This window comes from Myotis daubentonii, chromosome 7 (genome assembly GCF_963259705.1).
Source record: "Myotis daubentonii chromosome 7, mMyoDau2.1, whole genome shotgun sequence".
Classification (NCBI taxonomy): domain Eukaryota; kingdom Metazoa; phylum Chordata; class Mammalia; order Chiroptera; family Vespertilionidae; genus Myotis; species Myotis daubentonii.
The window spans coordinates 58,307,191-58,379,279 of NC_081846.1; the positions used below are offsets into that span (position 1 = coordinate 58,307,191).

At 40.0% G+C, this 72,089-nt stretch overlaps 1 protein-coding gene across 1 annotated transcript; it reads right to left on the reverse strand.

Moving 5' to 3' along the window:
• Positions 1-913: 913 nt before the first annotated feature.
• GALNT5 (polypeptide N-acetylgalactosaminyltransferase 5) lies at positions 914-45,924 on the reverse strand. Its single transcript, XM_059704400.1, has 10 exons — positions 43,954-45,924; positions 26,352-26,518; positions 23,850-23,969; positions 17,048-17,183; positions 16,369-16,488; positions 14,473-14,590; positions 13,187-13,510; positions 8,991-9,071; positions 5,264-5,425; positions 914-1,990 (listed from the first exon to the last, which is right to left on the reverse strand). Exons 1-10 carry the CDS (start codon positions 45,405-45,407, stop codon positions 1,850-1,852), a joined length of 2,823 nt encoding a protein of 940 aa, XP_059560383.1. The 5' UTR covers positions 45,408-45,924; the 3' UTR covers positions 914-1,849.
• Between the last annotated feature and the right edge of the window lie 26,165 nt (positions 45,925-72,089).

A 72,089-nucleotide genomic window follows, 5' to 3' on the forward strand; every position in this document is an offset into this window, starting at 1 on the left:
CAGTTGGTTGGACCATTGTCCCATGCACCAAAAGGAGGTTCGATTCCTGGTCAGGTGCGTGCGGGAGGCAACCGATCAATGACTCTCTCTCTCTCTCTTTTCTTTCTCTCTTAAAAAAAAATTCCCAGGTTTATTATCTCCTCACCTGAACAAAGTGTTTTGTTTGTTTGTTTGTTTTGTTTTTTTTAAGTATTAACAAGCATATGTTATTTTCCAGAGATCCACCCCCAACAAAATGGTTTCTCATCTCTTTTATAGAAATGCTGTGGAACAGGTTGTGTAGGCTGGTGGCCTGAGGCAATAGAATGAGCCCTGTCTCTGGAGATGCAAGTTCTAATCCTGATTCTCTGGTCTGAGATTTTCAGATGGGTGTCAGTTTTCTTACCAAATGAATTTAGATTTCTAAGATCTTCTCTGATATGCCTAAGTATTGACATACCTAAAATTAGGGCTCAATATAAATCAAAGAAATATTACTTTTCCCCAGTGTTATCCTTAGGTCCACATCTAAGGCTTTTTTATTTCCCCCTCATATAGGTGCCAGATCCCCTTTCTTTTTTGGCCAAATCTAGGGTAATTTTTTCTTACCTCTCTTCCTAAAGATTGCTTACCTCATTCTCTTCCCCTTTCATTGTTTCCTTCATTTTATTTCTACTTTAAAAATCTTTAGAGTCCATTTTAGCATACTTTATCCCCATGAATGCTGCTAAATCTAAGGCAGTATTTTACATAAGAGCCTTAAGATTTTTCAAGGCTCTATTTCTGCTTTATTAGTTTCAACTCCTCATATGTGTTAGTGATTAAATGAATTTTGGGTTACTCTAGTGTATTGTGATCAAGCCTCTTTTACTTTGCCTTTTTGGTTTTTTACTATTCACAAGTCTAGGAAGTTACTAGCATAACCCTTTTTTAAGTGTAGTTTTAAAAGCACAAAATGAATTAAAACAATGTCCACATCTAGAATTGAATAAGCATTTGACATCCTCAATTAAAAATGTGCCACTGACTCAGACTGGTAAGAAAGCATCATATAGTAATCTAGATCAAAATCCTGCCACCAAGGAGTATCCTATATAATAAAAGCCTGATATGCAAATCGACCTAATGGAGCAAGACAGGTGGAACAACTGGTCGCTATAACACACACTGACCACCACGGGGCAGACACTCAACACAGGAGCTGCCCCCAGCCTGCAGGCCCCAGGCCAGCAAAGGCCGGTGCCAGTGGGGGCCTTGATCACCCCACCAGTCGCCCCACAGATGAGCCCTGATCACCGGCCAAGCCTAGGGACCCTACCTATGAAATTCAGGCCTCTAGTTTTATCAATACTATTCCAAACTGTAGGTAAACATGAATGTAGTCTGAAGGGATTTTGCCAAGGTGATAGCTGTGTGTTTATGAGTACTTCTAGTCATCAAAACTCAAGTAAATTTTTTGATGAAAAAAATAGTAAATAAAGGACCAGGTACTCTCTACTTGTAGGCCAAAGAGCTGGTTATTATCCAACACAGTCATAATGAATATCATCGTACTTCCCCAAGAACTTCTGTCTTTATTTCTGAGCACCCGATAGGTTGTATGGGGAAATTTACAGGCTGAGTTTTAGCACAAGGCAGGAAGCAGGCAATTCAAAAAGACTTGTAGTGCTGAGGAAGGACTCCAATCCTATGTTGGACTGTTTCCCTGAGTTAACTTTTGGTATCTCAAATATTCTGATTTTAGAAAATCTTCTATTCAAGTGTTATTCATTTAAAAAATTTAAACGACCATGGAGAAATATAATCACCAAGTTCACTGTCATTTTCACAGTGTATAATGGGCTCACTAGATAAAAACATCAGTTCCTCTTCAGTCTTCAAAATAGTTTTCAAATTTCCACTTTTGATATGGCTTCTTTGGGTCACAAGCAGCAACTTTCAGAGTTTTCTGAGAAAAATTTCCTTCCAAGCATAACAACTGATGATAGTTTCCAAAAACAATGTGATTCACCTGGAGAGAAAGGGGATCTGAGAATGAACCATGGTAAAGAAATGGAAACCAATTAAAAAAAAAAAGATAGGTACTTACATTTTTTATTCTTTAGGGATTATCATGAATAAATTAATAACATAAACACAGGCTTTGGACAGTATTAAGTTTGTTTCTCTCTCTCTCAAGCTAAGTTCTCATACTTCAAAGATGAATTTTCTGATCATATGGCTGATTCCTATATTATTTAAAGAAAATAGTACCAGATGGCATTTCTATATTTGATGGATGGTGGCTCTCTCACTAATGGTAGAAAAGAAAACACACACACACACAAAACCCCACATACCATCACAGATAGTGAGTCAGTTAATTTCTTAATTAACTCTATTCCTCAGAATGCAAATTCAGAATACAAAGTGCTAGATAAATAATGTATTCTATTTATGAGCTCCCTAACATAATCTCTGAGTACATAATGCCTGAGGTCCAGAAAATTTGGATGTAATTAGGAAAAAAGTCAAAGGCACTTCAGGGTTCTATTATTGCTTAATATGTATTAATATCCTAGAAATGGTTGATGGCCTACTTAGAACTTGCTCATGGCTTTGTAATTTTTTTTTATCTATTATACATCTCAACTATCCAGGACTATGACAGAGATGATTATATATATATATATATATATATATATATATATATATATATATATATAGAGAGAGAGAGAGAGAGAGAGAGAGAGAGAGAGAGAGAGAGAGAGAGTGTTTTATAATACTTTTTAAAAATTATTAAACAGGGCTGACAATAATTTATTTTACAGAAGTTCCTGCAAAACTATGTTAGAAAAAATAGACCTCTGGTAAAATCATTCTAAATGCTTTTATCTACTGAATCATTTGTAGTGTAATGGAGATTTAACTTAGATGATCAAGCATTTCATTGGGTTAGACCTCTCCACCGAAACTATCGTCAGCATCACCCAGGAGACAGCTGGACATGCTGACTCAGCCTCGCCATAGACCTGTGGAATCAGAAGCTGCGCTGTAACAAACTCCATTGTGGAACTTTGGCAGTATGATGCTTGAGTATGCTCAAGGTTTTGTAAAGGAGTTAAACTTGAGCAACATTATCATTGACTACCTACAATGTTCTGCTGCTGGATTGTAAAGAGGCAACTAAAAAACTTGTTCCCAGCCCTGGCCAGTGTCCTCAGTGGTTAGAGCATCAGCCTGTACATTGAAGGGTCTCAGGTTCGATTACAATCAAGGGCACCTACCTGGGTTTCCGGTTTGTTTTCTGAACCTAGTCGGGGCTTGTGTGGGAGGCAACCAGTCAATGTTTCTCTCTCTCTCTCCTCCCCGTGCCCCGCCCCCCCTTGTCACCTCCCCCTCCTCCGCTCTCCCTTCCACTCTCTCTGAAAAAGCAGTGGAAAAAATATCCCCAGGTGAGGATTAACAACAACAACAACAAAAACCCACACACACATCAAAAACGTGTCCCCAACCTAAAGACACATGATGTAGAGGGGTATTCCATTCCCCAAGTCCTAGAAGCCACCTATGAAACTATTTACTTTTAGGTGACCTCATTCCGGAGCATTTGGGGAGGGCCGACCTAGAGAACATCTTTTAGATGCTGCCTTATCAATGTGTAACTTTAATAATTCATTGGTATTCAGGGTCAAGCTTACCATTACTCCTCCTCCTTCCATGAAGCTCCCAACTCCTAATGCTTTCTGAAAAGGGAGACATGCTCCTGCCATTCATAGTCTTATTTTGCATTTCTCCCTTTTCTTTTTAAGACTTTCATGTCTTGGGGGACTTAAAAGGGGTAGTATGAAAACTACCAAAATACTGAAAGAAGAAAAAAGACCATTTTCAAGATATTCATTTCTACGACATCTAGCAGCATGAAAAGGGGAACTCAAGGCAGAAAGCAGCTATATATTGTGTTAAAGTCACAAACAAGGTGGGGGTAAGGGTTTTGTTCTCCTCATATTCTGTATTTTCTTTTTCTCTTCTCTCTCTCCCTATCTCTGCTTTTCTCTCCCTCTTTCTTCCTCCTTTGGCACAGGGTTAGAGAAGCAGAAGGTAAGATGTAATTTATTTGATACATATTTATGGATTTTCCTAACACCATAAAACATAAAATTAGCAGTTTATGCACTAGTAATTCCTAATTTTTCAGAAAGACTCAATAATAATCATTATTACTAAAGAGAAAAAACATGCCCCGAAGGAACTGAAATGTAACAGAGAAAATCTAAAGCGGGGAAGGCTGGAGAATGTGTGGCTCAGGCCCTGATTTTGACCCTGGGCTGGAAGAAAATTATCCTGAAAAGAATACTCACTGGCTGTGACACCAAAAGGAATGGAGGCACTCCCAGTAAAAAAGTGGGCTTCCTTTGGGGCTATTCCTGAGCAAAAGGATGGTCTCCATATACTCAGTGCTTTAGGGGATTTGGCGGCTACCTCCTAGAGAGACAGTGGGAAATCTGAGAAGGCAGTCCTGACATTATTTCTGCCACTCCAACGTCCTACGTCAATGCTTATGACTTTGTACCCTGTTGAAACAGAATTGGGAAAATCTCAGAGGACTTTGAGGGACTAGGGTGTCGCAGGGATGTTCTGGTAAGCATGAACCACCGGACCGCTGGAAAAACACCCCCTGATTTGTAGCATGGATGTAAATACTCCCACCGTGGCTGGTTTGAATTTACCAAAGCAGGTTCCCTGAAGGTGCAGTTGGTAAGAGTTGATCACAACCAGCTCCTGCAAGCTGGTGGGAGCTGGCTCCAGCTCCCCGGGAGAGCCCAGGTCTCTGGAAACCAGAGGGTGTGAGCAAATGCCCCTTGTTGGAGAAAGCAGACTGGGGAACCTGATGCATAGTAAAGTGTAGGCCTTGGGGAGAGCACACCCTTCTTACTTTCCCCATACCCTTGCCCTGTAAGCTTTTCTGGTAACCGATGCAAACCAATTCTAGCCTATCCGCCCAACTTTTGGCATTGTTAACTGACTAAACAACAACTTTAGAAACAGATGATGATAGCAATACAACCAACAAAACCTGGTGACTTCTATTTAAAATAATTGATTGCCAATAAATTCTTAAAAAAAAAAAGATTTGATCAGTTACAAAAATATGCCGATCTCTCTGTAAGAACTTTTTCACTGCCTCTGTTGTCACAAACACATTGAAATCTTCAGATTGAGTTAGCTGCCAGTGAGGGTTTCCTGTCACATTTAGTGGGAAGTTGGATTTGTGGAAAAGAAGAGATACAAATATTTCGCTTACCAGTTCCGAGTGAAAGGCTGATGTGGATTTATGTAGCCATTTCAGCCCTTTGTTTCTGTTATCACAAGGGTGCAGCCTCAAGGCTCCTTGATCAGGGACGGGAGCCAAGCACCATTCTTCATGTTTAATAAGTCTTAACCAGGTGTAATTAAACTGTTGAAGCTGTGGAAGGAATGAGTAAGAGAAAGGTCACCTCAGGTGGAAAACACAAGTCAGGGCTTTGTCCAACATCTTTGCCAGCAAAGGTTAAGAATATAGGAACTCTGGTCAGATATTTCGTATTTCAATCCGGGTACTGCCACTTTCAACACTGATCGTAGTAGGAGCATAATATTAATCCCATCTAATTTAATTTTTCTCCATTTTCAGTTGGGTAGCAACTTCAACGTGTCTGTCTCAGAGGCTTGGGTAATGACTGCCAAGTGTTTCGCACACTTGCAGAAGCCCTCAAAAAGCGTTAGTTGCAACGATGCACCGTAGTCCAGTTAGTACATATCCGCAAATAAATGTCATTCCAGGAGCTCGGAATCCCAGACAACCTGGTGCTTGAAGTATTGAAACATCCAAACCACAGCAGAATTACAGCCTTGAGCCAGTGGGGCTCTAGGAGATCCAAGTCAGGGTCCTAACTTACCTTGTGGAAATGATTATGCTAGGCAATTGGACCCCTAGAGGAAATGTTAAAAATCTTTCTTTGCTGATAATGTGGAGAACTGCTCTGGGAGAAGTCCAGTTTTGGGGAGTCACCAAAGTCTAAAATAAATACCAATTCAGGCAATGGAACCATGTTTTAAATTTTTATTTATTTTCTTCAGTTATTTACAACCTAGTACGATCTACCTGGTTAATAAACTGTAAGGCTCTGGGTCTGTGGAAAATTTTTAAACATATTAGGAAAAAAAGGCTGCTGGTAAAATCTATCTAAATCAGTGGTTCTCAACCTTCCTAATGCCGCGACCTTTTAATACAGTTCCTCATGTTGTGGTGACCCCCAATTCATTGTTACAAATTGAACATAATTAAAGCATAGTGATTAATCACAAAAACAATATGTAATTATATATGTGTTTTCCGATGGTCTTAGGCGACCCCTGTGAAAGGGTCATTCGACCCCCAAAGGGGTCTCGACCCACAAGTTGAGAACTGCTGATTGAAATGCTTTTATCTAATGAATCATTGGTAATGTGATTGAGATTTCATTTAGATTATCAAGTATGCCGTTGGGGTAGACCTCTCTGCTGAAAGGTCTTACTCCCTGGCATATGCCACTCTGGACCATCATTAGGTCACCTAGCATCTAGTTGGAAATGCTGAGAATCAGTTCTGCCACGAACCTATTGAATCAGAATTCACATTTAACAAACTCCCCAGGTGATTTGTGTGTATGTTAAAATTTGAGAATGGGGAATAAAAGGTGGTTCCATGGCAAGTAACCTCACTGAGTGATCGGATCACAAATTCCCAACAGGGCAGTCACGGTGGGTGGTCATGCCCCAGGCATGTACATTCTTAGGTAAAAGGCTTACTTTGCCTTAAGCAAGCCCTGTCCATTGTTTCTGTGCATGTAGGTTAAGACATCTTTGAAATGTTCCCTTTTAAAGACCCCTCCAAGGATGACCACCCTTTCAGACCTGTTTCAAAAATGTGTGAGAGCTCATAATCTGGACTACTAACCTGTAATCCAGTCCCGGCCTTGCTTTCCCCCTCCTTCCTGTACTTCCTTACATACCTTCCTTAATCTCACATGCACAAAGAAACTGCAAAACTGTTATTCTCTAGAGCCGTGGTAGGCAAACTTAGGCTCGTGAGCCACATGCGGCTCTTTGGCCCCTTGAGTGTGGCTCTTCCTAAGCCTTAGGAGTACCCTAATTAAGTTAATAACAATGTACCTACGTATATAGTTTAAGTTTAAAAAATTTGGCTCTCAAAAGAAATTTCAATTGTTGTACTGTTGATATTTGGCTCTGTTGACTAATGGGTTTGCCGACCACTGCAGAGCATTTGGGATCTTACGCCCTGGTATATGCCATCAGTTTGGCTCAAATAGACTAATTACATTTTTTATAGGTTTGGGTGTTTCTTATGTTCACAAGAAGCATAGACATAATATAAAGAAGCTATACAGCTATGAGGAGAAGCTAGATAGTACCTTGCAAAGGGACATCTCCACTGATTTAGAAGTTAACTAAAGAGACTTTTTAGGTAAGGTGAAAGATAGGGCTTGGTGGGTCAATCCTACAATCCTAGGCTTTTATTCCTTTTAAGCTTTTTTTTTTTTTTTTTAAATTATAAATGCTGTAGTCACTGGCTTATATTGTCTCATTATTTCTGGCAAAAATAAGTTAATTTCCACCAAGTTTCTTTACTTTTTATTACTCAAACAAGCCACAGGAAGCAGACGCTGAAAAGGAGTAACAAGACAAAAAGGGAGATGGCATTTGTGGAAGGCAGGGGTTGCAGGATCATACCTTTCCCTCCTCGTCTCCCCTCAAGAGACTCAATGGTTACGAGACCAGAACTTGGGTTTTCAGATAAAATACTGATGAGACTTGAAGGATTGCAGTATTTAATATTTTATTTTCATATAATTTGGACTAATATTGTTTTGTTTTACTATTTGTGAGTTGTTTCCTCTGAGAATTGTTAATACATACAAGTTATTTCTTTCCATTGATTTTTGACACTTTTATCTTTCAACCGTCTCTTTTTCCTAATTAACAGTCTCCTTAGTCTCACGTTATAATCCACAGCTGAATTATAGCTGCAGAGATGACAAAATGCCTTTTCTTTTAGTAGCAGCTTTGAATGAAGAGGTAGAGATGGAATGTACTTCAAAATAAAAGCAATATCTCTTAGTTGAATCAAAGTAGTATGTTTTGGTACTGTCTCTAAAGGGATAACAAACCTATGTTATCACAAAAAAATAATTTCTCTACCTAAGAGTGGCGTACAATTTTAGGGGACTGAATTGTACTCATGAATTGATGTCCCTGTGAGTCCTATTTGGCACCCAAACCAGAAACTCTCCCCACAAAATAAGAATGGATGGGGAGCATGTGTTGGAGAGGAAGGTACCTCCAGCTCCCCCCCAGCACTGCGGAGTCCCTGCTCGGTTCTCCCCAGGCCACTCTCTCCCCTAACCACTGTGCTCTGAGTCCGTGGGAGTGTTGCTGCAGGGTCTTCCATTATGGATCATGGATTATGGGAGTTACATTATTTCCTTCAGGTATAGAAGAATGGGGGCAGGGGATAGAATCAGAGAATCAAATTGCTCCCTGAGATTAATTATTTAAAAATATGTCCCGTCTTTTTCTTTATTACTTTACCTTTATACGTCACGTGCTATTTTTCACTTTTTTTGGTCTGTTATAGCAGTGGACACTTGTGGAGCATTAAGTACTAGGTGTTGTTCTACATCCTTTATAGTTTTATCTAATTTGATTCTCACAGTAGCTTTAGGGTAGGCACTCTCATTACTGCCATCTACCTAAGGGCTAAGAAACATAGAAAATTAACACACTTTGCAAGTGATGGAGCCAGGTCTGCGTTTCTCCTGGGTTGACTTCAGTGCCCACATCTTATGATTATATAGGAATTAACTATTGTTTCTATAAGCAAAAACCAATTTCTCAAGTGAGTGGTGAATGTGTTATACCCCACACTTACCAACTACACCAGTGCTGTGAACTGCACCTACTATGAGAGAGAAACCCCCAGCTCAGCATACCTTGCTGCTCCCGTCACAGTCTTCCAGAACGGCTGTGGTATTTTCAATGGAAATGCATTTACCCAAGGCCACGTTAATAAGCTAGGAAGCAAAATATAAAATATGTATGAAGAAACAAATATTTTAAAGTAGATCAAGACATTCAGAAAACGCAGAATAGAAAACTACAGGAAGGTTAAAAGACAGTTAAGTTAATAGCTCAGCAATACTTAGCACTATAAGATCGCAGTGGCTGCTGTCTCTAAGAGAAAGTACAGCTTCAGTCTGTCAATTGAGGCCTGTGATTTAGCCACCGAGCCAACAAACAGAAGCTTTCAATTAACCCTTGCCTGGAATGCTGAAAAAAAGAATGAGCAAAAGGTGGCAAGAAAAAGTAGTTACTTTCTTGGCTCAAGTTTGTCTGATGCATATATTAAAAGTCAATGCACACACTTGCAATTTAATCAAACCGACAGCTATGGGCTCTGTTGCCTGGCTGACCCCTCCAAGCTACTTGACTGCTCAGGCACTGAATCATAGGTAGATAAATTGAGTCCTTCAAGAACAGCAGATTTCCAGCTGATTCCCTGTCAGAATCTTCCTAATGACTCCGGCAAGCTACAATTCATTACAGGAAAGTCACGAAAATTAATACAGAGCCAAGCTTAAAGGCACTTTCTGGCAGGCCCCCAGCTTTTTAATGGATTTGCAGGGTCAAATATAGAGGCAGCTTTCTATAAGTCACCATTTAACACAGAAAAACGTTGATTCCCTTGCCCCCTTGACATCCTGGGCAGGGCTAACGAGGCAGTGGGTTAATAGTGCAATTTAGACTTCTCAGGTTTCGAGAAGAGCTGTGTAGAACCAAGTTTCTACTCTGGAGAGCCTGCTGAGCTGGGAGGGTGTGAGGTCTTAGTTGCCAGGGACACTATTAGTGCCCTTTCCTGTTCCATGTGCCTAACACAGAGCTCTAACTCCGGGGCGATGCTGCAGGCTGCGTAGCTCTCAGAACTGCCAGCGTTCAGAACACGATGCTCAGTGAGTTGGTCCTTACTTTTCCACACACAGCTTAGCTGGCAAGAAAGTAAGGGGTGCCTTCAGGGACCAGAAAATGCAGAACAACAACAACTAAACCAAACTAAAAGCAAGTGGGAAAACTGCAAATACTATAAGAAAGGGATCAAAATTTCACAGACAGGAGAAAAACTTGGGCATGGATTAGCCAGAGAGGTGGGGCTGCGGTCCTCCACATAATGATGCAAAAGTAGAGTAAGGCCCCCCGTGGAATGGTGTCTTGGGAACAACAACCTACCCTTTAGCAGAGGGACGCCACAGGGAGGCGAGATTCTGCCAGATCTAAAACCTTACAGCGACCTTCATTTGGATTTGAGACACGAATTTACACTTGTAGTGAATATAAACCCTGACAGACCCTTGAGGCACCGAAACAACATAAAAGTAGTAGCCGGTTGGTTACTTTGGGGATGGCTGGAGTGCAAAAGTAATTCTAGAAGGGCGGGAACTCTGTCAGGAATCCTCAAAGAAAGCTCTGTTCACAATTTAAAATGGCAAATATGGGAGAAGACCGCCTATCATTAGCAAGTGGGAGCAGTCAGAACTCACAGAAGGAATCAACCATCATGAACTTCAGAGAAGAGACTTAACAGAGACGAATGAAGGTAGACTAATCCTGGAGATTAAAGAAAGGAAATGGCGCCTCAACTCTTCTCTGGGTTTTTAACAGAGACAAATATAAACTCCTCTGCTTGTGGATTATTTAGACAATATTTTATCATCAAAGGGGTGTGGGAATCTCTGGCTTCAATACAGTTGAACAGGTGGTCTTACCCCGGAACCTTACAGAACTTCCAGTGGGTTAATGTTTAGCTTGCTGCTCTAAGAGGGAATGTAGTGTGTTGTTTGCCAAATGTATTTGACCATGGATCCCTAGTTTTGGCAGCACAGCTAATAACATTGCCCAGAACAGTGTTTGGGAACCCCAGGTTCAATAGATTTCTTTGTATTTATTTTGTACAATTCCTTCTTCCAAGAACTGAAAGGCATTAGAAGAAAAAAGAGCAATCTTTTCTATCCTTGCCTCGCCCTCCCCCCCACCCTACCCCCTGCCCCCACCTACTTCCACACACTTCATCTGAAGATCTGTTTCCTTTCTCTCTTTATCAGCGACCCCTAGAGAAATTTACTGGAGAAACCGCTTTTCTTCATAACAAAATAACGTTCTAGTTCATCTCACTCTGCTTTGCCTGAAGAAAGGTCCTAATTTTTTTTTTTTTTTTTTTTTGGTTTTTAATGGTAATAATGCTCCCTACTGGTTGCTTCAGAAGGAAGCAAATGACACCTTTATTAAAATTTGTGTAAGAAAGGCAACACATAGTGAGAGAAATAATTTGTTTAAATCATTTAAAAATATATTTTTTTGCATTTTGATATATAATAACTCAGGCATCAGCCAAAGGCTGTTTCATTAAGAGAACTCTTCAAAAATGTCATGGGAATGCGAACAACTTAGCCGCACAGAGGAGGCAAAAGACAGTTTTTTAGTTCCCTCTGGTGGTTAAAGCTCAGTAATGCTCTTGCTGAGATTTTGTGTGGCTAGGACAGGAAAAAATGATTATGGTGAGGATTTCTTTTCTTTTCCTGTTCAAGAGATAAAATTTAAAAATATAAATTTATTTTACAGACATATCATTTGAATAGTGTATAAGTCCAGGGAATTCTTCCTACCGAGTTGCCTAAGATGAAACACCAGATTGAACTACCTGGAGCAGCACGATTCTGTTTTGACCTATAAGGATGGCAATTTCATAATACATTATGGTACATACAAACAGATCACGTGTACCCACTTGTCAGTTGAATTTCATAACAACAGAACAAAATTTCAGACTACTTTCCTCTCTTTCACGATCTTCCAGGATATCCTTATGCCACCTGGGAGAATAGTTTTACTAAGTCCTTGTCATCAGGAGATTTGCTATGCCAAGAATGGCTGGTTTGCACAATCCCCTTTCAAAGGTAAGCTGAAAAAAGTTGGCTTAAAAAAGCAGACTTACTGATGTTCGAGTCTGAGAACTTCTGGCATGAAGAAAAAGGAAACTCAAAGAAAATAAAACAACACTGGCAGTAAAACTTAAATGAGAAATAAAACAATAAAAGAAATAAAAAAATATGCATAACTAGGGATGAGTTCCAGGTCAACGCTTGACTAACCATCTCATAACCCATCCTATGGTAAATGTACTTACGGCTGACCATCCTCTTCAAGTCTAGCCTCACTCCTAGAATAGGTTGAAATGGCTTTTGTCTAGTTTCTCCTCTTCCTTGATTTTTTTTCCTTCGCTTTGTACTCTATCCCACCTATCTAACTTGGTTTCTTCCCTTTTGGTACATGACCTTGTGCCTTGGAATTTTCTCTGCTATTGTCTGACAATTTGTTATTTTCAACACGTCTTTGAAATCTATAAAGTTCTAATTGAATCATGCCATCCCATTGTTTAACCCTGCTCAATAACTTACCATTACCAGGTAAGGGAGGAAAGAAGGAAGGAAGGATCTTTACTCTGCCTACAAGGTCCTACATGATCTGACGCCTGCCTCCCTCTTCAACTTCATCTGATGCCATTCTTCCCTCCTTCACACCCTGACAACAACATTCATCTCCTTTCCAGTTCTTGAACCCTCAGATGGTCATCAGTCTCAGAGCTTTCACACAAGGGCATCCTTTGTGCTTGGCTGACCCTTGGCCTTTCAGACCTAGCCCTCAACATCTCCTCAGTTGACCACTCTGACTTAGAAGGATTCTTCACTGCTGGCCGGCCCCCCAGATGGGAGCTATCATATTTATTCACTCTTTACTTGCTTATATTTATAATTTCCTTTTCTCTTCTCAACTCGAAGCTCCACAAAGAAGAGGTCAGACTACTTAATTTATCACCTGATAATTCAGTTTTAAAATACTGCCTGGTTTATTGATACTCAATAGATACTTGTTGAATTAATCAGTGAACACAACTGCCTGGAAGCCTTCCTCAAGTTTACCTTTTATTTCATCCTCAACCCTGCTTTGTCTCATTTGCACTCATACTTGGTATTTATCTATAATGTAATAATTAATTCATTCTTCCCCACACATTTTCCAAAGTATGTTGGCATTTTATTTTTATGGAGTCAGATATCAAACTGCTGCTTGAACTTACCACACCACCAGCTCTCACAATGGGAGCTTTCAAGTCAGGAAATACATTCTCCAAGTACCATTTGAAACTCTTGCATTTTAGTTTCTTTCGAAGTTCCCGTTGTTGGGTGAGGTTTCCGATGTCTAGCCCTTGGTCTATGAGGTGATTCCCGTGGCCATAGAACAGCTCCTTGTACTCGTCAAGCCAGACCTCCGCCACCCGCACCAAGTTCCGCTCCACCGTCTTCATCCGGTCTTTGGGGAAGGAATATGGGTTGTCGTTTCTGAATATGTGGCCCACTCTGGAACAGGGAATGATCTCAATTTCGCCACCGCACATCCACACCTGGAACGGTTTAATGACAAGCATCAATTATCAAATCCTTGTCCACAAATTATGGGCAATTAATGATGACACGAAACCACCTGTCTATTCCCCTCCCCCGCCCTGTTTGAAGTAGTACTCTCAACTTCCAAAATCTTCTTCAATAGAAAATTAAACTCAAGGGGTTTATTTAGTTTTGTATATTGCTGTGAACCATGTTAGAATTAGTAAAATATATATTCCTCCTTCCTTCCCTTGCAATGTAAATTCCTATTTCCCTAAGAAATCCTCACAGAATCTCAGTATGTAAAATGAGTTCCTGCCTTAGTCGAATCAGGGAAAGGAGTATATATTTTCTTTTTTTTAAAAAAAACACACAACACAAAAACCATTCTCCTTGATCAGGAGCTCAAATAATACCACTTTTACTACATGTCACCCCGCTGCATAGGAGATCCATTGCTTTTTGGATGCTGTCCTCTATGGCTGTTGCCACAGCTTCAGATATTAATCAATGACTTTATAAATACCCAGAGTCCTCTGATATGTCCCCAGTTGCTGGACTATGGCCTGTCCCCAGCCTGCCCTATGGTCACTTCCTGTCATGTGTGTTCTCCAAGATGACCCATAGCTAAATTATTTCATTACTTCCAATATATTAGAAAAATGTTCCAAGAGAGTTATTTTATATTAAGTATGAATCCTACAGTGTTTACACGGAATGACAGACAATTATTTTCCCCATATTCTGATGCAGAAGCAGTGCTGTGAAATATTAGGGAACTCTAATAAATTTTATGAGTGCTATTGATTCTTCCAAATTCAATCTTGGATATGAAAACATTAATCCAGAGGCCCTAAAATTTCTGTGAAATCCCCCCCCCCACTCCACCCTGAGGCAGTCACATATCTGATTGTATTAGTACAATGAGGCCATTTAAAACTCGTAATTGTAAATAGAATTTGAGAAACACTGGTAATACCTTGAATGACAGCTCCATATTTTCTCCACCCCAAACATCAAGCCCAGGGTCATATGTTCCAAGTTCATAAAAGTAGTTTTTATCAATAGAGAACAATCCACCTGCCATGACAGGGCACCTACAACGAGAAAAGGTTGTTTTTTTACACTTGCATTTCATGGGAGCTCAGTTGTTAGCATAGGTTGTGATGGACTTAGGAGGCTTTTCAGAATAGCTGCCCAAGTGTGGGGAGGTCTTGGAATAGAGTCACAAACAGCACTTAAGTGGCAACTTCCTTGGTTCCTGGTGACAGAGCTTAATTAGAGTCAGTGAAGGTGGGGCCTGGAACTAGGATGAACTGTATCCCAAATGTCCTTCCCAGACTATTCAGATACATTCTCTCCCCAATATTATGCTGAGTTTAATCTGAACTCTACTCCTCCATTGATCTTCAACATGAGAGTCTAATAAAGGCCAAGAGGTTCTTCAGGTGCAGGATCAGAGCAAGAGTGTTAAGTTCAGGCAGATCTGGGTTTCAACCCCAATTTCTGCTTTTCCTATCTATGTATCCCTGGGAAAATTACTTCACTATTTTTCAAAATATATTTTTATTGATTTCAGAGAGAAAGGGAGAGGGAATAACTAATCAGCTGCCTCCTGAATGCTCCCTACTGGGGATTGAGCTGGTAACCTGGGCATGTGCCCTTGACCAGAATTGAACCCGGGACCCTTCAGTCTGCAGGCCAATGCTCTGTCCACTGAGCCAAACCAGCTAGGGCTACTTCACTCTTTTAAGTCCTAATTTTCTCATCTCTATAATGGGAATACTGGCCTCTCTCTCCTAGGGTTACAGAGTGGGTTAAAAGCAGAGTGCTTGATAAATAACAGTACTCCTACTCCAAGGGCTACGGGCATCAATCCTGAAGCAGCATACCAGGCAAGGGATGAGTGCATAGTCTGGGCTTGGGATTTCTCTTGGAACTTGCTGGCTTGAGTCTACATAAGAACTCTCTCCGACAGGGAAAGCTCGGGGCTCCCACACCACAGCCTGGGACTGGCTGCCTACTTGTCCTGCAGGGCTGGACTCCGGGGCAAGTGTTAGGAAGCCTCCACTTTGGCTCCCGGTATAAGTTGTGTTCTTCAATCCAGCTTCTCCAGCAATGAAGCTCCAATTTTAATTCATATCCATCTTCTGCATCTATTTATTAATTCATTCACAGAAATTGGCAGCTCTCCCATGAAGGGTAAGACTAGATTCAAAAAGAAAATCCTAACAGTAGCTATTATTATTATAATGATACTTCTATTACTATTATTTACTCTCTTAATTTTCACTCATCTTTATTTCAATATTATGTGTGTTTATATAGCATATATGCAATATATTCAACTAGCTAGATGATTCTTGAGTTGTAAATCCCGGAAAACAGAAATCGTATGAGTGAATTCCTCTGCATTCAGGGCTGACTAGGGTTCAGTGGACCATTTGAAAAATGAGCTTTGGTGGTGGGAAACTATTTTCTCAGGAAAATTTTGTTTACTCTTTACTATTGGTTATAACTATAATTCTTGATGTCCTATTGAATGACGGGATATACTTGTTTTGTGAAATTGCTTCCTATTCCTTAAAAAGACACATGAGCCCTGGCTGGTGTGTCTCAGTTGGTTGAGCATCATCCCATGAACTAGGAGGTTACAGTTCAATTCCCAGTCAGGGCACATGCCCTGATTGTGGACTTGATCCCCAGTAGGGGATGTGCAAGAGGCAGCTGACAATGGTTCTTTCTCATCAATGTGTGTCTCTCCCTCTCCCTCTCCACTCCTTCCTCTCTCTAAAAACAAACAAACTAAAAATAAAAAACCATATTTTTAAAAAGACACATGACTACTTTCTAAAATTAAATTTCACACACTTACCTTATTACATCAGTTTCTTTAATTCTGTTTTTTGCAACGACGTCTGGAGGAATTGTTCTCCAACCAAAGTTCATGGGCCACACAAAGATGCCTCTTTGAAAGTTGTCCACTGTCATGTAACTAGTTCAGGGAAAAACCAAAAGTGCTACCTGAGATCATACATGTATACTTAACCGACCCAATGCCATGTCTTGTTTAATGAATAAAACAAGTGCTTATGCAGATGACTTTAGATTATTACAAACTTTGAAATAACATTTCTAGAAAATTTATAAGTACAATTTGCATTAGTGACCAGTTGGCTGAATTGTTTATTTTTAACTTGTATTTAATAAAAAATACTATTCTGGCCATTTTTGAGGGGAGTGGGAAAATATATATATCATAAAAATAAGAACTAATTTTAAGGAAAATAGGTATTTTTGGTTCAGTTGAATACAAAGAGGAAAGAACTGGACAATGGTGTCAAGGGTTAAGAATTTGTGATGATCAAATATACAGATTCACCTGCTCTGATCCCAAGATAGGTATTATGTACTAGTATTTCCATTTATTTAAATGGATAAACTGTATGTCTTAGATTTGCAAAAATGCACCCATGACAAGTGTGATCAGTACTTTCTGTTGCTGCTGGTTAAAGACTCACTTAGAAGCATCTTGTGGAGTATGACAATATTACCTCATATCCTTATCATTGATGACTTCAATTACTGGACAGGCTACTTTTTTTCTACTTAAATAAACTCTTTCCAGAAGAGGTTCCAACCAACCAATGTTACATTCCACGTGAGAATCTAAGAATGTCAACACATCACCTAAAGAGCCAGAAAAAAAAAAAAGTGATATAAGGTCTTAGAAATTGTTCCAGAAGTGTGGTTGTAAAGGCAGAAGTCTTTTTTCTCCTCACTGAATTCCTTGTCCCTAAATTAAATACAACTATGTATAATGCTTATGACAGTGTCTGGCATAGAGCAAGCACTTAATAGATGATAAATGATGTTATTAAGGGTTTGTCAAGAGCAGAGGAGAGCAGCCAGGTGTCAGAGTGATCAATTCACGCAATGAGCCCAAATGAAAGTACAGTCACGGCTTTCATCACTTGCTGCCATATGTAAGTAAAGAAGCTAAACAAGAAGAAAGTCCTGGTCAAGGCACATGCCCAGTGGGGGGCATGCAGGAGGCAGCCTATCAATGATTCTCTCTCATCATTGATGTTTCTATCTCTCTCTCCCTCTTCCGTCATCTCTGAAGTCACTAAATATATATATATTTTTATAAAAGAACAAGTACTGAGTCAGAGTGTACAAAAACGTTTTCAAGTTGTATATAATTTTGTTTTATAATGAAAATAAAAGAAATTTTGTTTCTAGCAGTTGCATGGGGCAAGTACCATTTATGTTTGCAAAAAATAGTGATATGCCACGTAGAATGGGTAGCCAAGACTCTGAAGGGAATACTTAGCATTAGAAGTGGTTGCTTATATCCTTCTAAAGAGATGTGTCTCAATAACTCTGGGGGTGGAGAATTGGGATTTTGTTCTGCAGAAGGGCAGGAGAAGTTTGAGATTCCACGTTTGGCCTTAGGAATTTTGAGGAAGAAAAACTGCTCTGCATAATAGGGGTGGAAAGCAGTTAAGGTAAAGGAGGCAGGAAGACTAGGCGGTAGTGTTAAAATGGCTGTTTAATGGGTCTAGACTCTTTTGCAAGATGGAAGAGTTCTGAGACCGGTTGCACAGCAATGTAAATATACTTCACAATTCAGAGCTGTATACTTAAAATGGTTAAGATGGTAAAATTTTATGTTATGTATATTTTATCACAATTTTAAAATTGTGATAAAAAATAAGAGGGGAAAAAAACTTGGAGGCCAGAATTATTTATTAAGAATTCTTTTTTAAAAATTAGCTGTGTGAAATAACAGTCTTTCTCTCCTCAATGAAATCTCAGCAGTAGCTACATTGTTCCAAACAGTGTGTGTGTGTGTGTGTGTGTGTGTGTGTGTGTGTGTGTGACATTGATAGTACTCAGAGGAATCTGGCTTGGCCAAAATCCTACGTGGAATCTTTCAGGCTCTACCATAGGCAATTACAAAGGCTTTACCCAGAAGGCTTCATGAGGGAAGCCACCCTCGCCTGGAAAATTTGGTGCACAGGGGTGCCCTGGGGGGAGGTGCAGTGGAGGACTCAGGCCTTCCCTCCCTCTCAGCTGGACATGCTTTTATGGATATCTGTGTTCCTAGCCCAGGTTTTTCCATTTGGAGACCTCTTTCTCAGGCCGATATCTCTGCCTCATCTTATGGGAGATGGGTGGATCTTGAAAACGTTTTTGTACACTCTGACTCAGTACTTGTTCTTTTATAAAAATATATATTTTTAGTGATTTCAGAGATGACGGAAGAGGGAGAGAGAGATAGAAACATCAATGATGAGAGAGAATCATTGATAGGCTGCCTCCTGCATGCCCCCCACTGGGCATGTGCCTTGACCAGGACTTTCTTCTTGTTTAGCTTCTTTACTTACATATGGCAGCAAGTGATGAAAGCCGTGACTGTACTTTCATTTGGGCTCATTGCGTGAATTGATCACTCTGACACCTGGCTGCTCTCCTCTGCTCTTGACAAATCCTTAATAACATCATTTATCATCTATTAAGTGCTTGCTCTATGCCAGACACTGTCGTAAGCATTATACATAATTGTATTTAATCCTTACAATTAACCTGAAGTATAGGCCTAAATTTATTCCCATTTAAGAGATAAGAAAACTGAGGAACAAAGAACCTTAGCTGCTCCCACTCCACTTCTGTCCATTCAGACCCAGAGCTCAAACAGCAGTTTCTGCTAGACCCTAGCCCTATCCCCACAACAGGCTTAAAGGGTCAAAGGGGTTGGATCATCTTCCTCAGGCCCCAGTGGCAGCAGGATGGGTCCCCACACTTGCCTTCAGTTCCAGCCTGTCCCAGATCCCCACAAAGTTTCTCATTCACTTGTTGCCAGGACCCGAGCGAAATCGCATCTGTCTAAATACAGTGGTTCTTAACCTGTGGGTCACGACCCCTTTGGCGGTCGAACGACCCTTTCACAGGAGTCGCCTAAGACCATCCTGCATATCAGATATTTACATTATGATTCATAACAGTAGCAACATTACATTTATGAAGTAGCAACGAAAATAATTTTATGGTTGGGTCACAACATGAGGAACTGTATTTAAAGGGCCAGAAGGTTGAGAACCACTGGTAAAACATCGGAAGACATTTTATACTGTATTTTGGGAGGGACGAGACCCCCCATGCAAGAATGTCATTGCTCCACACTCAGACATTTTATTTTTCAACAGGATCACGGGAATCGGAATAGGGAGCTGTGTCTCTAACTTTGGGTGGGATTTCTAATTGTTCTGGATATTGTTTACGGACATTTTACACACTGTTCTTGAGAGGCATGGTGAAACAGACATAGGATTGAAGTTACACAGAATTGTCTTCATCCCAGGACCGCTGCTCTTCGCCACATTGGAGACTAAACGTTAAGCTCTTTCAGCTTTCCCTTATGAGGCTATTTCTAATATCTACTTAATACCTAAATGCTTAATAAGTGGTGACTATTGTTTATATTTTTCCCCATAAACAATGAGTGTTTAAGTTACAGCTCAGAATAATTAACTCAATCTGGATAGCCACCTGGCAAGGTTTTTTGTTTATTTGTTTGTTTTCTAAGAATAAGTTCCAGCAATGCTGGAGTGTTTGTATATGGGTTTCACTGCAACTTATTATTTCTTTTTTTGGCCACCCCAGAGCCACTCAATGTGCCAAACATTTTTGGCTCCTTTTGGAGCACGACTCCCACTTATATTTAGCCGACCAGCTTGGGAGATCGCTGCCAGCACACAGTAGTGCTGGAGTGTTGTGTTTAGGGTTCCTTGAGGAATGTGGACCTGGCTCACCACTTAATTTTGCATAATGATTTATAAGTGATGCTAAGAAAACCACCTGTTTTAGCTTCAGCTGAAACTAGCTGTAGAAATTGCAGGACTGTTGCTCTTTAGGAGACCTCAGAGTTGGCCAGGAGTTAGATGCCACTTCTTAAAGTTAGCCAACTCATGCTTTGGAATGCAAAGAGCAATGTCAAGTATTTTGTTAAAGGCCATGAAGGAAATGAAAGTCTGATCTCTACTCCGACTCTCTACTGAATCTGCCTGATTATAGGCTCCTCTTGGCAGGGCAAGATGTCACTGGGCCAGCTGGTTGGTTTATGCCCTTGTACCTCAATGACCACATCTCTTCTTACTTCTGTTGCTTTCATATGGGAGCCTTTCCCTAGAGATTCATTGGCCATGGCCTTCCCTTCACATTTTGAAATCTTACTTGGCCTCTCTAACTCCTCATTCCTAGTGAACAACTGATTGGAGATTATCTTTTTGCCTGAATCAGATTTAGATGAAGAACTGATCGAGCCCTGGAGTCTGAATGTGTCGTGGACATGGCTAGAGATCAGGGTCACTGCTTTGCCCTTATTCTTTTGTAGAAGACTCAGAATTTCAGAAATGATACTGAGCTGTGATGTAAAAATTTATCTTATAATATAGTAGCTTAAAGGTTATTAAAATAAAACTGAGCTAATGTACTCAAGGGTGCTAATGAATGACTGAGAAACAGATTTATATTTTTATATTTGGATTTATTAAATTCAAAGAAATTAGTTTACAGTTGTAATTACAAGTGCCTGAATGGGCCAATTAGGCAACTGCTTTGATCAAGTTCATAACACTCCATTGAAGACAGCTTCCCATGTTGTCTAACAATTTAGACTGTTCTGAAGATCCTTACCAGCATGCTTTGTACTCTTTCCTTTGCAGGCAGAGGAAATTTTTTTTTTTACAAGCAGAACATTTGTGGTTCTGTATTCATCAGCTTTCTTAGGCATCTACATGGATGTCTAATTTTCATCTCGAAATTACATGAACAAAATCAGAACTCATTTGCAATCCCAGATCTATTCCTCTGGCTATGATCCTACTGCCCATTGAGTTGTTCAAATTCTTTCCAATCCTAGGTTTCTTTTTTGACTCCTTTCATTAATACTTTCTTCACATTTTATCTGATGTCAAGTCTTATAAGCTCCACGTCCACAATATATTCTAAGTCTGACCACTTCCTCCATCTGTCTTGGTACCTTCCTGGTGCCTAGACAACTACAATAGCCACCTAATTGGTCTCGCTACTTTTTCCTCTCATCTCCCTAATATTAATTCTCTACAAAGTGACCACGCTAAGCTTTTAAAATATAAATCAGACAGTTTTACTCTCCTCATTAATGTCTTTATTGGCATTACATTATGCCAAGAATATTACCTACACTCCTTAAATGATGCATAAACTTTTAAATGCCTACCATTGCCTTTCTTCCTAAATGAATCTCCTACCTCTCTTTCCATCATTAGCATTCATCAGTCATAATAAACTTCTTTCTTTAACCTGAATATACAGAGTTTGTTTCTGCATCAGTATATTTATACTTTTTGTTCCATTTTCCTGGAAATGTTCTTCAACTAGATCTCAGCTCAAAGGTTACCTACTTGGACTATTTCTTGACCAGTTTATTCTGGTATCATCTTTGGACAATTATTTTCCATAGAAAATCAAACATGGAAGTTCATTTAATTTTTCCAAATGCACTTCATTATTGAGAATCTTAGTTGTCACTGCAATGCCAATTTTGGTGTGATGTATTTGTTGTCAATTGAAAATTCATATTACCGAGAGAGAAGACATTTTTTTTTTTTTTAGCAAACCAGTGGGATACGAAGAGTTCCAAATTTGAGCTATAGTTACAGGAATTGAAACTCAGGTGAGCACACAATTCACCATCCGGATAGGCTTGAATGCAATCAGGTGGAGATTTGCAATGCCATGATTTACAGGGGCAGAATGGTGGCTACCTATTTACAGACAGAAAAGTGGAGTAGATTAGAGTGACGATTCTGGAGCGAAGGTTTCTGTGTTCCAATCCTGACTCTACCACTTATTAGCTAGGTGAACATGGACATATCATAATATCACTGTGTCTATGTGTCCTAATGTGTAAAATGAAAATGATTGTACCTACCTCATAAAATTATTCGAGGATTAATTTAGTTACTGTAGAAAGTTTTTAGAATGATACCTGGTACAAAATGTCAGATATTTTTATGAGGTCCTTCCATAGAAGATGTGAAAATGAACCAAAATGCTTAATGTTTGTTTTAGAATACCCATGGACAGAAAAGGTTCACTTCTATTCATCACCAACACCCACACACTAAAAAAGGGTGAGGAAAGAAGTCATATTGCTCTTTAGGAAGACAGAAAGGGCTATCAAAAGAGAAAACATATGTCAGAGAAGAGACAATTTTAAAATTCTGAAGATCTGAAATATTGATGGGGTCAGGCTTGAAGGGGCTGCTGGTGTTCAAATTTGGGCAATTGAGCACATCCCCCCCAAATAATACTGATAATATACACATTTAATTTTTTAAAGCTATAAATCCATAATGATAGGGGCATGAGAGGGGAGGAGAAAAGGAGGGGGAAAAGAGACATTACTATTTTACAAGTCAATGTCAGCTAATAAAAGAAGAAATGATAGAATTAGAAAAATAAATTTGCAGCCCTCAGTGTAATAACTGAATCAAGCAATGATCATCATTGAATGCTAAACCATTAGATAAAGTCTGTGAGAAAAACAGGATATCTGATTGGATCAAAGAATCACCCCACAACTAACTTTTCATTAACAATTAGCTGCTAATATCTTAACCAAGGGCTCAAAAATGAGTATCACCAACAGCGGGGCAACCTGACATCATGTACCTCTTGATCTGAAGCAATAAGTACACAATTCCTTCACTTATGCAGTTGAGTTCTCTATAGTATTCATGCCAAAAACATTTATCCTGTAGGTAACAGGAAGAAAGAGAAAATTTCAGACTGTGGTCAATTATGCAATACAAATGGCCTATACTCTTCAAAAGAACACACACCACAAGTCAATGGTTGTGACTTTGTCTATTCTACACTAAGGGACAAAGGAGAGCAAGCAACCAAATGCAGTACATGAAACTTAATTAGTTCTCAAATTTGAAAAGAAAAAAGCAGCCATATAAAATATTTTGGGAGCAATGAGAAAATTTGAAAAGGTGATATATTAGGTGATACTTAGGTCTAAAAGTTGTGCCTATGTATGGGAATGTCTCTGTTCTTCAGAGATGCTTGCTGAGGTATTAGATAGGGTGTCATGATGTCTGTAAATTTCTTTTCAAAAGTTCAGAAAAAAAAAGATGTGTATGTATAGATGTGTCTGTGTATATGTGTGATGAAGCGCATATTGCCAAAAAATGGCAGATATATGGATGCACTGTACTATTATTTCACATTTGATGTATATTAAAAATAATTAAAATTAAACAAAAATGTGAACAAAACAGAAAGTCAGCAGCTTCTTACCTGTTGCAATCTGTGCCCCTGCCAGTCTGGCTCTTATTAAGCCGTGTCTTTCTTTGAGGTGAAGAATCCGAACTTTTGGAAACTGAGACATGTATTTATCCAAATTATCTTTTAGGTAATCTATATCAGAGTGTGAGAATAGAAAAGACATCACTTAACTAGATCTGGATAATAGCAGAAGTAGTGCCTCCTCAATGTTAAACTCCAAAAACTATGATACTTATAAATTAAATTTTTTTTTCAATTACAGTGGACATACAATATTATATTAGTTTCAGGTGTGAAACATAATGATTAGACATTTATATAGCTTATGAAATGATCACCGCAGTAAGTCTAGTACCCACCTGACACCATACATAGTTATTATAATATTATTGACTATACTCCCTGTATTGTACTTTACATCCCTATGAATAATTTTATAAGTGGTAATTTGTACTTCTTAATCCCTTCATATTTTTCACCGATTCCCACAATCCCCCTCCCACCTGCTAATCATCAATTTGCTTGCTGTATCTATGAGTTTATTTCTGTATTGTTTACTCATTTATTTTATTTTTATTTTTTAGATTTCACATATAAGTGAAATCATATGGTGTTTATTTTTCTCTGTCTGACTTATTCCACTTAGCATAATACCCTGTAGGTCCATCCATGCTGTTGCAAATGAAATTTTATTCCTTTGGGTATTATTTTATTTTCTGATGTCATTTTTTTTGGATGAATTTTTATCTGGGTTCAATACTCTTTTCTTTTCTTTTCTTTTCTTTTCTTTTCTTTTCTTTTCTTTTCTTTTCTTTTCTTTTCTTTTCTTTTCTCTTCTTTTCTTTTCTTTTCTTTTCTTTTTCCAACTGTTTTTTTTTTTTTTTAATCTCAAATCCTTCTCTGTGTTGCCAAATTACACACAGGAAGGATCACCTTTTCTGAGTACTTGTTAAATCCAGGGGAAAATTTACCTAGAAATAAATTAAAGTTGTACCACCACCACCACCACCCCCACCCCCCTTAACAAAATCCCCTTCTAAGGCCCAGGGAAGAGGCTAAGTATTGTATGAAAACTGAAATATTTGCAAAAGAAAGATATTGTGACTGTAATTGCTTAAGAACACTGTCACTTCCTGCTGTGACATCCCCCTCCACCATACCTACCTGGTCTTGTTTGATGTCCAGCTAAAGGAATGTGTGTGTGTGTGTGTGTGTGTGTGTGTGTGTGTGTTGCGGGGTGGGGGGGGGTGTCATGAGGTATTTTGATGTGCCTTGTGGTCATGTCTATGTTCAATTAACATTCCCAGGGAGGACTGGCTTTAGGAATACTTCTGCTGCTCACTTTCCTACTCATTTTGTGTTATTTTTCTTAAAAAGACTCCATAGAAGCTTCACATGCCACAAAACCTGGATACACCGTTCCTAAAGAGACTGTTACCTCTTTAGTAACTACATACTATTTCTGTGTCTGCTTTCTTAAAGTTTTCAACTAGTTTTCCTTAGGCATCTCATTGCTTCAGGAGCTCCATGTGATTCCGGTGGGAAACTCTGAGGCTGAGATCATTGGCTGTCATTGTGGTCAAGGCTAACCTGCTCTATTAAGGTTTGTCATCTCTTTGCTATTTTCTAAACTTTTTGGAAGTTGGCTGCATTTGGGGAATTTATAATATGGCAGTCATGGGACCTCTGGTAGTCTTGGGACCACTTACACACACAAATTATTTGACAATCCAAAGAGAGAGAGAGAGAGTCTTTTCTGTAATAAACAAAACAAAAGTAAAGCCCTACAATGGAGGATTCTGCTTCTGAACTCCGTTAGAACCTCATCTCTCTGGTCCCATTGGCAATTCATCTTCTTAACACTTAGCTGAAAATATAATATGTTTTGCTCTGGAGGAAGAAGCCATAGGCCTTCCATTTCCTTGTTTTCCATAGAGTCTAACTCAGCTGTGGGCAAACTAAGGCCCGCGGGCCGGATCCGGCCCGTTTGAAATGAATAAAACTAAAAAAAAAAAAAATACTGTACCCTTTTATGTAATGATGTTTACTTTGAATTTATATTAGTTCACACAAACACTCCATCCATGCTTTTGTTCCGGCCCTCCGGTCCAGTTTAAGAACCCATTGTGGCCCTCGAGTCAAAAAGTTTGCCCACCCCTGGAACTCAAACTCTATTTATAGGAAAGGCACCCCATTAATTGTGGGGTATTTGCTTATTAGATCCCATAAAAAATATGTTTGTGCAATTGAGAGAACACCTTCTAGTTTCTAGATTTCATAGTGCCCATCTCCAAAGGGCTAGAGTTAGAAAATCACTCCTGCATGGCAGAGAAGTCACAGCTGAAAGGAAGTGTGGGAAGGCTACCTGGACAGGGCCCCGGATGGTTGTTAGGAACCATGATTTGGCATTTGTAAAATGTATATGCTTTATCAGATTACCCTGTAAGTTTGCCATTCATCCAAACTGCATTTGTTTTATATCAAACTTTGATTTTTCAGGGTTGGTTTTCTTACCTTTGGTGCTGAAGTCATCCACCAGCAGGATCTCCTTGATGAGATGCGGAGGAGAGCGATTGAGGACACTATGAACAGACCGCAGGAGAGTGGACCATACCTCATCCACAAAGCACATGATGACACTGGTGGTTGGGAGGTTGTTGTGAACGAGCTGCTTTGCACACCTGGGCCAGAATACAAGCTGAGCATAAGCGATGTGCTAACAGGATCCACAGGATGGATTTAAGAGTTATAAAGTACGATTGTGTGTGTACATTTGTTATCTATCTATCTATTCATCCATCTATATATATCAAAGAGGATTCTGTTGTGTGCTTTTCCTTGGGGAGGGGTATAAACAAAATAAAAGAGCAATGGAAGAATAGCCACTAACAGGAGTTGGTGTAAAAGGACTAACAATGTGAGACATGAGAACTCCCTGTGGAGGCATCAGGCTGTAGTGGAAAGGACATGGGCTTTGCAGATGGTTAGACGCTATTTTGAATCCAACCACCAATATTTCTAAGATCTTTATTCATTAATACCTTACTTAATATCTCTGTGCCTCAGTTTCCTCATCTGTGAGATGAAGTAATGGTTCTTATTGAATTAAGTTTTACAGCCTAGTGAGAATGTTCATAAAATGCCTAGCACAGTTCTTGGCAAAGAAACTGGAGTATTTTGTTATCCTAATTAGATTATTTACCATGAGAGAACATTCAGAATTATATAATGCTACCAGGTAGTTTATGATTGTCCTTCCAACTGGCTTTCTGCCAAGTGCCAAATAAATTATATGTTTTCCACTCTATGAGTAAATGAATTAATACCAAATTTTATATATATATACACATACATACATATATATAGTGTCCCCAAAAGTATATACACACTTTAACAGCTGATAACTCAATTTTGAAAAGGAAATGTATTTTAATAAACATTGCTTTATAATTATTCAAAGTGTATATGTGTGTGTGTGTGTGTATATATATATATATATATGTATATATATATATATACATTTTTTGGGACACTATATATATATATATATACACATTTTTTGGGACACTATATATATATATATATATGTATATATATATATATATGTTATATATATAATCATTGAACTCTTCAGCTTCTCTATCCATTTGGAAGTTTCTTGCTGAGACTCTCTCTACTAAAGATTAGCCACAGTTGAAATCATTTTGCTGGCATAAAAATGAGAGGAAGGTTATAGGGGGAGTTGGTATTCAGGTGGGTCATAATTGGTTTTGGTTTTCTTCCATGCCTTGCACTGCACACCACCTCACTGTTGGCATTTTTCCATCTCCTGCCTGGGTTACTATTCTGGGATTGTGCCCAGTGGAACCTCACAAAGAGTATTTGCCATCCTTTAACACAACAACCGTTAGCCATGCAATATTTAAATTATGATGATCATAACTAAGTACTATAGGCAGTCTACATTATTTCAATTTAAACTTTAAACCAACAGCATATCTTTCTCTTTTTATAGGTGAATAATTAAAATCATGAGGAGACTAGTCCATGAATATACTGTTAGTAAAGGACAGAGTTGGGACTCAAGTTCTGGTACAAGTATGACTCCAGAAATAAACATTCAGGAAGTCTTAATAACACTAGAACAAAAGTAGCTGGCAGTAGATGGGCATTTTGTGGGGTAGTTACACTTTGTTTAGGTCATAAATAAGAAATAGGTACACCTCACATTTTCACAGCACTGTACAGTCTGTCCATAGTTAAATTCAATTTTTATAACAACTACTTGAAATACATATTATTATACTCTTCTTCAAATAGAGCAAACTGAAGCTCAAGAAGATAAATAATTTACCCAACATTATTCACCTAGAAAACATGTACAGTTGACCCTTGAACAACACAGGGTTTGCGGGCACCAGTCCCAGTGCAGTGGAAAATCCACATATCACTTTGACTCTACAATCTGCCCTTCACATCCATGGATTCAACCAACCATGGTCCAAAAACAGTGTTTCTCTCTGTGGTGAGGAATCTGTGGAGGGGAATTGGCAGTTGGGAATGCAAAAATACTGTTATCCATCCTGGGTTGGCTGAATCTGAACATGTGAAACCCAAGGATATAAGGGCTGATTGTATTCACCAAAAAAGAAAAATAAGCAAACAAACAAAAACCGATGTGTAAGTGGTCCCATACAATTCAAACTTATCTTGTTCAAGGGTCAACTGTCTACTTTTTCTGAAGAGAGCGATGACACATCTGTTATTTCCTTAGGTGGGTGAGTGCCCTCTTTACCTGTCAACAAAAGACTGGTTTACTTTGAATTAATAGAACCATTAAAGTAAGGGAATATCTTCGTTATTTTTTAAACTACAAAAAATTAATAAACTACATTTGAATCTTCTTTGAAGGTGCACATTGAAGATCATGAAAGGGTTAAATTTGTGACATCAAATTATAAATCCTACTATTAAAATTTAGAGTTCTAGCCCAGCTGGCAGGGCTCAGTGGTTGAGAGTTGACCTTTGAATCGGGAGGTCACATTCAATTCCCAGTCAGAGCATATGCTGGGGTTGCAGGCTCGATGCCCAGTGTGGGGCATGTAGGAGGCAGCCCATCAATGATTCTCTTTCATCATTGATGTTTTTCTCTCTTCCTTCCTCCCCCTTCCTCTCTGTAATCAATAAAAATATATTTTAAAAAAGTTAGAACACTAATCTACACTAATAAAAGAGAAACATGCAAATTGGTGTCACTCCACTACGACCACCAGCCAATCATGATGAGTATGCAAATTAACCCAACAAAGATGGCGGTTGATTTGCATACACAGGCGTGGAGCGAAGACTGAAGACTGAAGACAACTGAAGATTGAAGAGGCTTGGCTTCTCTGCTGCGGCTGGAGTGAAGGCCTGGGTCCTGGGTGCTGGAGGAAAACTGATGCAGGCAGCCAGGGGAAAAGAGGCCTATTTCACAAATCTCTTCATGCAATGGGCCTCTAGTATTATTTATAATTCAATTATAGAAAAGAAAAATATTAAAAAAAGGGAGAAAAAATATGATGGATTTCTAAGCATTAAGTAAAAGATCACAGCATTTGATTGCATAATTACTAATAATTCCAGCAATTGAAGTATAACTTTGATGCTAGACAAACTTTAAACTTTGAAATTATTTTCACAAAGCAATGTGACAGTCCAATGATCAGAATCTCTGGTGGAGACCATCAAAGATGAGAGATAATAGGACTAAAGTTCCCCAAGGAGGAAATGGGTGGGGCTAGAGTACAATGAATTTAGAGTAAAAGGTTGATGAAGGAGTTGAGATTATTTTGTAGACTATTTTGGGAGGAAACCTAGAAAGAAAAGAGATAGGGTAACTAGGTGGGTGAAGGGCAAATTTTTCATCCCTGTTCCCTTCCCTTTCCTGAGTAGGAAGAAAACAGATCATATTTATGGGCTTCAGGGAAGGTATACATTGAGTTGATAGTTGAAAGAATCAGTGATTTTTGTGATTATTGGTGGAGCGAGGTCTCTCTCCTTGTATTAATCACTTACAGTGGCAGTTGACTCAATGACAAGTCTTGCCTCCTTGAGTCACTCTCCTTTTCTTTCTAATGAAACACTATACTCTGCTGGTTTTCACCCATCACTCACTGGCTTTCTCCCTTCAGTGTCCTTCTAAGCTTTTCCCTCTCTTTACTCTCTAAACAGAAGATTCTCAGAGGTTTTTGTGTCTTCTGTGTACAATGCTACTGTATGATCTCATCCATTTCCACAGCTTTAAATATTATCTTCCAAGTTTATATTCTGGCCAGATTGGTCTCTGAATTCCAGACTCATATATCCAACCAACTACTTAACTTCATCTCTGAATGTCTCACAGGCATCCTACACATAAGTTTTTTTAAATAGAAATCTTCATTTCACTCTACCTCACCCACCAATTCCTCTGCATTTTCCCTCTTAATTAATGACATCATCACCCACCTTTATCTACAAATATGGATGTTAATTCTAGATTCACTCTCTTTCTGTCAGTAAAACCAATCTCTCATTAACTTCTGCCTGTTGTATTTCCAAAATATATCTCAGCTCCACCTGTAACCTCCTCTGATACCCTTTCTTCTTGAGTTTCCATCATTTTTCTTCAGCATCATTGCTGAAGTCTCCTAACTGGAGTCTCTAATTCCACTCTTCACCACATCCATACTACTCTCCTGTTTAAAATCCTTCAATGAGTTCTGTGAGATAAAGTAGAAAAAGAATCCAAATTTTTTACCGTAGCCTACAGGACCCAATATAGTATGACCTCTGGCCATCTCTCCAACTGCTTGTGAGTTATTCCACTAGCACATCACACACTTCCCATAGACACATTGACCTTTTAGTTCCTTAAATGATGTGAAAATTCAAGTTGACCCTCCCTATGCTTTCATGGTTGGCTTCTGTTCATTTAGGTCTTAGCTGAAGTATTACCTCCACAGAGAAGCCTTCTCTAACTACTCAATCAAAACTAGCTACCCTCCTTTTATTCTCTCTTACAGTCATCAGTATTCCTGGAGGAGCATTAATTTACTTACTTTATTCCCTTATCTTCTGCATCTAGAATTTCCTGAGGGCAGGGCAAATATTCCTTGCTTACTACAGTGCCACAAGCTTCTAGCATTGTTGCATATAATTATTTGATAATTATGGATTGAATGGATGGTTGAAGGAATGGAGTTGAAACAGAGCTTAAATCACAAATTTAAATGATGGAAAATATATTTCCTTTGAGATAGGAAAAATGATGATAATCTATAAAAATAATTTTATGTATCTGGGATGAGAAGTTAAAAGAGTTTGGAGTTCATACAGGAGGAAAGGTTAGTTGCTCATGTAATAGGGTAGAAACTTGAGGAAAACAGAGAATATTTGGGATAGACAACGAACAATAGGATACAGTACTGGCTAAATACACCTACACACACACACACACACACACACACACACACACACACACACACACACGCAATCTGAGGGGCCTAGAGCACTTTCCTGAATTTGGATATCCCAAAATTTTAGTCAAAATACAAGTGTGGATTGCTTTACCACTGTCTGGCAGCCTAGCTGTAGGAGGAGATAAAGCAGACTGTTAGATTAATCCAAGTTTGGGGGTCACCAGAGCAAATGAGGTGGAAAGAAAAGTGACGGAATAGTTTGAGGGTGCGGATGTGGATGGTAAAATGCTTCATCTCGGGCTTTAGTTTGGGAAAGAGGAAGTAAAGCTAAGAGGAATAGAAAATTGAAAGGGAGGGTGGAAAAGACAGTGACTTCCTATGACTTTTTAACATTATAATGTAAATGAATGGGAATTAGATATTTCACACTTAAATATTCTTTACGACATTTGGTGCTGAAAAGATAAATCAGTTCTAAAAAGGAAGGGTCAGCTCCACAAAATCTGCATGTGCCATCTGAACAAGCCAGGCTGGCTGTGAAGTCTGGAGAGTTGCTCTGTGGTTGAAATTTTGTTAACTGTAGAAACATCTGGTTACACTGGGAAGAGTTAACCAAGGACGCTAATGCAGATGAAACTTCTTATATTAGAAATCAGTAGATTTTTGGTCTATTTTAGAAGGAAGTTCTTGCCGGGAGCCGGTCCATCCTTGCTGTTTCAAGGGACCTGGCATATATGGCATACGGTTCTTAATATGTTTGCTCACCTTCTTGGCGCTGTGTTTTAACCAAGGTCACCTCTCCGAGAAAGGTTGAATCCCCAGGTAGGGATTTTCCCCTGAAGTTAGGGAGGGAATAAAACCCCTTAACTAAGTGCCAGGCGGGTAATTAATCACTTTAACTACAAACAATCATGCTTAAGCTACATAATCTTTACTCCCTGGAATGGAGATAAGAAATGCCCTAACCTTTGGAATAGAGATTGATGGGATTGAATCAACTGGTATAAATACAGATGTAACAGACAGAGAGAGACAGAACTTAAGAAGAGAGCCAAGAAGACAGAACTGAGAACACAGGGCTTGGAAGACAGGACCAAGAGAGACAGAGCCTAGGCACAGAACCTACACAGAACGTTCTCTAGAGACAGAAGAACTTCGCTGGAGAGAACATGGCAAAAGATCCTGGACTGAACCTGACTACAGAAATTGGCAAGAGAACCTGACTAGAACCTGGTGACTGAACCTGGCTGTAGAACATGTACAGAACCTGGCTGGAGATCCTAACCAGAACTTCGCTGGAGATCCAGACCAGAACTTGGCTGGAGATCCTGGCTAGAGATCCTGGCTAAGCTGCTGATCAACTGAACGCTGTTTCCATGTCATTCCTTCTTCGCCGACTCCGTCCACGCCTTTGGGAACCCCTGGACCTGCTGGGGTTGGACCCCGGCAAGTTCTAAGAAGTATTATAATGCTAGCCAGTCTGAAATTGGAGGCAGAAAACGCTCTCAGAGATTTGGGGATGGCACCTCCACTCACCACCCATCAGATTCTCCACTGACCACAGCCAGCCTGTCATGGTGCCTTGATTTCACTAGGGGAACCAGGTGGATAGATTAGGAAAAATGCCACTATCAGCGGTTCTCAACCTGTGGGTTGCGACCCCTTTGGCGGTCCAACGACCCTTTCACAGGAGTCGCCTAAGACCATCCTGCATATCAGATATTTACATTATGGTTCATAACAGTAGCAACATTACAGTTATGAAGTAGCAACGAAAATAATTTTATGGTTGGGTCACACCATGAGGAACTGTATTTAAAGGGCCAGAAGGTTGAGAACCACTGCACTAGATGCTAATATCCCAGGAAATAAGGAGTGCCTCTGCTAATTACTGACAAGCACATTTTAGATGTATTTAAGGGATCACACTGAAGAAAACCCTGTGGAGGACTGTATTGTATAGATCATACTGGTGTCTGGAAAAGGGGAAGCATTAAAGAGTGGGGAAGTGGGCACAGAAGGAGATGGGAGAGGTTTCAAACCCAGAGTTTCAGAGTGTGCCTTGGTTCAGGTGGCTACGATGTCAGGCCACTCTAATATTTATAGGTACCTGGTTTCCTGCATTACTAAATAGCTTAAACATGTTTTCAGGTGTCTAGAAAAAGAGGCATGCTGTTTTGTTCAAAGGCACTGTGGGTCAGACCAGAACATTTTCAGTGTTATTAGCTTTCACACCATTTTTACATGCCATCAGCTGCCTAGTTTTCACAGGTGGTAAAATCTATTTCAAGTTATCTTACACTGACCCGACTGAAGTAAATTTTCTTTCTTCCAATTTGCCTATTGGAAACCTTGTGCTCTGCTATACTGGGTGAGGAATCACAGCTAAAGTCAAGTCTAATTTAAATGCAAGCCGTTTCTGGGTTGGTTATCATTTTTTGGAGAGTAAGAAATCATATTTTTATTCTATATGTGCATTCATTACAAAAATTAGGTATTTGGAGTCTGCAGTTCCCTTGCTATCCTTAAAAATTAGTCCAATCTATTTTGTTTGGGGGAAGTCTAGACTGATTACTGTAGCCAATCCAACAACAACTAAAAATAAATGGGGCCTCTAATGTGGGGGATTCATGTCCTGCATGAAGTTGATATGCTCCTGTGGTGAGACAGAAAGACTCTGGACTTGAGAAAGATGATGAAGGACTGAGTTTTGAGTCCTTCAAGACACCTACTGTCTGCATGACCATGGGCATACCCTATGACTTTCCAGAACCTTCGTTTCCTCACTGTTAAGATGAAGATTCCGATGCCTTCATCACAGAATGTCTGTGAAGATCTGATGAGATAATGGATATGAATACTTAGCAAGCTCCATGGTAAAAAAAAAAAAAGCCATGTGAGGACCTATGATTACGAACAATGTAAATACACCCATTTTGACTGGGGGCACTGCCCTTTGCCCAGGCAGTCCTTTAATCCAAGTCTATCAAGGGCTCATCATTTATCAAGAGACTCAGAGAGTGATATGTTTCACTTTCTTGGCTTTGTGTGTGCTGATCCTCAGCCACTCGCTTGATTTGAATGTAGCCCATCAAATAAAGAACATTTCAGATGAGAAGATCGAGGGAATGATAACATTCTCTCACGTCTATGAATTTTTCATTTTATTCCAAAACAGTCAAAGTGTGTAGGTCAAATCTCAGTCCTCTTAGGTTTGAACAGAAGGTCGAGGAGAATATTTTCTCAGCTTCTATTTGCAATTCAACCACTGCCTCGCTGTGAGCCTTGGGGGCTCGCTGCCCAAGCTCTGGTATCTTCAGGATGATCAGAAGGAGAATGGAGCCTGTAGCTGAGGAGCTCTGCCGCGAATTTTATTATTTTCTCCAAGACCTTAGGATTATTGGGACTTCTTTTGCACTCACTGATAAGAGAGTATTATTATATAACAATTTTACTTTTATGGTTTGTTATTTCTAGGGTAGGCTACTCCTGACATTTAGTCAGAATTGCCTGACTACTAATTTAGAAGATTTCAGTCACACTCACTCCAAAGGCCTTGGCCGGCTGAAGCCCTGGTTCTTGAGGTAACTGAATATCAAAGCTACTGGACTGGGGCTTAGACACATAAACCACCAGCATCCACATTAATCACTTTATCAATAGGCTATTTTGAGCGGGCAGCTGTCAGAGTGAAGCTGGGAGGGAGGGAGGAGAACAGGAGGTGGTGAGATATGGTGGAAATAGTTCGGGGTGGAGGTTAGGGCATCTTAGGGGCCATTCTCTCTCCCACAGTGTAGGATCTTGGATGAGTCCCTTCCTTCCTCAGACTTCTTTGGAACAGAAGGGATTAGACTGCTTTTGAAACTTCATCTAGTATTAATATTTGGTGATTCTATATTCATCATTAGCCTCATTCACCCATAAGGGTGTCGCTTCCCTCTGGGTCATGAGATTTCTGAGAAAGCTAAGTTGTTCTTTCTATGGCTTTAAATTTTTCAATGTTTCTCGCTGGCTCTTAGAGGAACCTTAACATGGCTCTGAGTATGTGAACTCTACTTACTTGTATAGCTTCGGCCTATGTCAGATTTCCCTCACTTTCTCAATAGACCCCTCTTTTTACCTCTTTCCTCCCTTCTCTAACTCCCTACCCTCAGGTCAGAGCTCACATACTTCTGCCCTCTCTCGGGCCACATTTGGCTGTTCCTTTGCTTACTCCTCTAGTATGTACCCTCTGCTTCTGCCTAACGCTGTGCTCCAGGCCTTTGAAGCAGGACCATGAGGTCAGAGTGCACAGCAGGAGCCCAGAATATTTGTTCTCTACTGAGCTGTGGATGTCGGACAGTTTTCAAGAATCACCTTTGCTTAGTGCTGTATAGAAAACAGCTTCCTATTAAATTTCTCTCTGATGAGGTACCTAACAGGCAAAAAAATATATATTTTTTTTCTCTCACACACCTCTGACTTGTGTATAAGGAAAACAGAAATGTTCATTTCTGCCAAAGTCATCTATACTAAAAGTGTAATATGCTAATTAGACTGGACATCCTTCCAGATGACCTTCCAGATGAAGCTGGGTCTGCGAGGAAAGCCTGGGTCCTGGGTGCCAGAGGGAAGCCAGTGCCAGCAGCGGGGGAAGGAAGGCCTACTCTGGCACGAATTTCGTGCATCGGGCCTCTAGTATGACTATAAAAAAAGGGATCTGTACGCAATGGGGGGGAATCACTAGATTAGAAGTCAAAAAATGTTCTTTTGAATCCCAAATCTGCCATTGGCTTGCAGGTATATTGGTTGGTGTTTAGAGCCTCACTTTTCTCCTCTGCAAGTCATATGAGAGGTAGTATGTCCGCTGTGAGGATTGATTAGAAACACACACACACACGCACACACACACCACACACACACACACACAACACACACTCATACACACTGCTGCCTGGAACATAAATAAGCTCTTTTTTTGGTGAGGCTCAGCAAGGGAGAGATTCCCCTTATTCAGAGAGTCTTGGCAAACCAGGAGGGGTGGAGGTGACGCTGGTCACCAGAGGGAGCAGTGGCTGGGGTCTGGGTGAGAGGCAGCTGGGGTAGGAGAATGATTACTGAGTGAGGAGGCATCAGGAGACCAGCAGTTGTGTCCCAGCCCTGCCCTTTGTGAGCTGTGGGCCCGTGGGCAGGTTACCTTTCCTGGGTGTTTTCCCTCATCTGTCAGTGAGGAGAGGCAGCACGTTATCCATCTCGCAGACCATTGTGAGGATCAAAGGAGATGATGGGAAGGGTGAAAGGTGCCAGCTGCCTGGCATGGTGTGCCCAGCTCATGAGAGTCAGTGAACAAATAGCACATGGAATGAAATGAACTGCCACCATCTGAGTTATCAGCTGCACGCTGACACCTCGGTTTCCCCTTGATGTCTCAGTTTCTCTATCGGTAAAGCTGGGATAATGAATGATACCACCTGCCTTGAGGAGTGGTTTTAAGGAGCAAATGAGAGGCAAGTCATAAAGGCCCTTATAAATACTAAGTTTCTCCATATTGCCCCTTCTCACACATGTCCGTAAACCAACATTTTAGAAGCTGGACCAATTTAGAAGATGATGTAGTTTGGAATTATTTATTTATTTATTTATTTATTTATTTATTTATTTATTTATTTACTGAATTTATTAAAGTGAATTGGTTAATAAAATTATATAGGTTTCAGGGTTACAATTCTCTAATACATCATCTGTATCTTGTATCGTGTGTCCACCACCCAAAGTCAAGTCTCTTTCGTCACCATTAATCCCCCCTTTATCCTCTTCTACCTCCCCTCCCCTTTCCCTCTGGCAATCACCATAGTGTTGTCTGTGTCTATGCCTTTTTGTTTTGTGCTGTTTTTATAGAGGGGACTCTACAAAGATCCTTTCATTTTGAAAGCAAACAACAAAACAGAACTTGTAAACATTGCTATGTCCTGAAGTTTCTGACCCTTGAGCAAACAATGTTTCCTTTTCGAGAGGCTCTTGCTCTGAATGCCTCAGCCAGAACAGCCGATGGGAAGTTATTTTCTGGTACCAGAGTAGCCACGGCAATATTATGGCAAGAAGTTGATAAAATTAGGCCAATGGTTAAATTGGGATTAAACTGGGCCCTTAATTGGATGTGTAAAAACGAAGTACAAATAGGTTTGAATTCCTACATTTACTGATTCCTCATTCCCAGAAATACTTCTAGGTCTAGGTTTAGGAGAAAAAGTCACTGATTTGATTTAACATTGCTCAGTTTTACATATATTAGACACTGTTTAACTGTTTTCTTCTCTTTGAATTAGCAGTTGAAACATATTTTACATTCCCCTAGTTATGGGGAAAGTGTGGTAGATAAAAGTATCAAAATACTCTGTAATTATCTTTTAGCCACATTTAACCTTGGTTATATGGTCTAGCCTGCAGACTTTAAACTAATTTGCTTTTTATTTCCAATTTTTCTACACGACTTTTCAGTGAAATAGTGCACGCTGCTGTATCACACACAAGCACACAAATGTGTACAGGTATGTGCCACACACACACACACACACACACACACACACAAGCACCATTGAATAGTGTTGACCTATAAGGGTGAAAGCCAGAAAAGTCCTTCACATCCATCTTGCAAGAGTCCTCCCCCTGCCCACCCCCCGTTTGGTTTTTCAGGGAGTCTCTCACAGCTTTTCCAGTCAATTTCAGATAATGTTCTCCAATCACTACTAGTCACAAAAGCAGTCTCAGGCTGATTGATTAAAATATTCATCCCATATAAAAATAAGAGAATTTGAACTTCATTTAACTTTAAAGTTTCTTTTTTTCCAAGCCCGATACATTTTAGGAGCCTGAAGTTTGGAAGGATATGTGGTCAGTTTATTTTCTCTCTCCTAGCTCCTCCTCCTCCTCCTCTTCCTCCTCCTCCTCTTCTTCTTCCTCCTCCTCCTCCTCCTCCTCCTCCTCCTCCTCCTCCTCCTCCTCCTCCTCCTCCTCCTCCTCCTCCTCCACCTTCAGCAATTCATTAGTTACAGTTTTTGACCCCATAAGGGTTGGAAAGGGAGGGGACGGGATGGAAAGTAAGGTTCCAGAAAGGTTTTTCCTTCCCCCCAGTAATTTAGACTGGCTTGTGGCAAATGCATGGTGCTATCTTTTGCTTTTCATATGTGCCAAAAGAAAACTCCCTTTAGCTGTGTAGGAAGGAATCAAATTGTTGGTTGACAGCCTCAGCTGTGGGCTAAGAGCATGAAGACCGCTTGCATCATGTTGTGGAGGGGCTTGCCAGAGCTCTGCAGGAAAAGCTGCACCGAGTCCGGCCATGACGACAGCAGGCCTGGAGGAGCGTGCTGTCGTTCTTAGTGTACTTTAAAAATGAAACGCTGGCAGCAAGAACCTTGTGGAGTCATTTTTCTCTAAATACAGATTCAGGAAGTGCACTTTTTAAAAGAGTTCATTTTTGGAGTGCCACCTTAACTCTAGCTGCAAGCCCAAAGACAGACTTCTTTGAGGAGAAGTGCCCTGCATTTTCAGTGGACAGGGCCGTGTGTAACAACACTTGTATGGAGTATGGGTTACAATGGATTTAAACAAACTCTAATAATTAACAGCAAAAACTATAAGGATTAACTTTGTTTAAAAAAATGATTCATTCTGAAACTTCAAAATGACTTTATAGGCAAAAGTGAAATTGCATTTTACTTACTGACATAAAACATTCTTGTAAGATAAGGAGATTTTCCTCCCATGACAGTTAAAACATTAAAATAAAAAACCAAAACAATCTATATATATAAATCCTATATATGCAAATAGACCAAATGGTGGAACAACCGAACAATTGTTTGCTACGACGTTTGTTGACCACTGGGGAGGTGGGGGGGGGGGGGAGGGTGGCCATGCAGAACAAGGCAGGCATTGGCAGGGGCGGGATGGTGGAGCAGGTGAGTGGGTACACCAGACCAAGGCAGGACACATGTCGCTGTCAAAAGGGCGAGTTACTGAAAATTCTTTGCTCTCTCAAGCTGCGATCCTGCCCAGCACTCGCACCCACTGCCGACACCCTGCACTAGCCCCGATCGCTCTGCACCATCAGTGGGTGCGAACAACAGCTGCTGGCCCTAACATCCCTCAGGGCTTCTCCACCTCCCCCTGCTCCTGAGGGGCGATCAGGACCAGCAGCCCCCGCTCACACCCACTGTCAGCAATGGCCCCACTCACACCGCTGCTGGCGCTGGTCCCAATAGCTCTGCTCCATCAGCATCAGTGGGTGTGAACAGGGTCATCACCACCGTCAGCAGAGCAGTAGCAGCAGGAGCGGGGCTGCTGGCAGACAGGGGACTGGGGGCCATGACAGAAGGGGCTGGGCAGGGGCACGGAGGATGGGCCCAGACCCGCCCCTGTGCCCACTGCAGTCTCGCAGCCCACAGTTTCTTTCAAGGTGCACAAATTCGTGCACTGGGCCCCTAGTAACAAAAATATGCACTAAAGAATAAACATGAACTAATGAATATATTGTAATGTTAGGACAAGATGTATTTACCTTAAACCTGATACTAACATTTTCCCAATATTCAAAATGAAAAATTATAAAGTAATTATTAATTTACTAGAGGCCTGATGCACAAAATTCATGAAAGAGTAGGCCTTCCTTCCCTGGGCTGCTGGTACTGGCTTCCCTCCGGCACCCGGGACCCGGGCTTCTCGCACAGCCCCGACATCGTCCGGAAGGTCGTCCAGAAGGGCATCTGGTCTAATTAGCATATTATGCTTTTATTATTATAGATAGACTCATTGTGAGCTTTATTGGAATAGTTACCTCTCATTACTTTTTTAAAAAAATATTAACTTTAAAAAATCATTTTAGCCTGGTCAGTGGGGCTCAGTGGTTGAAAGTCGACCCATGCACCAAGAGGTCACCGGCTTCGAGTCCCCATTAGGGCACATGCCCAGGTTGCAGGACCAATTGCCAGTAGGGGGCGTGCAGGAGGCAGCCACTCAATGTTGATATTTCTCTCTCATTGTTGTTTCTATTTCTCTCTTCCTCTCCCTTCCTCTATCTCTAAAATCAATAAAAAACATATTTTAAAAAACCATTTTAGAGTAACACATCTTTTAAAGCCATATTGTGTAAACTTGTATCTTTTGAGTGCACAACACTGTGCTCACTGCTAAGGAGTGCAAAATAAAGTACAAGATAGAGTTTTTCTCAGACGCTTATAATTTCACGGAGAAGGCAAACTAGATTCTCAAGGCTCTAGTTAGTGCAGAGCATGCAACAAGGAGTGTTTCAGTGACCACAAGAGCATTAAGGAAGGGACCTTGGAATGCAGAGGTTACAACCACACCGTGGTCCAGGTGAGGTAAGCTGCAGTCAGATTTTGAGCAGTGTCCAATTAAAATGTATGGGAGGAAATGGTGAGGACCGTGCAAAGGGAGGCTGGTGGGAGACTGTGGAAGGGACTAGCTGATATAAACATTAGTGGATGGTAATGAGTATAATAATATGTAGGAAAGGGTAATGAGACTAATTTTTCTCATGCTGAGGGCCTATACTGGAGAGAATGCCACATCCAGAAAGCCGTAGCTACACTGCAAGGGGCAGAAACGGGTGTCACTGAGGACAGTGAGAAAAACGCTGAAAACAGCAAGGAGTTCCTGTGCTTTGGGAAAAGGCCATGATCACATCTTAACATCTTAGGAAGATGGTTCCTGGGGACTCAGGAGAAAAGGAGGGAAGATCAGACTTGGAAAGGAGAGTCTGGTTTTAGAACTAGAGCAGATGAGCTTGTCCTGCTTGTCTCATCTCCTCAATGCCAACCTCCTCCTAGTTTATCCACTAAATCATCCTTAAGGAGATATTAACTACTAACTGGTTATTATTATCTTTATTGAAGGGAATGTAATTTAAATAAACCTACTAGCAAATCTATGGTTTTTATCCTCCCCCTTTTTTTAATTCAGTCTATATTCAATTGGTAGTTATGATGTGCCAGTAACAGTGTTAATCAATCTGTAATGGTAGATTTGGGGGAAATGTAAAAGGCAGCAAGGGAGAGATTCCACAGAATTCTTAAGATGTAAAGGTTTCAGTGGGCTGCTACTGTGGCTAATTATAAGGCTAGCTTCTCTCTCTCTCTCTCTCTCTCTCTCTCTCTCTCTCTCTCTCTCTCGTCACACACACACACACACACACACACACACACACACACACACACACACTTTATCTTATATTCTGTAACAATTTTTCTCTTATGCTTACTTTAACATTTTATCTTTAAAAGATCTTAATGTATATTTTTAAAGCCATCTCATATACTTTATGAACAAGGCCGAAAATAAATAAAATCAAAGTAAGAAAAAGTCACTCCAATGCCTGCCAATATTTTTCATTTGTGTTTTCTTCCAACCATTATCCACATGAATACATATTTTACACATATTTGTAGTTGTCGTGTTTGAGTAAAAGAAAAAAGAAGAAGATTTGTTCCCTTTCAAGGGAGCATGGCATGAAAGGGCTGCAAATACTTTAGGGTGTCCCAGGCATAGGATCCCTGGTGACTAAACTGTCTCCTCCATCCTGTTGGTGGAGTGGCATCAGGTAGGCAACTTGCAGAGAGCAGCTGTGTTTAGCCAAGGTGGGTTGTGTGATAAGAGGGAAGGGCCTGGCCACATGCTGTCTGACTCATCCTCTCAAGCACACGTGTCAGTTTCTCCTACAATCTGGACTGCCTCCTTCCAAAGACAGAACACGACTGTAAAAGTAACTTTCCTGGGCTGTTCACCTCCATGGACCAAATTTCAGAAACTAATAAGTGCTGGGAGTCAGCAAGCCTTCCGTAAATCACATGCATAATAGCATCATTATTACTTGCTGTTGGCCCCCGTACAATTGCCCTTTGGAACTGCAGCCTCTGCTTCTGTGCATGTCTGATTCTTCCCCAGGATCCGTAGCAATCTGCCGGCTATTGAAGGGATGCTGAAATGGAGCTACTTTCACTATTCCTTCACTCCCTCGCACTTATGTTCAAAGCTGGCATATGTGTATATAAATCATATAAAATACATGTGATGTGTAATTTACAAAACTTCAGATCAGAGCTGTGCCACCATAATTTTTAAGATCCTTTATCGGGGAGGGATGATTGGGGGGGGGGAGGTGTAATCAGCAAGAGATGGCAGATAACATACAGCATAATTTTGAGTGTGGATTTTAATCATTTCTCTATAATTACTGGCTCTGTCACCACTGACAATTGAACTTCTTGGGTCCTCAGTTTCTTCGTCTTTATTTTGGGTACATTTGTGATCTCCTTAGGGTCTGTGAGTTTCACTAGAGTGAGGAACATGAATGGCACAGTAGTTGGCCTATGCAGGCGACTAGTGCATGTCTGATAGTCATCTGCCAAAGGCTAAGAGAGTGAAAATGGCCTCCGTGTGGCTGGCGTCACAGTGCAGAGGCCCCACTTGCCATTCTGAACACAGGCCCAGTGATCTCTGCCTTCCTCCTGGTAGCACTGACTACTTAGATCACAAAAAGAGCGTTTTCTACTGAGGCCAAACAAAGCCCTTGTTTACATACCAAGTGTGCTACACTGGAATCTTGACATTCCCTCACTCCAAATTCCAGGCAAAGATTCTTTGGCTCAGGGACCTGCATATCAAGGCATACGTGGAGCTTTGATGTTAACGGGTACAAAGAACCCTAACTTATGAGAGAGTTAAAAAGAGGTGGGGACCCAACTGTATTTGAATCGGAGCATATGGTTGTGACTCGATCTGCCTTCTGGTGATGTAGTCATAGGAGTTTAATTCCTTGAAACGCGGGTTCACGAAAGGCTCTTTGGGCAGCTTTAGAGCTATGCTACTTTGGGAAAGTGATATAACTTCTGAGCACCTCATCTGTTCATTTGAACCCATAATATCTGCAGTTTCTTTTCTAGGGCTCTTATAAAGTTCATGTGATGTGTAGGCAGGCTCTTTGTAAATGGTGCAGCTCTAGAAATACAAGCAGTTATTATTATACTCTTGTACAGGTTTTTGTTAGTTATTGCCTGATTGACTTTTTTCAACAATCTCGTTCCTGTATAACTGAACTCCCGAGCTGTCTACAATCCCTACCTACAACAGATATTACATTTTAGGGAGAAAAGTCATTTTTCACTTGCTACTTTTGTAATCATTTGACATGATTAGGCAGAATTTTGCTGGTTAAGATATGATTTTAGGGAGGCCTTATCTGTGCTCCATTTCCCAAATATGTTCTCACCAAACCTGCTAACAATGTAAAGTTTTGAAATTGGGAATTCACTTCATTGTCACTCTTCTAATGGAATGACATTTTAAGATCTATCATTCATACATATCTTATTAAGAATTGAGTTCATCTAATCATTTCTATGTTTTCAATAGAGGAAAGGAAATGAAACATAAGCTAATAGGGGTGAGGGCCAAAGTCTCAGAGAAATAAGAGTAAGAAGAGAACACAGTGGGTATACTAGTACTAATATTGGAACTTTTCCTTTGGTGGGTGGTAGACTATTTGGACTATGTCTAATAATTTATATTTCTTTAGTTTTCTAGGTGACCAAGAATCATACAAAATTATCTAGAAATAACTCTTTTCTACATCAGAGCCAACATACTTGGTGTGGAGGAAAGAGAAGAGAAATGGATCTTACCCAACAGGCCTTGTGTCTTCGATGGCTCTGTCCACTGGGATCAAATCGCTGAGGTAGACATTGAAGTTTCCTTCCTTCCATCTTCTTTCTGCCTCCTTCTCCTTTCCCTGGGGCACAACCACAGGACGTCCAAACTGCCCTGGGGCTTTGGGGTCCCTTGGAGAAAGTGTCATGTCGATGCTTAATACTTGGTGCATTTCGCTGTCTTTAGGCGAAAGGGCTCTTGTGTGCCTTTGGTTGAGTTCTTCATGCTGGACCTTGGCATTTAAGCTGATTCTTGCTGGCTTTAGTCCCCCAGCTAAGACGTGATTAGTTTGAGACACTGTTGCCCTCTGGAGAGCAAGTGAAGAGAAAGATGCCTCACTTCTGTTCTTGGAGGTGTGTTTTCTTTGTCTTTCACCCAATACGAAAGGAAATACAGTTTTGATTTTAGGATTAGGGACCCGTTTGGTGTCTGCCTTTCGCTCCTCTTCCTTGGTTATAATCACAACATGGCTTTCAGAAAAATTGAATTTCTTCCCACCAGCCACTTTGGCTCCATCATCCTTTGGCAAGTCTCCCAACTGTGTCTCATTAATAGATTGCTTCTTGAAGTGATTTAAATTGGCAGAGAACTTGGGAAAGGGAAGGTTCTTATTGGCTTTGTGTTGATATGCAGTTAGATATTTGCTCTGAGCCTCAGTTTTATTTAAGGTTAAGGCTTCCCTAGATTTTGGCACCGGTGGACTGGCAGGGAGTGTCCTCTCATTTGCTACGGCCTGTGATTTCTGCTTTGATCTGTCGCTATTAAACCTGATGGTCACATCCAGGTTCCTTTCAGCGGCTTGTTTTGATGTGTCACTGCTGTGACTATGTCTCTTCCGGGCCTCCTGGTTTACACCTAAAGGTCTTGTGTGTAGAGATAGTCGGGGCAGTGGGGTTCCTCTGGCTGCTATGAATGTGGTTTTCTGAGCCCCTTGAGCTGTCGTTGGCTTTGGGGTCACAGGGCGAGAATAGGTTTCAAGTTTGGTGGCATGTTCCTCTCTCATCGGCTTCATGAAAGTCACAGGAAAGGTCTGCAGATGTACAGGATGCCACAAAGGTGCAATCTTGACACTTCCTGGAGCTTTCTGTATTTGTCTTTCCTTCTGGATTTGATCCAAATTATCTTCAACCTTGAGCACACCCTCCTCCGTCTTTCTAAAGTTCTCTTTGCCCCATACTCCCTTCCCGTGGCCCCTGAGTGGGGGCTTTATCTCTTTTATGCTGCTGTAAAGAATCTTCATTTGGTCTGGCTGAACTCTGAACCCTATCCTCTCCCTTCTGACTACGTCCTCCTTCAGAACCCTAGTGTTGATCTCACTGAATGAGAGGCGGAGAGCTGCCATGTCAAAGAGCAGCCAGATGATAGAAGCTACAAATATAAATGCCAGGACTCGCCCACTTCCGCGGAAAAACTTTCGGATCTTGTTCATGGTACAAAGGCTTCCCTTGCAGCCTGCCCTCCCTTTGAGCCTGCTTACCTTGAGTGCCGAGGGAGCTGAAGCAGCAGCAGCAGCAGCAGCAGCAGCACTGCCAGTAGGCGCCCCCCTCCCTTGAACACAGCAGGAAACAGCAGTCCAAGGGGAAAGCTCAGCTCCTACCGCTTGTCAGTCTCTGCCTGCGTGGCATTTCACAGCAGCGCATCTGTGCCTGCTGGGCTGGCCCCTGGCTAAACCCTGCGGAACACTGTCCCCGGGTCACTCTGGGAGCAGTGGATGCCAGCTGCCAGACAGTTCAACATGTCACTCGTCTTGTCTCCAGGAGCCCATGTCCACCTTCCTACAAGCCCAAGGAAAGGTGGGGGCCGGGCTGGGGCTGCTGCGTCTCTCCTCCCAGTTTTCAGCCTGCACGCTGTAACTCAACACCACTTCTCATAAGGAAAACATTTCAAGCCATTACCCAGAGAACTTCATTCAGCTCTCACCTTCCGTGTTATGTGAGAGTGTGTATGTTTTCGGGGCAATAAAGGGAAAGAAAGCTATCTCACTTGGAGGGCATGTGTTCCTGGTTTGCAACCCCACCTCCCCCATGCCTGCTCGTTAACCCTGTTGTACCCAGGTCTCCCAATGAGCTGCCTGAGCAATTAATCACTGACCTTAATGTTTGAGGTTTAAGAGGTAGCAGCTTAAAGAGAGGCCTAGCACAATCTCACTTCCAGAGGTGGATGTGTAATTAAGCCTTCCTTGGGGGTTATCAAAATGTTTGTAAGTCAACTGTTTATTTTAAACGAGTCCATCTATTTTGTTATTTTATTTAATAGCGTCATATTGCTATAAAAGTTTCTAAAATCGTACTCTCAGTTTTGATGCTTATCTTATCACAGACCATCAGTGTGCTGATTGCACGGAACTTGGACCAGACTTTGAGTGGCGTTGGTAGCTGAGCGGTTCCCACACAGGCTTTGCCTTAAAATCACTCTGAGGAAGCCCCTCCAATTTCTGATTAATGATTGGGGAAGAGGGAGGAGATGACAGCTGAGAAGCTTTGCAAGTCTTTCTAATGTAAAGCCAAAGATGAGAATCACTGGTTCACAATAAAATGCCTCACTGTTTTCTGGGGTTTTTTTTGTTTGTTTGTTTTGTGTGTGTTGTTTTATTTTTCGGGGGGGGGGGGCGGGGGTTGAACACGTAATTTTTGTGAAATTCTTTCTCACACAGAGTAAAACTTAACAACTGAATCATAACCTGCATTTTAACATGGTCAACATTGTCCATACAATTTGAGAAGCACTGCCCAGGAGCACTGCTCTCCGAGGACATCAGCGTGATCTGCAGATGGCCGTGCCACTTATCACTCCCGTGTCGGAGGAGTATAGCCTCCCTGCTTTGAGATCATCTCAGGCTCCCAAAAACGTGGGAAAGGAAGAAGGAAAGATTCTGAATTCTTTATACTTACACATTGCCTTTGCAGCACTTGGCCTTGAAGTTTATACTTTGGCTCAATGGAGGGAACCCCAATAAACGCAGCTATCGTAGGCTTCTTGAATCCCTAACTGCCTTTTTTTATTTGGTGACTGCTCACTGAATTGGAATACCCACATGGACTGCAACATTGGTAGTGCCACCATTTCCTCCATGCGCCTTGCCTCGTCTCGTCCATCCTTCCAATGTCTGTTGAGTATTTTCCATGGCTCAGGTGCTGTGTTTGGTGTCAAGGATATTGAATAAAAGGACATAGTTCATGCCTTTGAGATCTCACAGTCAGGTAGGTGAACACAAGCAGGTAGGCACCTATATAACCCTCAACAATCCATAATCCTATATAATAAAGAGGTAATATGTAAATTGACCATCTTGCCCTCACAAGATTGCTGCCTATGAGCAAGCCATCAGGGGGGTTAGTGAAGGACAACCAAGTGACTGAACAGCAGGCTGTGTGGGATGACCAGGCTGGTGGGGGAGGGCAGTTGGGAGTGACTAGGCCATCAGGGGAGGCAGTTGAGGATGACCAGGCCGGGGTGGGGGGAGGGCAGTTAGGGGTGACCAGGCTGGCAGGGAGGAGGCAGTTGGGGGCAACCTGGCTGGCGGGGGGGGGGGGCAGTAAGGGGTGACTAGGCCGGCAGATGGGGCAGTTGGGGGCAACCTGGCTGGCAGGGGGCAGTTAGGGGCAGCCAGGCAGGCAGGCAGGTAAGCAATTAGGAACCACCAGTCCAGGATTGTGAGAGAGATGTCTGACTCCCTGGGATCGGGCCTAAACCGGCAGTCAGACATCCCCTGAGGAGTCCCAGATTGGAGAGGGTGCAGGCTGGGCTGAGGGGACCCCACCCCCCTGCATGAATTTTGTGCACCAGGCCTCTAGTGAGAGAATAATATCCCAGATTCTATGGGGATGCAGTTTAGTTTTAAAATGCACTGATGACTTTTGAAGAAACTATGGATAGGCCTTAGGGTTGAGTAAGAACATAATGATCTCTGCTCAGACTGTGGTCTAAGAAAATAAATATTAATTGGGTGGTGAAAGGTAGATACATTAGCCAAAGCATAGAATTGAAGAGAGGGCACTGTCCCTTAGGGGAAGTACACATTTCTGAGAACCAGCATGATCGGAAACACAGGCTTTGGTGTTAGCTTCTGTGCATGTGTGCATGCATGTGTGTGTATGTGTGTGTGTGTGTGTGTGTGTGCCCAAGATGTCCCAAACACTTTGTCCAGCTTTTTTTATTGAAAACCAAACAAAGGGTTTGGGACATTTTGAGCACATGTACACACACACATATGCATGCACACATGTCCCAAAAAAGGCATTTAGGGATTCAAGAAGCCTACGATAGCTGCGTTTATTGGGGTTCCCTCCATTGAGCCAAAGTATAAACTTCAAGGCCAAGTGCTGCAAAGGCAATGTGTAAGTATAAAGAATTCAGAATCTTTCCTTCTTCCTTTCCCACGTTTTTGGGAGCCTGAGATGATCTCAAAGCAGGGAGGCTATACTACTCCGACACGGGAGTGATAGTGGCACGGCCATTTGCAGATCATGCTGATGTCCTTGGAGAGCAGTGCTCCTGGGCAGTGCTTCTCAAATTGTATGGACAATGTTAACCACAGGCCATGTTAAAATGCAGGTTATGATTCAGTTAAGTTTTACTCTGTATGAGAAAGAATTTCACACTCACACATACACACACACAATGAGGAAGATACAATTATAACTATACTTTGTAATCAAGGGAAAAAAGCTTAGAGAGGTGACACAACTTGTAGAGAGTGGAGGAGCTGGATTTCAAATAAATGACTGCATGATGCTACAGTCCATGTGCTTAAACACCACACAGTACGGCTTCTCTAGCTGTATGACTTTGCAAGTTAGTTTATTTTATGTGTTTACTCAGCAGTGAAAAAGAAAAGAATTTCTGCTTTTCAGGTTAATGTGAAAATTTCAGAATATAATTTAAAAATCGTGTTACATAGAATGTACTCCACTAATGATAGTCACTGCCATTAATACTATTGCTGATAGGAGCATGGGGTACAAGTGGGATACAATATACCAGATTGTTTCAAAAATCAAATAGAAGACCAATAACTAACATGATTTAGGCAATGGGGCACCAAGTATATCTGTGTAATTTTTTTTGCTGCTCTTATTTCCTTTTCTTATGGATTTAATTAATGAATAATTATTTACTGAGAGATAATTACATGCCCCCTAATGAAATATGTGACATTGTTTCTGCCCCTAATGACCTTAAAACTCCACTGACTAGAACACCCTCAACCCAAACATGGCACAACTATTAAGGATCTATTTTCTAAAATAAAATGAGAAATGTTTTTGTTTGTCAGTATCAGGGATAAGTGGTTTGCATTAAGGAGAATAATGACAATCTATACATGCATCAATGAATTTAGATTTAAATTTTGGCATTCCAGTTTGAAGACAATATGGGATGAGGAAATTTGAATGAGAAAACTTAGTAAATATTACATATCATTTTCCTTTCTTATTTTAATATAGTCATTTTTTCCTTCAAAAAATTTTTTGATAAAGACACATTGTATCCAACAGAATAACACTATCCTGTGAGCAAAACCCACCCACACACAAAGAGAATGTTAAAATCATAATTTAAAACCTGGAGTTATTGCAAAATCCATGGGTAGCATACACATAACAAGTAAGACTCTTATTCCATTTTTAACCAGTTCTTCCCATGAAGATGCATGAATATAATGGTGGCAGCCATTTAAGCATTGATGTATGTCTCCTTTTTTATAAGTTTTGGAAGCTGCTTAAGAAAGAGCCTCAGTCCCTAAGGCCCAGAGAATGAAGCTGCTATGATCTTCCCTTAGACATTTGTTCTTGAAAACGGTTCCTTATATTAGTGGTGGTAAATCATAATCAGTAAGCCTGACTTAAAAGAAAGATAATATGCTGGGCTTAGACTTCAGTTTTCATTTGGTTCTTGATAAGTGGGGAGTAATCCAACATTTGTGCTTTATAGGTCCTGGCCAGTATTCATTTTTTAATATTTTATTTTGATTAGGAAGAAATTTAATAAAGTTAAAAGTAAAGAATTAATTGAGTATCTTTGGATAAAGAACTGTGCTAGGTTTCAGAGAAGAAAATTAGAAGGTCCCTGAAGGACAAGTTGTCAGTGAGCCCAAAACTTGTAACTCAAATACTAAGTTAACATAGGTTTGGTTAATTATAAATTTGGGGCTAAAAAAGAGAAAATAGCTCATGGAAACTCCGATATGGGTGTCACTAACTGAGACAGAACAATGGTTTGAGAGAAAAGAGAAGTTTAGGTTTAAATGTGTTGGATTTGAAATATATGTGGATTATATAATCTACTAGGGGCCCGGTGCACGAAATTTGTGCACTGGGTGTGTGTGTGGGGGGTGTCCCTCAGCCCAGCCTGCCCCCTCTCACATACTGGGAGCCCTCAGGCATTGACCCCCATCACCCTCCAATCGCAGGATCGGCCCCTTGCCCAGGCCTGACGCCTCTGACAGAGGACCCTCATTTCCCCCCATCACTGGTTCTGCCCCCAGCCCAGGCCTGATGCCTCTGGCCCAGGAATCAGGCCTGGGCAGGGGACCCCCAGACCCCTCCGATTGCTGGCTCTGCCCCTTGCCCAGGCCTGATGCCTCGGCCAGAGGCGTAGACCCCCATCACCCTCTGATCGCCTGATCAGCCCCTTGCCCAGGCCTGACGCCTCTGCCAGAGGTGTCAGGCTTGGACAGGGGACCCCCATCTCCCCCCATCACTGGCTCTGGCCCCTGCCCAGGCCTGAGGCCTCTGGCCCAGGAATCATGCCTGGGCAGGGGACCCCCATCTCCCTCTGATCGCTTGCTCCACCCCCCGCCCAAGCCTGACGCCTCTGACCCAGGCTTCAGGACTGGGCAAGGGGACCATCGTATCTCCCCAATCCCCGGCTCCGCCCCCCACCCAGGCCTGATGCCTCTGGCCCAGGCATCAGGCTTGGGCAGGGGACCCCCAGCCCCCTCTGATTGCTGGCTCCGCCCCCCACCCAGGCCTGATGCCTCGGCCAGAGGAGTTGACCCTCATCACCCTCTGATCACCAATCACCGAATGGGCCCCTTGACCAGGCCTGAGGCCTCCAGCATAGGTGTCAGGCCTGGGCAGGGGACCCCCAGCTCTTAGCTCCCCCCTGGGTTTCCGATCACTGTCAGTGGCAGGGGGCTTCTTCCTGCTTTCCCTTTCGCCTCCCTGCATTGTGCCTACATATGCAAATTAACCGCCATCTTGTTGGCAGTTAACCGCCATCTTGTTGGCAGTTAACTGCCAATCTTAGTTGGCAGTTAATTTGCATATAGCCCTGATTAGCCAATGAAAAGGGTATCGTCATACGCCAATTACCATTTTTCTCTTTTATTAGTGTAGATATATAGTGCATCCCCCCAAAATGTACACACACTTTAACAGCTGATACCTCAATTTTTAAAATGGAATGTATCTTTGCAAATAATAAAGGCATATATGCTTATTTAAATTCAAGCTATACAGCAAAATTTGGAGTAAAATTTGAAAGCTCATTTTCATATCCATCCTATTGAATATCAAATAAGCATATATACATTTATTATTTGTGAAAATAATTTTTAAGAATAGACAAACATAGACCCAAATGTTAAAAGTGCCTACTCTGGGTCACTGAGTTTCTAGTGATTTTTAAATTATTTTTAATGTTGTTTAACTGTGTTTTGCAATTCTATATTGTCTACCAATACAGTATTGTTTAAAGCTTTTTATGTCTTTTTATGATTTGTACACATTTAAACTACAGTGTAAAGAAACTGGTAAGTCTCACATTGGAGAAGCAAAGTGGCTGGTGGACACGGAAGAGACTTTTTCTGAATCCCTTTTGTGCCTTTTCCTATTTACATGTATTGGCTATTTAGAAAAGTAAGTAAAATTATATACAAATTGCACCCCCAATAATATATATACTTTTAAAAAAGAGATCAGGTTTGAGTTCAACATACTGACATGGCAAGAGCTCATGACATATTGGTAAATGAAAAAAACAACAACACAACATTTAATAAAATAGTAGTTGATCCAATTTTATTTTATAAAATGTGAGTATATATGATCAGAAAAAAATGGTTTCATCACTGGATCAATGATTTCCAAGGGTGGAGGGTGGGGGATAGAATTCAGTGCAAAGGGGCATGAGGAAACCCATTTGGGGTGATGGAAGTATTCCGTGTCCTGATTTGGGTGAGGTATACAGCTCTATGCTGTTAAAAAGTTGATTATTATTAAAAGTAAATTATACCTCAATGAATCCACCCACCTCCACCACCACCATCAAAAAAGGTCTATATGGCTGTATACCAAAACAAAAACAGCTTATTGTGGTGGGTTAGATTATTCAAAAAGGCTCACTCGCTCACTCCCCACTCCCATGGGAGTCTATTTCTCTGTTCCAATGTTGTTGGGCCGAGCCTTATGACTTAGACTCATGGTAGGCCATGTGTTTCCTTGATCTTTGACTTTGGGTTTAGCCACATTCTTGCAAGCTTGTGCTCATTCTTCTGCATCTTGGTCAGCACCTAAGAAAAGCTTCCCCAGGTGACTGCTGGCCCTTCACCTAGGACTTCAGAATACACTGGGAGCAGATCAGAGCCTTGCCCACAACAAGCAAACCCAGCCAGTCCTGTGGTTTGAACAAAAGCTGCCAGCCACGCCCAACCGACCTCCAGATATATGAGAAATAAGTGTTTATTGGTGAATGCTAAAAAAAAATGAAATGTGTCTTAATGAACACTACCTTTATAAGTATTAAAAGTGTGTGTATCTATTTTTTGGGACACCCTATATAGGGAACAAATATGTATTGAGTACCAATCATGTACTAGGTTCTGGTTTCCTTTTGTTTTGTGCATCAGCAATCTCATGGTGAGGGATTATTAAAATATAGATTCACACAATGTACTTGGTAAATGTTGGAATCAGTTGTTATGAAGAGAAAGAAATGCTATAACTCAGAAGAAGGGTAAGATTGTCAGAGAACTTTGAGAGTCCTGCTGACCTTTAAACCAGTGCTTCCAATCTTGGGGAAAACACGCTGAGTCACAACAGAACAGAGTGGGGATCTGGACAACCCCCCAGCATTCATGAGGCAGAGTGTCAAAGGGTGATGGGGAAGCAGATATGGAGTGATGATTTCTGATCAGCTTGGTGGGAAGTAGTATGCCATGAAAAACTTCTTAAAGCAAGTGAAATGGTTGAATCTCAAAGCATTAAAAGAACTTCTACAGATTAGAGTAGGAAGTAGATAGTAGGGTTTTTTTGGTGTGTGTGTGTGTGTGTGTGTGTGTGTGTGTGTGTGTGTGTGTGTGTAAAGGAATATTCTAAAATGACCACAGGCATGTCGGGGGCTTTATCCTTTGAAAATCTATTACTAATCATATAAACATCCTTCATCTGTTTCTTTTGGCAGAAACTGGATTAATCTTCAGCTGTTCCCTGACATCACCCACTTAAAAGTTTCAATGATTCATTTGCAAGGCCTGGTTTTGAAAAAACAAAGGCTTGAGTGAGTATATTTAGGGCTTGGCCAGAACAAAATGATCAGGTGAACTGAAATGAGTGCTCGGTGCCCAACCCTCGGCCTCCCCCTGTCCACCTCCCCAAGGAGCTCACCTGCCTGACTTGAGCCACCTCTGTGCTACTCCAGGTGCTGCAGCAATCATGCCCTCAGAACATGCCCTGATTCCTTTCTCGTCTTATCCGTCCTGCCCTGAAACCTGCCTGTTCTCGTTCTGATCTCCATTTCAGCAAAGAGAACAGAAGGAAGAGGAGAGGAGTAGGGAAAGAAGTGTTGTGGGAGGGGCAGCCAGCAGGAGCTCTGGGGGGCATTTGAGGGCACTTTCATGAGCTGTGAAGAAGTGGGATGAAATGAAAGCCTTTCAAAAAGAGCTCCATGCTGCTTCAAATCTCTCCCACCACCTCCAACTCCATTTCTGCCCCCAGGAGGAAGATCAAAATAACTTTCTGTGGGATGAAACGATGACAATGACTTTGGATCCAATTATGTTATCGTAACCTGGAAATAACCCTTCCATTTGAGGCTCGCTAACGTACTGAACTGTGAAACTCAAATTACAATGTGAGAAATGAAAGAGATTTGAACTCAGGGCCCTTTGGACATTTTCCTCAATATCAAAGAATGATTTTTTTTTTTATTTCTGATCTCTGAAAATAAGGAAACAGACAAGTGCTAAGCTAACTGAGAAATGGTGGAAGCAATACCTAATTGGAAATGAGACTAAAAGGGGAAAATAAAAATGGGTTCGGATTAATGTCAGCCTTGCAGTTACCACAGGATCTGAATTTGTTTACATTATCACATATTCTCAGAGTTACTGAATGATGTGAAGTGTCTAAGTGTTTCCCTTACCCTTGGGGGCCAAGGATTAGGTAACTTTACAAGGCTGGGCACACAGCAGACAGGAGTATGCAAGTGTCCACTCATGGTTGAGCTAAGAAATGTAAATATGGCTTTCCAGTCCCCCAACTTCCTTCCAGAGGAGTGAAGTAATCCTGGGAATAGTGCTACTCCATGAATTGGGGCTGGGTTTTAGCCATGCATGCAAAGAGGGAGCACTTGAGAGAGAAGAAAAGATGAACAATATATATATTTTGCATGTGCACACATATGTGTCTATGTATTTATATGTGGACACACAAGCTCCATGTGTGGTTTATGTTTGTGTGTACACATTGATATGTATCCTCATATGTATGTATAGAGTTCACAGAGCACACACAAACAAATACACACCAGATGTGCTGATTTTTAGCTCAGTAAGAAAAAGTGAGAGGAATGAAACGGCTTTTGAGGACATTGGCCATTTTACCAGGTATATTGCGTTTTGGAGGGCATATCATATGTTTTGTGCATGTTTATTTTGGGTAAGAGGAGACTCAGGGGAATATAATAACTGTTTCAAATTTTTGGATATCATGTGAAAAAAGGATTTAACTCATTCCATATTGTTCCAGAGGGTAAAAATGAGGCTGAGGCATAGCAGATTTCTGCTCTAAATGAGAACAACTTTCTAACAATTAGTATTATACGAAAGAGACATGTATTCCTTCTAAAAGTAGATAATGATCTGCCTGCTATTGGAAATGACATGTGGCAGAGGCTGCAGAGCCATCTGTCATGGAAATTGCAGGGGGCATCTTTCCATTTGGTGGGGGTTTACACTACAGGCGTTTGTTGCACCATCTCCATTCTGAAATTCAAGGGTTCTCTCACACACAGAAACACATTTTAAGGGAAGTCAAGTCAGATAACTGTTGGCTTTCTGACTGTTTTTATTTTATTCAGTGACTTATGAGCAGCTAATTCACATCTTAAAAGGTTTTAGAAATAGCATTTTTTTCTGTCTTCTATTTGATTTCTGTTCTCCCCACTTCTTTCCCTCACCTTTAATTTTTGTGTTTTCTGTTTTTTTCCCCTTGTCTTTTCTTCATTCTGCCTGTGTCCAGTAGACATAAGGGATGAAGTGAAAACAATGTTTGTTGAAAAAGTAAAATGAGGAAGAAAAATCAGTTAACTTTTATTTTCATTTCAAATCCTGGCTGTGTATAAGTATGTACATGTATACTTGAGTGTGTGTGCGTTTGTGTGTGTGTGTGTGTGTGTGTGTGTGTGTGTGTGTGTGTGTGTGTAGACCCTCTGTGAGTTGTGGTGTTGCCTGGAAAATAAAGCTCATAGTATTTTTCACCAAAACAGTTCATTTCCCAAGTGGACATTTGTAAGAGTTAGGGATTGGGAACCACTTTTGATTTTCATAACGCCTGGGGGTACTACTGGTGTTTAAGTGGAGAAAGGAAGGAATGTTCAGTGCCTTGCGGTGTTTGGGACAGTCCCATCCAACTAAGTATTATGCAACTCCAGAAGACAATAGAGCCCCATCCAGGAATACTAGATAAAGGCTTTGGAGATAGACTATCTGGGTTTGAATCTGGTTCTGCTGTGGACAAGTATTTTAATCACTCAGAGCTTTAGTTTTCTCATCTGTAACATGGGGTGTAATAAGAACATCTACCTCACAGTATTGTTGGGTAGATTAACAAGGTAAGTACTTAGAGGAGCACAGACAATAAAACACACTCAACAAGTTTCAGCAACATTTTTTATTTTTCTAAAGTGGGTATTTGGATTCATTTTACACGTTGACTACATGAGAGCTTCTAGATGCTTTAACCAGTTTCAGAGGACCAGAACCCAATGAACCAATATGTAAAAAAGTGTGATCTATGGAGTTGTGAAGTTGCTGTAATATTACCATGGACATACATGTATAGTAATAATTGACAAGATAAAATTAGTCTGCCTTTTCTTCTCCTCCTCTCACATATATGTACCCAACTACTTCCCTAACACACACACACACACACACACACACACACACACACACACACACACAGTTGTAATTAATAAAATATATTCATTTAACACCTTAGGAGTTTTGCCAGTATGTATTTGCTCAATAAGGGGATATAAAAATACATTTACAATATGTGGGGACTATGGAATTTTGAAAGAGTTTTTTCTGTAATTCATTATACTTGAAAAGGTAATTCATACAATAGACATCCCTAATCCTACACTAATAATGAAGATTATTTTATCTTTTTAAAGAAAGACCCAGAAGGTATTTCAAGATTTGTCACATTCCAAGGTCAGTTCCTAGACTCTAACAATAATCTGTCATAGGTAGTTCTAGAAGGCATGTTTGAATAAGTGGAACCTGTTAAAATATTGTTATGACATAGAAATTGCTTAGATAAGAAATCCCTGGTATTAGCTTGCTTACCTTTCCTTTTAAAATACATTTTATGAAAACAGAGTCAAGATTCTTCATAATGGTGTGTACTTTGGTATGGTGAACAATATTTGCAATTGATTTTGTCCTGTCTAAAGAATTTCCCTTTCCTATTTTGTCAGGCTCATTTGGAGGAAAACACAAGTATGTATGACAATATGTTGGTTGAGTCCCATGATTCCCCCATGATATGACCATTGTATTTTTCTATGAGTATACGAAGAGAGGTAAGAGACCTTTTTCTGCCTTTCTGAATGCACTTGTTGATGTCCTTCTGGCACAGGCAACCTGCATGTACTGGATGCCCCAAATTCCATGCAGAGAATGGAGGCATTTTATAATTTATTAAAGTATGCACATTCTCCCATTTTTTGCTACCATATTTATTATAAGGATGAAGTGACTTCTTACAGGTCAAGTGATTAGAAAAACACAGACAAATAAAACATATTCAGTAAGTGTCAGCTACAATTTTGATATTTCTGAAGTGGCTGGGAATGTGCTATTTGGGATCATCTTACCTGTGGAGTATATATGAAAATTTCTGTATTCCTTACCCAGTTTTTAATTAATTGGAACTTAGTGAACCAGTACTAAAAAATTCTATGGGGAGGATGGAGGTATTTTATAATTCATTTAAATAAGAGGACTGTACGTACCACTCTGGTGCAAGATCTTGATAGTGGGGGAGGCTGTGCATATGTGGGGGCAAAGAATACAATATGTGGGAACTCTCTGTACTTTCTGCTCAATTTTACTGTGAAAATAAAACTTTCCTAAAAATGAAGTCTATTAAGCACTCAAAATACTATTGGGATTATGGTTTGGATTGTAAAATAACAACAACAAGAATAATGTTTGAGTAGTTAGGCATTTTTAAGACCAAAACTTTAGGTTACTTCTTTCCTCTCATGTATATTCTCACCCCCAACTCCATTGGGTTTTACCAAAATTCAACTTTATGAGGAATTTCATTTACGGATTTGTGCTTTTCTGCCCGTGAGGAAGTCCAGTCTAGAAAAGAATTCCAACAAGCAGTCACCTTCAGGACTCTGATTGGCCTGGTCAGGGCACAGCTGGTTTGTCTGAAGTGCTCGTGGTTCACTGCTTTACAGAACCATGATAACCATGATCTGGGTGTCATTTGCATTGTTTTCTTTTATCTTTACGATTCTGTTTTTGTGCATCAAAGGTTTAATTACATTCAAAATGGGATTACTCATCCATTATTTATTTTTTTAGCAAGGAAGCAGAAACTTTGAATAGAACACTCCATGCACAAAAATAAGTTATCTATGGGGAGACCAGTTGGCATAGTAAAGAGCAGACAGAGTTTGAGATCACCAAATCTCAAACTCATATCTCAGCTCTGCCATTTTGGGGGGACTTAGGCACCCCAGTATCCTCATTGAACTTCAGTTTCCTCATGTGAAAGCTGTGCATTTTGATGCTTATTTGTTGGAGTTGTGATAATTGGAGGAGGAAGGTAAAAGGTAAACAGAATTAGGAGGAGGGTAAAAACACCTAGCTGTGTCTGGCACATAGTAGATGCTTATTAGATGCTAAGGTAGAAGTTAATGGTGGTTGCTATTGTTATCTTTATGGTGGCATTTTTGATGAATATGTTTTGTTAAAGAATTGTCATTTGTTTTCAATTATGACACCATAAAGCCGTGCCTGCAACAACAACAAACAACAACAACAACAACAAAGACTGGAGACTAAGTTCAACAATTTGTTACCTAGTAAGTAGGCAGAAGCCTACATTCCCCAGACAATATTAGCCACAGACTTTAGGGACAAGATACAACAATACTACTCCATGTGACTGAAATGTACACACATCGCCTTAGCATGCATGAGATTAGCATATGCTTGAAAGTTTCCAAGAAGTAACCCATATTAGATTATGATTTGGATGTAGGTAACCATAGAGCTAATTTATAATAATAGGAGCCAGACTAAAGTGTAATAAGAATACATGATTAACCAGGAAATTATGAATTTATTTATCAGCTACTTATTTCACAATATTATGTGATTGGTTCTGTGTTATGTGCTGGGAATTCATAAGACATATTCCTTAAAATCAAGTTTCTTAGGCTAATAAACTAACATTTATAACAAAGATAAATGAAAATGTTATGAAGACGTTTGTGCCACATTTTGTAGACTACACAGAAAGACATCTGGTTAGCTTGGAAAGGTCAGGGAAAATAGCTGTAGGGATGAATAATAAAGATTGAATAACAGCTACAGGAAAGACAAAGGGACTGGGTAATTCCAGTCAGAAAGCACAGCGTGTGTAAAGGCACAGCGACTTAAGGAGCATGTGGGACATGTGGTAGATCAGGGAAAATGCAGGAAATAAGCTTGGAGGGGGAAGCAGGGACCAGATCACGACATTGTTTATGTGGTATACTTACCATTATGCAAAAGAAGAGATCCCGAAATCAACAGTAGCAGGAAGGAGTTTCTCAGTTGTTCCTGTTGTCCATGAGCTAACACTCTTCTGGGTCCTACATCGCTTGGGTTTTTTAAAAAATACATTTTTATTGATTCCAGAGAGGGAGAGAGAGTGTTAGAAACATCCACGATGAGAGAAAATCATGGATCAGCTGCCTCCTGTGCTCCCCTCCACTGGGGATTGAGCCCACAATCCGGGCATGTGCCTTGACCGGGAATTGAACGACTCTCAACCACTGAGCCATGCCAGCCAGGCCACTTGGGTTTTAATTACAGGGTTGTTGTTTTTTTGCAGTTTCTTTTTCCCTGTCTTGACTCTGCTCCCCAGGGAATCACATACATCCTGGTCACGCTGATCGCCAATACTACAGAGCATTTTCGTGCCCTCTGTGGAGGACATAAGAGTACTTAGAAGTGAACTTTTTGGTAGAAGAACAAAGTCCATGGTAATATGGTAAAAAGTCTGTTGGTGAGCTTACAAGAACCAGAGCCTGTTCTATAAAAAAATCCTGGTGCATTATCACCCACCAAACCATATTCTTATTTTGTTAGCTACCTTGATTCTTCTAATTGTAACATTCACGTAGGAATTAAGAGACTGACTGATGTTGTATCTGCCTGTGATTTCTCATTTGAGACTCTTCTTGTGGGATTGGATCTCACATGCTGGATTTCCTCCATCTCTCTCCACCTTTGAAGACATCTTCCAACCAAAATTCTCCTGTATACCTAGTGACTAGGTAGATCTAATGGCTTATCATGGTTCAATAGCTTCACCTTCCCAAGAAGAGTATGCTTAATGTCTTCAACATGATATTCCCATTGCCTCACCTTTCTTGCTTACACCCAATTACCCTCTTTGGAAATATTTCATGTAATTTGAAAATCAGGTATTTTTTATAAAACTTATTTTAATTACTTCCTATATATCCCTTGCCTCCCCCAGAAGCCTAGCCTCCCCCATTATCAACATCCCTCACTAGAGTAATACATTAGTTATAATCAATAACCTACATTGACACATTGTAATTGCCCAGAGTCCATAGTTTGCATGATAGTTGATTTTTGGCATTGTATATTCTATAAGTTTGGACAGACATATCAATGACATGATACCATTGTGGTATTATATAGAATTAAAATATTATATTTTCATTGCCCTAAAAATCTTCTGTGTTCTTGCTTTTATAAAAAGATGTCTTTATTGATTTCAGAGAGGAAGGGAGAGGGAGAGATAGAAACATGAATGATGAGAATCATTGGTCAGCTGCTTCTTGCAGCCTCCTTCACTCCCCCTACTGGGGATGGAGCCTGCAACCTGGGCATGGGCCCTGACTGAGAATCTGTGACCTCTTGGTAGATGGTGAACCACCGAGACACTGTGGCTGGGCTGTGCTCCGCCTTTTCTGCCCCCCCCCCCCCAACCCTCCACTGATCTTTTTACTGTCTCCATAGTTTTTCCTTTCCCAGAATGCCATATAGTTAGAATAGTACACTATATAGCCTTTTCAGATTGGCTTCATTTACTTAGTAATATGCATGTTTCCTCCTTGTCATTTTATGCCTTGCTAGCTCATTTTTAGTATTGAATAATAGTCCATTGTCTGGGTGTACCACTGTTTATCTATTCACCTATTAAAGCACATCTCAGTTACTTCCAAGTTTTGGCACTTATAAATAAAGCTGCTATAAAAATCTGTGTGCCTGTTTTTGTGTGGATGTAAATCATTTTCAAATGCTTTTCTTTTTCTTCCTTCCTTTCTTTCTTTCTTTCTTTCTTTCTTTCTTTCTTTCTTTCTTTCTTTCTTTCTTTCTTTCTTCCTTTCTTCCTTCCTTCCTTCCTTCCTTCCTTCCTTCCTTCCTTCCTTCCTTCCTTCCTTCCTTCCTTCCTTCCTTTCTCTTTCTTTCTTTCTTTCTTTCTTTCTTTCTTTCTTTCTTTCTTTCTTTCTTTCTTTCTTTCTTTCTTTCCCTCTCTCTCCCTTCCTTCCTTCCTTCCTTCCTTCCTTCCTTCCTTCCTTCCTTCCTTCCTTCCTTCCTTCCTTCCTTCCTTCCTTCCTTCTTCCTTCCTTCCTTCCTTCCTTCCTTCCTTCCTTCCTTCCTTCCTTCCTTCTTTCTTTCTTTCTTTCTTTCTTTCTTTCTTTCTTTTTTTTGAAGCAAACCCATCAATAATGAGGAAAAAAACAATACCTTTACTATCAAAGGAACGTCGATTGTTGTAACTTAAGATAGGTCTCCATGGGTGTAATGACATCATAGTAGGCTGACCTGGGTGATATTTGCGGAGGGGGGTCTTTGGCTTCTCAAATCACTAAGTTCAAGAAAGTCACAATTTGCTCCATTGAGGAATTTTTTACTAAAATTTAATGGTTCTCACTCTTTTCAATTTCAGAGCTTGCTATAAATTTTAGTGGTCTACCTAAAAGAATTATGAGCCACACTTACATTGGACAGATCAATAGTCCATCTGTCAGTCAGACAATATTCTACTATGTCATGAACAGCAACTATAATTACTAAACTCCTGACTTTGTCACCATTTAAACACTTTTTTTCCTGTCAAATGCAACATTTATTGTCTTGTCCGTGATTTTATATGTTCTCACCAGGCCAAGTTCTTTGGGGAAATGCATTGTATAGTTCTAGCAGACACCCACCACTATTTTATTCTGTGAGAATGGTGCCTTAGAGTTGTGCCATGCTGCAGCTTTGCATGGTGGGTGAGCATACAATATTTATCTAAGTTTGCCTTGACTGTTATCGCATTCTTCCTTAACCTGCGGATTTTATTATCTCCTCATACATCCCATTCAGCCCGATGTTCATCTGACAAACCACAGTAACATTTTCCACATTAATTAGGATGAAATGGGATCTTGTTCTTGACTTAAGGCCAGTTTCAGCACTGAGTTCGAGAGGGTTGAGTGTGATGGGTGGAAAGTGCTGTGACTATTTGTCCTTTCTTAATTTTTTCCCAATTACATGCTTTTATTTGTAGCAAAAGTTATTTTTACCTGTAGATTAAAAGTCACCCAACATTACTTTTTAAATCTTTTGAACACAGCGACCCTATTTGTAGTCAGGGAATTTATATACAGATATTTATACAGACAACTTATCAGCATAACCACCAAAGATCATAAATTCCTGAAATTGAGAGACTTGGTCTCTCTTTCCTTGTTCCCTTTGTGTTACATAAAATATTGTGTTACCACTTTGATTTCCTTTCAATCTTTAGCTGAAGGAGCTTCCTAGTCATACAGCATTATTTGTCTTGTTCTGCTATTGTCACTACTTTGAAGAGTCTCTAAGTATTTAAATGAGAAACTTCTCATTGAAAATATAGCCCTTTATGCTATTTTAAAGTTGCAGAGGTGTGGACTTAACTAATCAATTTGTTCACACAAAAGTGACTATTTTCTCAGGGGAGAAAAAACTGTTCAAATAGTCAGAAATATATGTGTATTAGTAGAGAAACTCAGTCTATTGTTGCTTGCAGTGGGAAGCCAATAGAAAATAATTTGGCCAGGCTAATTGAATAATTTTCAGGGTTCAGGCCAAGACCACAAGTATAGAGTATAGAGGGTTAAAAGTACAGAGGGTTGTCTTGGGGATTCCTAATGAGAAACTATAGATGGCCAGGCATTCAACTGAGCTGTGTCAAATATCAGATTTCATTTTATTCAAAAAAATTTCTTCAGCTTCCTCCATCTCTTTTAAAAATGATATTTTTTTAGATGAAAAGATGGTGACATAATAACTACTATTGGAAATTCAATATAGAGATCTTTGTAATTGTCATAAATGTGCATTTTCTCCTTTTATTTTTAGAGAGAGCTTCTTATTTCATTTTAATAAAAAAACCTACATTATTTAATATCCAGATATTCCAGAGGTTATCCAGAACCCAGCTTTAAGCCTTTAGTTCTTGCATATACCATCAATCAAGAAGAGAATAATTTTGTAGCAGGACACTGCATCATGATCCTCAAGTATCTGAAGCATCTTCTTTTTTTCACTTTGCATAATATCCATGTGCCTCATATAGTACTAAATGCTTGGGATATCAAAATGGAATACATTTTTTGTTTTTTGCCCAGCTATCCAGAAGTTTTCCAATAGTGGGGTAAAACAGAAACTTAAAAATACCTGACTACATATCTATAAGCCTGGGCATCAGTGAGTTCAGTAGAATCACTAAAAAGGAGAGGTGGACTGTGCCTGAATATTTAACTTTACCTTTCTGCTTTTTCTTTGACTAAGGGCTTCTTTATCATCCAGGATTATGAATTTTACACAGGCTTATATTTACTCTTTTTCCCTGAATTCTGCTCTGGAGTTGTGAATCCTGACTTCCAACACATTATCCTCTAGCAGCCACCTATTGCCCAACCAGACATTAGCACATGAAACACAGTGGTCTAGTGATCACTGGCTCAAACAAAATCTACTTAAACAGTTATTGATCTGACTGAATTTATGAATTAAATCTCTAAAAGAAATATAGAATACTACTACAGAGCTAAAGCTCTGGGGGAAAATATATAAGAAATAGTCACTTTCTCAATCCATATGTCCCATTTACAGAGCATGAACCTTGAGGTGAGATGAATTAGTTTTGATTTGAATGCTGCCTATGACACTGAAATTGAGTGACTTTGGGCAACTTGTCATAACCAAGTATTTTTTGTTTCTGTAAAGAAGAAATAAGATAATTAAGTAAAGAATATAACACATTACTAGTCATATACTAAGTGTTCAATAATTGTGGGCTGCTACAATTTCCTTATTAGCATCCTCATAATCCTGTTTCTGCTGCTAAAGAATGGCCCTTCTGCTCAGAGATAAACTTGGGGGGCTACTGAAGTGTGATGTGAGGGATAGTTGAAAGAAACATGTCAAAATATTCTCCCAAAATATTCATAATATTTTAGGTTTTAATAACTACATTCAATAAATTATTAACTCTAAATTAAAGCTTTCCCACATTTAGTATTCTAACCTAGTCACATCCTTCTATGCAGAAGGAAAGGAAGATTGGTTTGAGACCCAATGCATCTCTTCCATCTTCCTCTGACATAATTGACAAAGACCACGGGGGAAGATAATCCAAAAAGGCACTAAAGACAAACGCCACCTATTTAATTTTATGGAAATATAGAATTTTTGTTTACCTCTGCTTCTTCACATTGTAGATATTAGATCGAATCCAAAAAGAAAAACAAGGGTATAAACCAAGAAATACTATTTAGATGGCTTTTCAGTTACCTAATATGTACATCTCAAATTCTGAGGAGAACGAATTATCCTGTGTGAATGTAATGCCTAAGAATGCATCAATTAGTCTTTTACAAACTATAGGCACTGGATGACAGTGAATGAGATATATCGGACCGATCCTCCTGTTGAGAAAAACTAGAAAATTTGGACAAAATGTAAAAACAAAACATTCACTTGAATTCTTTAGAACTAACAAGATAGAAAGAAATCTAGGCAGGATGAATAGACAATGACAGTGGGCTGGGGCTGGGAATGAGGAGGACAGTGGGGTGGGGTTTAGAGATGATTTTTTTGGGGGATATTTGCTAACTTCAGGGAATTAGCAAATATTTCAAAAGAATGAAAACATACTATGTTATCAAACTATAATGTAGTTGAGCTAGAAATCAGTCATAATGAGAACCAGGAAATCCTCCTATATTTGGAAATTAAGAAGCATACTTACAAGTAACTTCAAGGTCAAAGAAAAAAACCACAATGAACAATAGAAAACGTATAAATAAATAATGGTAAAAATGCTACACATCAAAACTCATGATACATATACATATATTAGAAATGAAGAATGGCTGAAAATCAGTAAGGCAAGTATCAATATCAAAAAGTTAGTGACAGCAAGTTAAACCCAATGAAAACAAAAGGCACTAAATAATAAAACAAAAGCAGGAAATAATGTTATAAAAACAATCATAAAATAGAGATCGACAAAGCCAAAAGTCAATTTTTTGAAAAAGCTAATAAATAGTTAAATGTTTGGTAAAAATAGCACAAAAAGAGATATGAGGGCACAGATAACCAATGGAAAAAATGACATAAAATATCCTTCAGAAATTAAAAATATCAAGAGAGTATATTATGAACAAATTATTTAGTAATGCATTTGAATTTTGATAAATTTCTAAAAATAAAAAACTTACCAAAACTGATGCAGGAAAAATATGCATGGTCTTTTGACTTTTAAAGATATCGAATTCTAAATTTAATCGATAAATAAACTCAAACCAACAAACAAAATCCAGTCTGTCACAAAGGACACTCCCAACTCACTTGTCATCTTTAATGAATTCTATCAAACAATTTAAAAAGAAATACAACCATTTAGATCAATTCTATCAGAAAACAAAGAAGGAACACTCTGTAACTTGTTTTATGTGGCAACTATAACCTTGATACTAAAACCTCATAAGGATATTATGAGTAAGGAAATTTATAGGCCAAACTTACTCGTGAACATAGATGTAAAAACCTTAAAAAATATTAGCAAACCCAATACAGCAATATCCACAAAAAGATACATTATGATTATATTTGGTTTATTCTATGAATATATAATTGGTTTATGGATTGGTAGAATCAACATCATTAAAATGTCCATACTACCCAAAGCAATCTATAAATTCAACGCACTTCCCATTAAAATACCAACGGCATACTTCACAGATCTAGAACGAACTCTACAAAAATTCATCTGGAATAAAAAAAGACCCCGAATAGCTGCAGCAATCCTGAAAAAGAACAAAGTAGGTGGGATCTCAATACCAGATATCAAGATGTATTACAAAGCCACTGTTCTCAAAACTGCCTGGTACTGGCACAAGAACAGGCATATAGATCAATGGAATAGAATAGAGAGCCCAGAAATCGGCCCGGACCAATATGCTCAATTAATATTTGACAAAGGAGGCAAGAACATACAATGGAGCCAAGATAGTCTCTTCAATAAATGGTGTTGGGAAAATTGGACAGATATATGCAAGAAAATGAAACTAGACCACCAACTTACACCATACACAAAAATAAACTCAAAATGGATAAAGGACTTAAATGTACGACAGGAAACCATAAAAATTCTAGAAGAATCCAAAGGCAACAAAATCTCGGACATATGCCAAAGCAATTTCTTCACTGATACAGCTCCTAGAGCACTTGAAACTAAAGAGAAAATGAACAAATGGCACTACATCAAAATAAAAAGCTTCTGCACAGCAAAAGAAACCATCAACAAAACAATGAGAAAACCCACTGTGTGGGAAAACATATTTGCCAATGTCATATCTGATAAGGGCCTAATCTCCAAAATTTATAGGGAACTCATACAACTTAACAAAAGGAAGATAAACAATCTAATAAAAAAATGGGCAAAGGACCTAAATAGACACCTTTCAAAAGAGGACATTCAGAAAGCCAAGAGACATATGAAAACATGCTCAAAGTCACTAATCATCCGAGAGATGCAAATCAAAACAACAATGAGGTACCATCTCACACCTGTCAGACTGGCTATCATCAACAAATCAACAAACAACAAGTGCTGGAGAGGATGTGGAGAAAAAAGAACACTCGTGCACTGCTGGTGGGAATGCAGACTGGTGCAGCCACTATGGAAGACAGTATAGAGTTTCCTCAAAAAACTGAAAATGGAACTCCCATTTGACCCTGTGATCCCACTTCTAGGAATATATCCCAAGAAACCAGAAACACCAATCAGAAAGGATATATGCACCCCTATGTTCATAGCAGCACAATTCACCATAGCTAAGATCTGGAAACAGCCTAAGTGCCCATCAGTAGATGAATGGATTAGAAAACTGTGGTACATCTACACGATGGAATACTATGCTGCTGTAAAAAGGAAGGAACTCTTACCATTTGCAACAGCATGGATGGAACTGGAGAGCATTATGCTAAGTGAAATAAGCCAGTCAATGAAGGAAAAATACCACCTGATCTCACTCATTCATGGATAATAGAGACCATTATAAACTTTTGAACAATAATAGATACAGAGGCAGAGCTGCCTCAAACAGGTTGTCAAACTGCAGCGGGAAGGCCGGGGAGGGTTGGGGGGCAGGAGGTAGGGGGTAAGAGATCAACCAAAGGACTTGTATGCATGCATATAAGCATAACCAATGGACATAAGACACTGGGGGATAGGGGAGGCTAGGGGACTGTCAAGGGCAGGGGGAAAAAAAGGTCACATATGTAATACCCTTTGTGATACTTTAAGCAGCAAAAAAAAAAAAAAGAAAAAAAAAGAATCAGTGTACTTCACCAATAAATGAGAACAATCATGTAACCATCTCAATAGATAAAGAAAAAGCTTATGATAGAATTCAATTCTTTTCCATGATCAAATGTCTCAGCAAACTATGAATACAAGGGAACTCTTAATTTTATAAAGGGCATCTGTAAAGAAATCCAGAAATACAATTGTTAATGGTTTATGCTGAGAGTTTTCCATTTGATTTCAAGAATGGAAAAAAGTGTCGGAATATTCACTTATTTCCAAATTGTCTTTAAGAACCTAAATTATGCTATGGGTGAAGAAAAAGGAGCTATAAGAATTGGGAAGGAAGAAATACAATGGAGATTACATTTCAGATGATATCATTACATACATAAAAAAAAGTCTGAGGCATTGACAGGCAAATTATTGGAATTTATAAGTTAGTTTAGCAAGATTGCTGTGTAAGAAATCAACTGAAAAAGTTTCAATTGTGTTCTTATATACTACACCCTGTAGGAACTTCAAAAATAAGCATTAGCTAGCCCACCTAGTCCAATGCAAAATTTTAGACAGACTCAGAAGTGTAATTAGTTTGAATCCATCTGAATCTGTGGAAGGATTTCATATCAAACTAGAGGCACGATGCACAGATTTGTGCACTTGTGGGGTCCCTCGGCCTGGCCTGTGGGGAAAACTGGCTCTCCGACAACCCCCAAGGGGTCCCGGATTGCAAGAAGGCACAGGCCAGGCCGAGGGACCCCAGTGGTGCACGATTGGGGCCAGGGAGGAACCATGGGAGGGCTCCAGGGTGTGTTTGGCCTGTCTTGCCCAGTCCCGATCGTCCGGACCCCAGTAGCAAGCTAACCTACTGGTCGGATTGTCTGCCCCCTGGTGGTCAGTGTGCATCATAGCGACTGGTCGAATGAACTGTCAGACACTTAGCATATTAGGCTTTTATTAATAGATGTCTCTAAAATTCTCTAAAAGTTTTCCTTCATAGTCTTTTTGAAGCAGAATCCTATGGAAATAGTGATAGATTAAAGAATGACTTCATATAAAAGAAGTTATTTGAAGAAAGAGCCAATTTTTTTTTTTAATCTTGGTATATAAATTCGATATCTGTTAACTTCTTCCAAGATAGCAATGACCAGCAAAGTCTCATGCTGGAGAAGCCATCATCAATAGTTAAATGGGATTTTGTTCTGCTACATTTCCATGCTGCTTTCTTCCCAAGTGTCAGCATTTCCTCATGATCAGCCTCTCTCTTTCCAAGCCCTTCCTGTGGTGAACCCAAATGTTGTTTATCAGATGGGAGTGATTCAACTCACTAAAATACATCCTTGCCAATGGGATTCATGCTATGAACTCCAGCCCCCTCTACCTAGTGGCACACTCATGTTGTTCTCAAAATCTGCATCACGAAGATCTGTAGGCAGATGTAGGTGGTACCAAACAGATGCAAGCTTTTTATTCTTTTGAGTTTTGTCATTCTTTGTAATTTGGACATGGATGGTAGTAAAACAATCATTCCCTAGTTACAAAGGATTTAGACAGTCGGCTATTGGGGCTATCCTAACCCTGTCCTGCCCATGTTCTCTGTCAGACCTTGGAAGGGAAAATAAACTCTGTAAGTCTTACATTCTGCAGCTTATTTTAGTCCACTCATTCCTTGTTGTGTTTCTACACCTGGACCATGCGTACCTAACTTGATAAGAGCAAGAAGGCAAGAGATGCCTGAACAAAATCTGGACCTACAAATACATTATTTACTTTCACTTTTATATTAATTAAAAATGTATTTATTTGCCTCTAATACTGAAACATTTTAAAACTTACTTTAGGCCCTAACCAGTTTGGCTCAGTGGATAGAGCATCAGTCTGTGGACTCAAGGGTCCCAGGTTTGATTCCGGTCAAGGGCATGTACCTTGGTTGCGGCCACATCCCCAGTAGGGAGTGTGCAGGAGGCAGCTGATTGATGTTTCTCTCTCATCAATGTTTCTGACTCTCTGTCCCTCTCCCTTCCTCTCTGTAAAAAAAAAATATATATATATATTAAAACTGACTTCTAGCGCTCAGAAAATATAAACATGTTTTAATTACTTAACAACCCTTTATAGGTTTAGTAGATATATAAGACTATGAGAAAAGAAAATGAGAATTTTATGGTAAAGAATTTCTTTTTTATGTACTCATTTTGTAATTTAAAAAGAATTTTAAAAGCACCTATCAATATTCATGAGTATGTAATATCTTTGGAAATATAATAAGAAACTGGTAATAGTGGAAAACTGAAAAACTGGGTGACATAAAGTAGAGGATTAGAAGATATATTTTTACTGCATCCCTTTCTGTATGTTTTGAATTCAGTACCATATTTAGTCTCTATTAAAAAACAAATAGCTCTTGAAAAACCACATGATGTGAAGCATTTAAATTTCCCCTATTCAATCTTTCTACATATATTAATAAAAAAATTTTTTTTAAAAAAAACCCTCTTTTACCCAGAAACAAAGCAGGAAACTCCTACACTTGGGTTTTGGAAAGATCCTAGGTTTAGTTAAACCCTAAGTTAAAACACACACACACACACACACACACACACACACAAACAGACCACCACATAAGTATGTGACCTATGCTATTTCCTCTTAACTTTTCCAAACTGTTTAATCTAAGGTGAATTTCAAGATTATTTGGAGACATTTTCAGTAGGATATTTCAGGTTTTGTTTTCAAAAGGTCATTCCTACTAGTTTAAATAAACTTAAAACACTTTGAAAACAGGAAGATATGCCTTGTTACATCTAAACAAGAGCACTTTAGAAATCAAATTGTGACATCTGAGGAGAATTTAAACTTGGCAGAACTGCATCTAGAAAAGGAACAGTAGATTTTGAGAGTATTGAAGGCATGTGGTTCATAATGGGAGATTTCACCACATGATCAAATCACTTGTTTAAATTAAAAATCTTTCCTCTCTTCTAAACAATGTTTATTCTGATCTCTTCCTGTTTTCAGATCTGGAACAGAATACCAATTTAGCTTTAGAAGTCCTGCTTTTAATTTTTGTTAAAAAATATCAGATTTGGATTGTCTTTTCAATTATTCAGCGGGTTTGTTATCGGCCGGGTGCCATCTGTGTCCCCACCTGTTACTGGTGGAAGTGGGGTTCTTGGGATGTCTCAAGGAAAGGAAGTTCCTGAGACTTACAAGAGAGGATGAGTGATCTTTATTTCTGTGGAATTAAAGCCCTCGGCTTCCAATGTCCCAGTTCTCTCCGTCCCACCATGGAAAAAGTCCAATCTTGTCTTCAGTGGAGCTAGAATGAATGCCACTGCCCAGAGTCTCCCCTCCATGTTAAAGCACAGACCAGACCAGCATCCTGCATGAGGAGTTCACATGGCCTTGAGCCATGCAGCTGCTTAAGGCCACATGGCTATGATGAGAGGACTGTCAAGTGTGGGTCACAGAACAAGGGAGGAGCAAGTGGGCAAGAGTGAAATAAGAGAAAGAGGACTCTATCTGGGGATTATAACCAGGAGCTTAACCAATTAACCCTTCAAGATTTTGTGCACTTTCAGTGGCTTCAACCCTTAGCCAATTATCTTTTTTCCAGGTTAGACGGACAGGCAAGCATCTTCTCTACATCATCCCAAGTTCACTGCACATACACCCATCTCCTGCTTTGTTTGAACCCTTCCCCCAGTGATCTGCAAGGAATGGGCCTGTGGTTCCGTGTGGGGGGTGTGAAGCTGTAGTTTCCTGGTGAAGCTGCCCAGATGACCATGCTTATAATGTCTGGCCTCCCTTTTGCTTTCTTCCCATTAGTAATGTTAATTACCAGCTAATTACAACAATAAACAGGTTTACTGTATTAAATCACAAAGGCTATTTCTAGAAAGTAGAAAAATATTCACATAAAATATTTTTAAGGTGTTTTCTTTCTTTTTAAAAAAATATATTTTATTGATTTTTACAGAGAAGAAGGAAGTGGGATAGAGAGTTAAAAACATCGATAAGCGAGAAACATCCATCAGCTGCCTCCTGCACACCCTCTACTGGGGATGTGCCTGCAACCAAGGTACATGTCCTTGACCAGAATCGAACCTGGGACCCTTCAATCCACAGGCTGATGCTCTATCCACTGAGCCAAACCAGTTCGGGCCACATAAAGTATTTTGATTGACCCTGGCATAAGTCTCAAACTTCCCCTGGGTCTTTACCCTTTAATTGTAATAGTCTACCAATTTGGGATTGATACCAAGGATACCATACTATTTTCTAGGAGTCCTTCTCAATATGTTTTTAAGTGGCCAAATTAAAATATCTCCACTTGTTAAACATTATTTCAAGGTCCCATTTTATGAAGTTAAAATTACTTAGGCTTTCATATCCAGGCTTCCCTCTTTCTTTTCACTGCACTGGCTTCTAAGCCTTACCAGAGATAGAATATTGATAATACTAAACATGCCAGAATTCTCCAACACATGATTTTGCGTGCTATTTTAAGCATAAGCCTGTTTTTACAGCAGAGTCCATCATGGATTTTTTTTTTC

What these genes read in the sequence shown, in the direction of transcription:
- GALNT5 (XM_059704400.1), bottom strand. Translation starts at nt 45,407, where the DNA reads ATGAACAAGATCCGAAAGTTTTTCCGCGGAAGTGGGCGAGTCCTGGCA. An exon ending in GAAGACACAAGGCCTGTTGG is followed by an intron (nt 26,519 to 43,953) that starts GTAAGATCCATT and finishes ATTCTGGCCCAG; the next exon opens with GTGTGCAAAGCAGCTCGTTC. An exon ending in TTGTGAGAGCTGGTGGTGTG is followed by an intron (nt 9,072 to 13,186) that starts GTAAGTTCAAGC and finishes TTTGCTTCCTAG; the next exon opens with CTTATTAACGTGGCCTTGGG.